Below are 72,089 nucleotides of genomic sequence, written 5' to 3'. Positions count from 1 at the left end.
GAGCAACTGGCTGAATTAAATATTTACTCTGCAAAAAACCTTGAGAATGAGTGGCACAGAGACAGAGGTGCAGAGAAAGAAAATATATCATTTGATATTTGATAATGGACACAGAGGTAGAGACAATAAAAGGATGTAGACATACATGTAAACAGCTGTTCTGCAGATAACTACAGTGATTCTTTTGGGGAAGTCTATCAAGACATGACCAGGATAAAGAGATCATAAATTAATAACCACAATGGGGGAATGAATAATATACAGGATTTGGTGTGAGCAGCTCAATTCACTTAAAGGAGAATTCTCTTATTTTGTACAACATAGGTCTCATTTTCATAATGGAAGTTAATTGCAGACACTTGGGAACATTCTTAAAAAGAAGTTTTAATGGGCAAAAAATGAAAGTTTATATGATCAGTAAGATTTTAACCCTGAAGTTCAACAATTTTAAATAGAAGACAAACCAATGAACAAATGATGTAAGGAACATTATTATCAAAACTGTCTGTTGTAAAGATCCGTCTCAGTTCACAGACTGCGACAGCGTATTGACTTTCTGGTTCAGTTGTGGCGTACTGTGCTGGCGGTAGTTGTGCATGTAGTGGAAACACTGCACACAGTGTGCAACGAGCAGGTATTACCATCATTGGAGATTTGTTATTGTTTGTTTTTCCTCCAAGTTTTTATACTTTGAACTATTCCAACTTGACTGTTTCCATTTTACTTTTATGCTAAGCTAGGCTAATCACTTCCCGGCTCTAGCTCTAGACAATGCACAGACACGAGTTTGATGCCAATCTTCTCGTCTCACTCTCCAAAAGATCAAGGATAAGCTTGTTTCCAACAATGATAAACTATATTACATTCCAATGCAAAGCGACTGAAAAACATCTGACCGGCATGACCTCACAGAAATAGCCTTGTAAAAAATGTCACTTTACATCTCATCTTAGCTGCTCTGGAACTGTCTTCACTCGCTCCCATGCTTCAGGAGTCTCGCACCAAAAGTGATTTGGGAAAGGCTGATTTTACTGTGAGTGCAGTGGTATGGAAAAATCAGCTCTTACACCCTTCTCTAACTTCAAGAGCGTTCTGATTTATCACCCTGCCTGCACCAACTTGAACTGAACTTGTATTGTGTGGGTTTATCAATGTGGCCTCTTTGTGTCTGTTGCTATATTATTCCTATTTTTTTTTTATTTCAAACTCAAACATACCCTTTGCCATTAAACACTATAATGCTACTCAAGGGATTAAATAAAAATATTTATTGTATATTTATATGGTATTACCATTCCATCTCTCTGCCGCAATCCAGGGGAGAAAAATAAGAAATATGATTAACATTAACAGTCTAACAACAGTCTAGTAAACAACCTTAGTTCGTGAGACTTTAAATTTACCTTCTGTGTTACTTTTAGAAAGGCTGTCGAATTATGCTCTTGTTTAATTTTTTAAAAAGTAACTTGAAATACAAACAAAGTCTCAGATTCATTCCATTGCTCTTATTTCCTCTGACTCACCCTCTCTTTGTCTCGTTACTCTTCTGTCTCTCTGCCTCCCCCTCTCCTCTCTCTCAGTATTACCGTGCAGCCAGGTGTGGGCAGGCTGTTACACTTTCTTTAAGCATATATGTGTGTGTGTGAGAATGTGTGACACAAGTCATTATTCGCATGTGAAACTGCAACTTTAACCATTAAGTCTTGTTCTAATCACAAAGAAGCAAAAAAGTTTTTTTTACATACACACACACACACACACAAACACACACACACACTACATATAAACATGCACCACTGAAACACACTTCCAACCACATGAATTGTTTTTGAAAAAAACACACACATTTACCCTCTGGAACAGACCCTAATAAAACGCACAGGATTGCAGTGGCCATAGGAAAAAGAAACAAAAAAAACTCACATGGAGCAAAGACACACAAACACACATGCAGGGCAATCAGTATGACTAAACAGCCTGTGTGTTGCAGTGAAGGCTCTATCAATCATTCCTGAAGTTGGGAGCAGGTAGGGACCCCTAATAGCCTTTGTGAGTGTGTGTGTAGCAGTGTACAGCAGTGTGCATGCAGGAAGGTGGAGGGATCACTTATACCATGCAACTGTTTGTGTTTGTGTGTGCGTGTGTTTGTGTATGTGCGCGTATTTGCATTAGGGGGTGTCCAGGTGTTTTGTGTCCACTTCTGTTTCTCTCTCTAAATCGATTCTGTGGTCTGTCCCCTCCCCTCTTTGGCCATCGGTCATGTCACATGAGGTAAATAATTCTGACTGAGCAGGTTACCAAATGATTCATTAGTAGTGAACGTCAAATCATGGTTATCAGTTATGGCTTCTTTCTCCCTGCTTTTTTTTTATTTTTGCATGATTGTTTTGGATGGTTTTGTCTTTCTTCTCGCACATTTTTCAGGAAGTAGATCACTGTGTATAGCAATGTTTTGCTTCCACATTTACTTCCACTCTACTCACTTGTGGTACCGGTTGTTGCTGACAATACACAAAGCTATCGAGGCCTCTTCAACTGACCACAGCATGGCTTTGTGAGTTGCCATACTAAAGGTATAGTGCAATAGTTAAAAGAAATATATCAGGCCACAGTGAGCGATGTACAGTCGTTTGGCTCTTTAAAAATGGTGAGTTAGGGGGCGTCAAGTGGCGCAGTGGGTTGAGCAGCCGCCCCATGTGTAGAGGCTACAGTCCTCGCCGCAGCAGGCCCCGGTTCAAATCAGATAACAGCGTGGTTAAGGTTGTGTTGTTGTGGAGATGAACATGACTATGATTAAAGTTAAGCAACTAAACCTTTTTGCGTGAGACTGGGAAAACATTTGTGGTTTCAAATGTTGTTGGATTCAAAGATGCAAACTGTGGTCTCCTGCATGAACGTCAGATGTGCTGAGGTGCATTCCCATCCACCGACCTGACTTCCACAACCTGACTTTTCACCTCACTACATAAAGAGGGAAGCTGCTTTTTTGCAATGGCACTGAATGCTGGTGTGAGGCATAAACTGTGACGTACAACATTCCTCTGTAAAATGTGCTGAGTGTGATCGCAATTGGAGAACAAAAGCATTGCTCCACAATTGACATGTGAAACAAACACGATCATAGAACAGACTTTAATTGTAGGTTTTTTCAGGAGCTGTAATTACAATATCTTTACCTGCAACAACTTCTATTGTGCAACTGTCTGCAAAGAGTCCCCATCAAGTGCCTTGTTTCATTTTCTGTCATAAATCCCACCATGTCAACCATAAATCCCTCTCCTCAGTGGCTGCATCGCGCACATCAAAAATACCTCAGCCTTTGAGGGAAATTAAAATGGAGGGACCCAGAGTTGAAATTATCAGACGAGCAGAGGGGAATTTGCTGTGTGCAGGTGGGGGGGCCATGATATCCAGACGTCTTATTAAGTTTCTGAAGAAGTTTGAGGACAAAATGTCTTTCTACAACTTCCCTGGGAGACTTCACTTTGAAGGCAGTTGCTTTTCACCTAATGTGTGATGCATCACCTCTCGCCTTTCAAGCACGTTCAAGCAACAAATAATCTGTGGAACAGTGTGTGTGTTTGTGTCTTGAACTGAACTTGCTTTAAAGCCGTACATATTGTGTGTGCGTATGTTTATTAAAGATCTTTTTAAAGCTTTTTAAAGATCAGCCAGCAACAGGTGTTTTGGAAATGTGTGTTTGTGGGCGTTTTATCTTACCTTCTAACACTAAGTTATGTGTATTTTTGTGTAAAAACATCACACATTTCGGGTTCAGCGTTTTCCTTGGTTAAAGCTGCAATAACATTGCTTTTGCTTTTTTTTATCATAAAGCAGGTCTAGGTTCTATATTAATACTGTGTAAGTGCTCAGTCCACAGAGGAATGCACACAGCCTGTATTCAGAAACTGAGCCTTAAAACAAGCCGTCAGGACTTCCTTAACTTTGTGATGTAACAACAAAGCAGTCGCTGCCCGCCCTCGGCCATGCCCCAAGAATAGCCCACCATCCAACCTTACAGGATTTCTCTGAGTGTTTAAATGAAATCTTTAATATTTTTATTTGATCACTCAGAAAACAGTCAGCCAATCAGAAGAGAGGAGGCTCTCTCCTCACTGACATGTTGTTACTAGAGCTCCAGAGTAAAGCCTGAGACAGGAGATGTAAAACTACATTGAGATGGTTTAAAACCACAAATATATCTTCTTATGGATCAGCAGAAGCTACTGTATATCTCACATGAAAACACATTAATTCCTTCCTATAAATGGTGCTTATTGCAGTGGCAGCAGCACATCCAGTGCACCAAGAATGAAGTCAGTCAATCAGTCAGTCAGTCAGTTATTGGAGATCTCGCTCCTACCGTTATTTCATGCACAATTACACATGCCGCAATGGCCATGGAAGCATGACGACAGACAATTATCTGATCATAGATGCACATATAAGCACATTATATGAGGAGTGAAGGAGCACGGATGAGAGACGGAAGGAGGGGAATCAGAGAGGGGTGGGAAGATAAAGAATGAAAATGGATGAATTTTCAAATCATATATCCACACAGAAATTACAGAAACGGAGACACTGACAGAGAGTGATGGAATAATATATGATCAATTCCTTCCCCTGCCGCATTCATTTATTCACACAGACATGTCGCCGGATGCATAGATACGCTTCAGAAACGGATTGGGATGGATTGGAGCGAATGTGGTAAAAGAGGAGTGGAAAGATAACTAAACAAGTATATTCAGAGAAATCAGTCCTTCACATTTGTGTATGGATACATGCAGAGGAGGAGAGAGAAAGAGTAAACTGAGGAGCAAAGAGATATTTTTCTTTTTCTTCACTAAAACATTTCACTTCAAAACCGAAGAAGTAGATTTAAACACTTTGCAATAATCCACATGCCCATACCCGACTACACACTACACTTTTAATCAGGTTTAATCAGATGCACTTTTACATTTTGACTTCCCGCTTGGTTTTAATGAGTTATTCATGTTGCTTCGGTGGTTTTCGCTCAGTTTGTATGTATAGTTCTACAGTTTTATCTTATTTGCCATGAGGACGTCTTGGACCGGGTGGGAGCTGAGCTGCCTAACATTTGCTCAGCTTTCTTCTCTTATAACTTAAGATCCAGACGTCGGATGACTAAAATCATTCATAGTTGAAAACAACCAAGGTGTCAAAAATGTGTGTATGTGGCTTAAAACTAGATAAAATTCAATTCTGATCTTCTGGCAGACAACCACAATGCCGACCCATGTGCATAGGTGATATGATGTCACTGACGGACGACCAAATTAAATTGACCGTTAACATGATTAGAAAACACGTATTTCTCTAGGTTTGAGAATTGATATAGACGCTTTAATGTGGAAAACGTATATATTATATCTTTAAATAAAAAGTGAGAAAACTTTAAGGGAGAGGCAATTTCAAACTTGAGTCAGGCTACAGCAGCGTGAGTAAGGGATGATGACATCATCACAAAGGCACAATCTGAAAATAAGGTTTATTGCCAGGTAGGTTTTTACTTACAAGATATTTGGCTTGGTGTTTGGTGCAGGATCCAATAAAACACTGGAGGGATATATTCATTTGAAATTGGGACTTGATGTTTGCTGGGCTAAATGCATTTTATCATAATATGAATCATGACATAACAGTATATATATATATATATATATATATATGACAGTATACCATTTATGAAGCTCGTTTGAGTTTGACATTAAATTGAGCTCTGCCTTTGATGGACTCGAGGTTACCTAGGCAACGGCTTGTACCGTAATGTATTCAGAACTTAGAACTTACTGTAGTGTGATGCAAACGGAATTTAGAACTTAGACCTCAGGCATCATAATGGAAGTAGATTAGTACAGTTGTTGGTTAGAGAGAGAGCAGTCATTTCAGTACACCGAGAGCTGACGATTGGACACACCGAGATATCGAGAAGCAAAATACCAATTGCACTTGCAAAAAGTACCCTGAAATTTCACTGATGGAAGTTTTACAGACCCTACCTTTTACGGTGGTAAGTAACTTACTTGTAAGTTTTTTTGACAGCAACCCTATGTGCCGTATGTGCTTCAGCAACAACAGGAAGCACAGGACACAGACATGTATTGAATAGAGCAAAATGCCCAGCAGTTTCAGACAGAAGAGATCCCTTTGGGCTGTGAGGCTAACTGGCCCCCCTACCAGGATGGATGGATCTGGGAGAACAATGAGGAAATGCAGCATCCAATCCAGAGCAGCAGAGGTGAGGAGACTCTGCTGCTGTGTGAAACAGAAGGATTGTTCCATCTCACTCTGGAGAAAGACAACCTGGAGGGGAGAGACAACCTGGAGGAGAAAGAAAACCTGGAGGAGCAGATGGAGGCAGAGGCTGGAGAATTCTCTGTTGAGGAAAAATTGAGGAAACTTTTGTGCGAAGAGGCACACATAAACAAGATGAAAGAGGAGCTGCAGATGGAAAGGCACAGAATCTTTCAAAGAGAGCGTGCTGAAATGGCCGAGGTGAGGAATGCCTTTCAGCTGGAGAGAGAGAAGATGAAAAAAGAACGAAAAGTCTTCAAGAAGGAAAGAAACGCCGAAAAAGACATTATGCTTGAGGAAAGGCAGGTCTTCAAGTTTGAAAAGGATGAAATGGCCAAATTTAGAATGGCCTTCACTGAAGAAGAGAAAGACATCCAGAAGATGAGACAGGCATTCCAGCTGGAGAAAGAGAACATGGAGGCAGAAAAAGAAAACTTCAACAGGGAACTCCAGGCACAGCATTTGAAGAGGAAGGCCTTCATTGCAGAAAATGATGCCATGGTTGAAAACAGGGAGTCCTTCAAGACAGTAAAGGAGGAAATGGCAAATTTGAGGATGGCATTTGAGGTGGACAAGGACGAGATTGAAAACCTATATCAAAGAAGAGGCTGACATCCTGAGGATGAAGGAGATGTTGAAGAAAGAGACAGACATGATGATGCAGAGAACATATGCATCAGTAAAAACACCACTTCTGGCAACTCTGGAACCCTGCAAGAAAGAATTGTACAGACAGACCATCCATCTTTCACCTCCATTTGTGTCTGCAGGGATGAAAATGGTAACTGCAGCTGCATCAAAGAACCTGAATATGAAAGATGGCCAAAGAAATAAATGTATGTATGTATGTATGTATGTACATGTATAACATGTAATAGTGAAAGTAATATCACTCCACATCCATGATGGAATCAGTTAATGTGGAAAACCATGGACTCTGATGTGTGTGATTAGATGGTCAATTTAACATTCAGCATGAACCCACCTGCAGATTAATACTTTCTCACATTTAAGTAACCGGTTTAACTTTTAAAGGAAAAACATGCATATCCCCCAAGATTACCACCACCCACCACCCTTCCCTCCAATGGTTAGTACTTCAGCATGGAATAATAAATGCATTGCAAATGATGTGAGAAGAGTAGGGGTATAGAAGGGGAGGGCCAATCGTCTTGCAGGACTGAGGGTCCTGTAGCTTCGCCTCAGGACACAACACTAGGGCCTAGAGAGGGCAGTTAATGACTAAAGGTGAATGCAACCAGGCTTTAAAACACTGTGTTAGCAAATCTAAACTTAATGCAAAGCCCAAAGGCACTTTCTCCTTCAAAATATATTTGTATTGACCTCCACAATAAACTTCTCCTTCCTTAGGTGGAAATTCTTATAAAGATTGCACCAGATCAGAGATAGTTATTTATTTATTTATACTGCATGAGCAATAATGATCAATTGAACTTTATTCAGCTCATGATAGATTCCATCACCAAAGAGAGGGAAAATAAAGCAAGGGGGGAAACACATTGATCACCATAATAGCAGCCAGGCTTCCGATGCCTGCTGCTCAAAATATCTCTGTGAGGTCAATGAGAGTCTGCAGGCTTTCACCAAAGAGACAGTAATGATCTGCAAACGATCCTGTTATCGTCCTGGATGATATCAGCAGAGATGAGACCGTCCCAAATAATTACAAATCAAAGAAAGTGTGAGAAACTGCTGAAGCCACAGATTTGAAGACATACAGAACAACTTCCCTTAGTGTGAAGATAACATCACAAACGGCAAGTACATACACGTTTTTTTTTATGCCTCTGTGTTGGTGCTGGTCAAGGCCAGAAGCCTTTGAGGGAGCTACTTCAAATTTGGCACAAACATTCATTTTGACTCGAGGATCAGCTAATTAGATTTTGGTGGTCAAAGGTCACCGTAACAGTCATAACTCAAAAATTCATACATCAATAATGACACATTTTAAGTCACATGTCTACAGGATTAAATGAAGTGATAGTGACAACGAATGTGATTTTCGCTGGACCCAAGTTCAGAAACGGACAGAGGCTCATGGAATAAGATCAACGTTTTATTACAAATTTTATTGGTTAGGAAGGAGGAATCCAGTCACGAGGTAATGGCGGTGAGGAATCTGAGCCGAGAGCTGAGACAGAGCGACCGAGCTGCAGGAGCTGAGTTCAGGAGTGCGGGGAAGGAGCGAGGGGTCGAGGTCAGGTTGGACGGATGCAAGACGAGAGCGAAGGATTGAGGGTGAGTGAGGACTGGAGACTGGAGAACGACTTGCTGGAGCAGAGCTCACGGACAGACCAGGAAACATCAAGGTGAGGGGGAATGGACCTGAAGCAAACGGAGAATCAAGTTACGTGGTAATAATCACATGAAGGAAGCAAAACACAGGAACACTTTTCAGAGGGGCCAAGTTTGAGATACTACCAACGTAGCCGAAGCAACAATCAGGCGAAGAATGGTGAGTAGTTCCAGGGTTTATATACTATTATAATAAAAAGTGCCTTGAGAAGTGGAGAATATTGACCCTCATTTGTTTGCTAATGCTATGGTGACACTGATGTTAAGAGTGCATGTTTAATGTCTGAACCAATAATTTGTACAGGAGTTAGGGTGAAGCCTGTCCCTGAATGTATTGTATTAAGTCTTTGCACTTCATCAGCAGCTTACACCTTCAGTTTCTGTTCACCAGAAGCGTCTTCAAAGCTGCACTAATCCTTGTTTTGGTCACTTGGGGGAAGAGCTTAAAAACAGGCTAAAATAATAGCCTATAGCTTAGGGAAGCTTCAGAGTTTGGTGATAATTCTGTGTGGGTTTGTCACCACAAGTGACACCTTTCACTCTCCACACAGTCGTCTGGGCCATTGTTTATATAAATATATTGCAGCCTTAAATTCAGAGTCTGAAAACTAAAACTAAGGAAATACCTTATTTTAGATTAAGTCTTACACTGAAAACCATATATTCAAAGCACAATAGATCCATATCTACTTCGCTCCATACAAATACAGCTGACATTTAAACAGCCAGACCTTTCTCCCCACCGTAGCACAGCCCTTTATACACTGAAATGTGACGTTCAGGATCGAGATGCACAGATAAATGCGGTGTTTCCAAAGGCTCTACATGACATGGGACCTTCACCTTGTCTCTGCGGGTAAGACAAATGAAGAAAAGAAGCTGTCAAGAAGATAGAAAACCTGTCAAGATGGTGTGGTCGCTAACTCCGGACCTGTGGAAAATGGAAATTGAGCACTGAGTGATTATGTGGGGACACAAGAAAATACCATTTCAGAGCAGCAGACTCCCATTCCTGAATTCAATGTTGTTCAGGAAATTGTAGCTCAAAGCAATCGTTACCGGCCAGTAGAATCTAAAAGCTCACTAAAAAGATAGATCTGGATTACATTATATACTTCAGTGAATCTTCAGTGGCGATATATCCCAGTTGTTGTCTGCAATATGCCGCCTAGGTTGGCTGTATTTCCTTTGTGCACTGCTGTACTGCAATGTAAGTTTGAACACAGTAGGACCATGGACTCTATATAAAGATGGACGTAGCCTCTGTGACATCAACTAACAGCGGTTTGAAACTCAGAGTGGGCTGCTCCGCTGTTGCCATCTTGCCAGTGCCCTGACTCCGCCTAACTCCCAGCTAATCCAAATATGGACAAAGAGGTGAGGCGAGTGTGGAGCCGTATCTTCAGTGAATGCTGGTTTGTGGCAGATATGCTCACCCACCTGTCACTCAAAATTACAGCACCCTAATTATATAAAAATTCACCCCCTGTACGGTTGTCACTTAGGAGGAAATTAGCTATAGAGACCAAAACCGCTGTTTTTGTACCAGGCTGTAAACATGTTTTTTTCTGCTGTAAAGTTGGGCATTTTATAATATAGGAGTCTAGGGATTGACTCTCTTTTGGAGCCAGACTCAGTTGGTCATTAGAGGAACTGCAGCTTTTGTCACTTCAGTGTTGGTTCATTTTTCTGGCCCGGAGGTTGTCGCTTGAGTAGAAGCAACAAACGATGAACAGTGTGAAACAAACTCTGTAAAAAAAAAAAAAAAACATACAAGGCTTATTTACTCAATGAGTTTTGTACTCTGGGTGATGGATTCTTACATAAACACACAATTATCCGCCAAAGTTGGAACATGAGAGATTTCTGTGTTAGTGGTTTGGAGTGTACGGGGCTTAGATGGAAAGACGCGATGTCACACTTTTATGCAGCAATCAGGATTTTACAAAATTTCAATCAGAATCTGTTGCGAGGGGATTACTGTCAGTGAAACTGGGTGAAAGCACACCCACACAGCTCTTAAGAAACGCACTGAGTTTTGGTGTCTCAAACTCAGTCTTCCTCTATTTATTCTTGGCATGGAAACTACTACTACAGTTGGGCGTATAAAGAAAATACAAAATACAGCTCTGAATCTCAAAGCATGTTTCATTATGGTTGAGGAAGAACCAGAGATTTTTTTGTATTTCTTGAAAAATGACCTGTATTAGCATAATATGCCAACAGCAATCTGTGATTATGTGTGCAATGTAAAAAGCAAAACAACACAACCAAACAAATAAATAATGATTTTATGTCAAGTTTTTCTATAATAAATAATAACCAAGATTTTGTTTCCCTGCAAACTTTAATTTTAATTGTTGTTTATTTGTGTTATTTAATCTTAGAGAAAAATCCTTGCAAACCAAAATTTTTGGGCTTTAACATAATGCATTATATACATGATTAGTAAAATTAGACGTCATAGTGGTACAGTTTAGGTATTTGAGTCCAGTTTGTGTGTCTCATGTATCAGCATATATTTAGGTTGTTTAAAAACACTTACTGTTGTTCATCTGGATGAAAAAATATTCCATCTACTGACAGATAAAAAAGATTGTTACTCTGTTTCCAAATCAACATAAAGATGGCAGCAGCAACTTCAGAAACAGGTTTAAAATGGCGGCGAACATATTATATTACTATATCTACTATATGGAATATTTAATATTTGGGGTTTTTGCACACTTTTCATAAGTCTGCATTTCTGCAGACTTTGCCTGAGGGAATTACCCACAGTTCATGGCGTAGTGACATTAAACAAGGGGTTACCGTGGTTACCAGGGGTAATGGTAAACAACCACAATAAAACAAAAAAATAATTAGATAGAAGAAGAATGGTTAACGAACAACCATGAGTTCAGGGGTTCAGGGCTCAGGCCTTAGGAGGGGACATTGGGATTGGGCCTTTGTGTGTTGGTGCTGTGTCTACCTGGCTCTGGAGATTACTTACACCTGCATTTCATTATCTCATCAGCCACAGGACGAATTCTCTCGGTCTTTTTTTCCACACTTGCCAGATTGTTCTGCAGCCTCAGTGGTAGCAAGGGCTCGGCCAATTTCATGTGTTTCAAGTTTTATTTCTCCTTTGTAAACTTTGCTGATTCTCCTGTGCTTGTTGACCAGAGCCGCTGCCCAGCTGCCTGCTTCACCCACCACCCTCCATTCATCAGTCTTCATCTTCATTCAGATCCCAATTCCCCCCTCTCCGTCCTCAACTGGATCAGCTCATCCACACCGCCCCCCTGCTACACTGTGCCATAAGCCCTCCATCCTCCATTGTGGTCCCTGTTCCTCGTCCCCAGACCTCCCATGCTATTCAACCCTCCAGCGGCTCCCCGTGCACCAGAACCCCCAGCCCCAATTCCCCCTAAACCTCTCCCTTTCTCTTTAACTCAGTTTTCTCATTAAATCTAGTTACAAACCTGCCTTTGCATTCAGTGTCCAGAACTAAACGCCAAAATGTCACTGTCATTTGAAGCAGGTTGCATTCTGCAGTCTTTAATATGACAAATCTAGTTTTTGAGGGAAAACCTATACACCGAATTCTCCCTTTCACCATTGCTAAGAGCTCCATGACCTCGGGGCCTAACCTTGTCCCTGTGGGTTAACCGAATGGCCATGAAAGAAAGTCAGGCTTTGAGAAAAAGGCAGAAAAAAAAAAGAAGCAAGAGCCAGAGAGAACGAGAATTAAGTGTGAAAATTAATTTAACTCCCTGCTGTTATCCTATACAGTCTCTTCAGTCATTTCTTATTCCAGTTGCTCATTATCTTTTTTCTATTCACGTTCCATCTCTCTGCCAATGAGAAGGCAATTACATATGGGCATAAATATACATTTCAAAGGCCATTAGTAAGTGGTTTCAAATGAAGTAGGTTATTGAAGCACATATCTGCTTAAGAGGATGCGAGCAATTACTCCACTGTGAAGGATGAATTCCTGCAGAGGGGAATGCACATTCATTAAATATTTACTGTCAAAGGCTATATGTTGTTTTCCACCAGAGAGATTTCTCTGCATTTAAGTGCTACTAATGTACTCGCCTGCATATATGTCATTCATCTCCAAAAGGTGATAGAAGGTTAAATGTCATGTGCGCACAAGGTCCGCTCTTTCACAAACTCTGCCTCTGGGCCACATCCCGCCCTGAATGACGTCTGTTAAACACCTTGTTTTTTTTAATGCAACATGTAGAAATGTTGAGGCACCATCTGCCTTCCGAGCAAATCTGCCCAGATGGAGGCAGATAGAAGCCGCTGGTGTCCAGTGGAGGTCTTTCAAAGGTTTGTTTGTGCACAGCTGGAAAGGTCCTGCAGAGAGACGGAAGCTGTTTTGATTGTGCTGAGGTAGACGGTGACGCCAGGCTTGCACCTACCCTGGGATGATGGGTAAAGATAGCTAGGAGCGTGGTGTGAGGGCCATGGAGGTTTGGCCTGCAGATGCTATCCTGCCTGGAGGGCAGAGCAGCAGGAGGGGAGACGATGCTGTGTTCTGAGAATGAAGCTTAAGGCTGCAAGTTGCCCTTTCCACATTTTTCCCAAAGATATACTATTCTGATGGCTACAGTCGGCCATACATATGGTCTTGCCAGCTAAAATGGATGGCGTAGGTGATGGTGGAAAAAGACAAGAGAGAGGTTAGCGAGCTGGATTCAAACTTAAGCTCCAGCAATTGTGGACTGTGTGTGAATTTACAGTTTGAGGTATCCACTCTTTTGTCCAAGTTGTTGCTTTGTTATCCTGCGGTGTAACCCATCACAGGTCAGAGTGTTTCCCTACATAAGGCCGTAGATACTGTCAGAACTTTGGTGCTCCTAATAACTGTAGTTCAGATGAATATCTGTGTAAACGAGTCTGTAAACTTTTGGCTGGAGCCACATCTCTGGGGCCATTGTTGGAACTCTTTCACAGAAATAATGAGGAAATACTGGTGAGAAAGCCTCTTTGCTTCAAAAGAATGAAAAAGCATAAATACTTGCTGGAGGAAATACAGTATACTGTATATTATTGGAGTATTAATGTAAATACAGGGAACGTGAACATGATGATGATGATTGCTTTGAGATCCAGGCCTTTAGGTTTCTGAGGACATTTTTCCATAGGAGTGGGGGCACTCTGCTGAGCTGTGCACCTGTGCAGCCACATTCATGTTGGTCCATTGTGAATGGTTTATCACAGAATAGCACATCAAGGTAAACTATGTCGTTTTGTGTGATAATATGTTGGAGCTGTGCTGGTTTGCAGCCTGTCGCCTGCAGTTCTGCATCTAACAGCTCACTGTGGTTGTTTCTGCTTCCACTAGTCCTCCCTGCATTATTCAAAATATGCCACTAGCCAAATGAATATGTCCATATTTTGTTGTGCAGACCATTTTTTATTGAACAATAACAGCACCATCACCAAAGCTGACAAATATAACGCAGTGTGTACATCTGCCTCATAATAAAAGGCTCTCTGTGGGTGGCTGGTGCAAAGCTTTTAATGTGAAGCAGCAGCAACAGTAGGAAATGTTCATCACTTCGGCAGTAACCTAACACATCACCTGTGCAGCCAAAGTTAAAGTATGAAGAAGACCTTCAAACCTTTTAAAAACAGAGCTTTCTCTCTGATCCCCTGTACAGCCACACGGTTGAACCAATCAGCAGGGACGGACAGAAACAATAATTCAGACTGAGAATTTGATTGCATCCATTATAGGCTGAGCCTGTTTGTTGATGTGGCACCTACCAGACTGGTTATATATTTCACCACTATGTTCATCTGGGAGGAAAGTTATCCAGATTACAAAATACAAAGATTTGGGACTGGCCAACAAATATGAGAAATTATGTCAACATTTTAGCAATTTTAATGAAGTAAAAGGGAGAAAATGTCGGTTACATAAAGTCATAGCAGAAACCCAGTGTAAGCTACTTTTGTCAAAATGTAGCAAAACTGTTAACAGAACTAGCAATACTGTTACCAGGTAGCAAAAAATAGCATAAGTGTTACCATTTAGCAATAACTAGCATGAGTGTTAAGACAGAAGAAAGCTGTTTTATTGCAGCAGGGCTTTTGAGGTCCCAGCATATAAATAAATTCAACAGCAAGTGTAACAAACAGTTTTGTTCAGTTACTCCAAGTTGCCATTAAATATGGCATCACCTCATAGGTTATAGTGGACAAACTTTTAATTGGCACTACCTGAAACAAGAATGCTTTTAATGAGCTCCAGTGTGCTGTGCATGAACTTTCACACCAGCAGTTTAGTTGTGCTGGTGGAGTATTCCTCAGAAAGTGGAAGCTCCCTCATTTAGAGAAGGCTGGAAGAGTGACTTTGACCTTCCCCTGGCACATTAAGCCTAGTGATGTGGACTCATGGTCAACCAGGACCCACGCTCCTGGGTGGAAGTACCTTAAAAACAACTTTAGCTGAATTAAATGTGTCACGACACCAGGTATATACCACCAGTTCTCTCGGAAAAGTAACGGAATTTGTTTACCAGCATTCACCTTGATATTTAAGTATAGCTTATTAGCTGCATGATTTTCATCTGGAAACTACAGACAAGGCTAGACTAAGAATGAGGTTTCGATTTTCTGTCCTAAGCAGAGAGCTGTATGTTTTTGCACGTAATATGCAGCTTGCTTAAAAGCAGTCAAGTTCAGCAGACATCATTTGTTACTATGATCATAATGTGATGATGGTCAAAATAACTGTGCCTGGAAAGGTGATTCATTCACCTCTTTGCTTTCATCACGTTCATTTCTGCATAAGCTGGTATACATGAAAGTATGAAAACAGAATTACTTTAATCATATGCATCTGTGGAAACACCTGCAGCCCTTCAGCGAAAATGGCTGCAATCTATTTAAAAAATGTCTGCTGTTCAGCTGTATTAGTTACAGTGAAGCTGGTGATGTATTAGACTGGTGGTTAAATGTGAACTCAGCCCAACAGGTTGTGACTTCAAGCTTTGAGAGAGAATAACACCGTAGATACAAACAGCCGAGATGAGGGTTGTGTCGTCTTACCCTGTGACAAGTTGAGAATCTCTGCAATCCAAAAAGCCATTAGTATTGACAATGTCGTTCCCTATTAAAAAAAGGCATCATTAACCTTTATTTATTTCCTCCGAAATACATTGAGATGTGACCCTCATTTTCAATTATACAAAAGCAGAAAGAAAACAAGCAAACAATTGGAACACAAAAATCAGTTCTTAATTAAAACAAACACATTTAGGAACATGAATTGATTTAAAAGATTTAAAAGCATATTTCTAAACTGTCCCAATTTTTTCAGGGAATCAATATGTGAGAGTGAGAGTCTGGAGCACAAAATCTAAAAGCAATCTTTCCAGCAGTCGATCCAGTCCTGAGAGTGGGTTTGACGAGTACCTACATTGAGATCTATTAGTGATGCAAGGTAATTTGGTAATTTATTTAAGAATGCTTTATAAATGAATATATACCAGTGTTGATTTCGTCTCATAGAGAGAGAGAACCAGCCGACCTTTTCATACAGAGTGCAATGATAGGTATCCCCAGTAATAAGTCTCAGCGCAGAGTGATATATAGCATCTAAGCACCTAAGGGTGGCAACATGTCTATATATTACATCACTTAGTCCATGGCAGAAAGAAACAGAGCTTCAAAAATTATTTTTCTACCATACATGGGAAAGTAGGTTCTATTTCTGTACAAGAAACCAAGTTTCATCCGCAGCTTTTTTACAAGATTGTCCACGTGAACTTTAAGTGTTAATCTGAATTTTGCTAAATTTTCTTGGCTTTCACAATAAAATTTAAAATTAAGGAGGTGTGCAGGGTCATTTGGTTGTTAACCACAATTGTGCATGTTATTTTTTCATAAAAATGGCGTCGGTCAATGTGGATGCTTGAGAGGAGACTTCAGATATATCATGTGTCTTCTGGAATAACCAGAAGTGCTGTAGTGAATTCAGACTTGTGGGTCCAGCCTCTAAACCCAGAGCCATTGACTTTAGAGTACTGTTTACTGGGGCCAGGTCTGGATGATTCACTGCAGCAGTCCTTTCTTTATTTAACAGCAGCTGCTAACAGCAGCTATAGGCAGCTGCTGGCTGGGAGTCTGAATCTCTCATTTCAGTCAAATCAAACCCAAATAATGGCTCAGAATCCAACAGGCCTTTAATTGGCTGCTGGTTATGCTGATTTACACAAAGTGGCATCTTTTTAGCTTCCTGCAGTTTGCTACTTCAATTCCTTGCTGTCCTGGTTGGATAACTAACATCCTGTCAGAAACTAGAGTTGTCTTTAAGTCCGTAATAATTAAAACCTTCATGTGTGTGAAGAGTGTAATCCACATGCAGCATACTGCCTGAGGGGTTCCAACCACAGAGCCCTGGTAAGGCGCCTTAATCACTGTCATTAAGACAAATTTATATTTTTATCAGTATAGTCATGAATGTCCACATTACACCACAGAGAAAAGGGAATAGTGAAAAGAATTGTTTATTGCAAGCTTAAAAAATTTGATTTTTCAATAATAACACAAAAGAGGCATAAACCTAAAATGATTTAAGTCCAATGACTAAATAAGTAAAAATGTCGGAAGTAGACTCTAAAAGAAAGACATGAGATGGGAAACTAGGTACTTAAAAATGTCCTTGATCTGGCCTTTTATTGTCCTTTAGCAGAGTCTCTTTGACTTGGTGTTGCCTCATCGTCCTGCGGCCGTAGTCCTCTGTTGCATCAGGGTCCATTGGACACAGCCTGGAGACTGTCTTTGCTGTAGGCCACACACCTGCCTGTAGATGTAGAGTTACTCGTGTTCGGGCAAAGCTTGTTGCTCCGCTTGCCAGCTCTGTGTTGCTCTTTTGTACTCTGGATTCTTTTCTCTGCAGGTGGCTGGCTCACATTCATGTGCGGCCGTTCTGGTCATCTTGCTCCAGATCCCTCTGTGTCATGCTGCCATGCTGTCTCCTGCTTCCCTCCACCAGCAGGTAAACCTCTGTTTCCCAAAAGGTTTGATCCTTCCTCGCAGCCACGCCGTCGGCTCATTGGTTCCGCACACGTCACACAGGAAATGGATAAAACCTGACTGGTCGATCCCAGTGGGAGAGCTCAGACAGGTGCAGGCAATAAGTTCATTAAATCCAGTCTAATGTCCACCAACAGAGATGATCAGAGAAATATAGGAAATGTGACATGATAATAAAACATGCTGAATAAAACTACAACACATTTTAATCCCAGGATCCCTACAGTTGAAATGCAGGTAAAGTTCCTGGCACCTGAACCACTTCCATCAGATGAGGTTTGCTCTCTATGGCGGCGTACCAGCTCTGTATGACTGTACATCACATGCGGTTTGATTCTGTGGTACGGCTCTGATGTGTGCCATGAGGAAAGAGTTGAAAAAGAGCCCTGTCTGTTTTTACTGCTCTGCTTTCATTTACAGAACAGAGGGCCGAAAACAGAGAAGCAGAGTCAAGAGGTAAACAGAAAGTGGAGGTAAAGACGTCATCAGTGGCGCCGAGCATCTGTTCCGTCGTTATTTTGAAGTTCCAAACAGGTTAATGTTTTCTTTTGGAGTTTAGACTCATTTGCAGTCATTAGTTTAGCATGAATTAAACATCTGCATGTGTCTACTACTTATTCTTGTAAATGAGAAGGTTGCATTAGCATAGCAGATGGCTTGATACTTAGGGTGTGAATACACTTAAGGAGCAATGATCTCCAGCTCCCTGTGTCTTTATCGCGTATTGCTCTGTTCTTCTCTCTCTCCTCCCAGCACCGCCTCACCCATCCTCACATCCCTTACACTAAAATGTTTCCTGGTACACATTCAGACTCAACAGATGATTTTTTTTTTCTCACTCTGCCAAATTTTTTTTTTTTTATACACCTATTCTCACACTTTTCAGTAAATGTTTCCACCTCCTGGAACAAGATGCACTTTAGTGAAGTTCTTACCAAAGTTCACAAAAGGTTGAAGTTTTCCTCTTGGTTTTGATTAGCAAAAAAAAAAAAGGTGTCATAAAAACCATCTCACCAAATGTCTGTGCCTGATGGTTTGCATGTATTACTCATTTGTATCATTTGTGTATCACTCAGTCTAATCATCCAGAACTGGTCCCAAATGTTATTTAGTGTGTTCCAAATCAATTTCTTATCAGCTCAATTGGGACACTGGGATGCCGCTCAGTCTGCTCCCCGATGTTACTTCATCTCATCATAGTTTTCTCTTTTTAAAACTGAAAACTAAACCTCTCACCGTGTTTGTTCTCCTGTTAGCACAATCTTGTAAATCTATTAATGATGAGCATGTTCTGTTCAAAGCCACATGCTGGTTTACGTTTTACAGAGTAAACTCACGGATCACCTAACCTGTGACGAGCTTACATGGAAGAATGTCAGCTGGGACACAGTTTTAATTCATCAGCCACCTGCATTAAGCTGTTGCACCTTGCCTGTTGTGTCCGATGTGTGGATTATCTTTTATCTGACCTGGTCTTAAGCCGCCAGTCTCTGATCTTGTCCATTGTCAGTGTTTGATAGTTAATAGGCGACTGATAACTGGTGAAATTTAGCACAACCTCAGGGTAGGCTAACCATTAGCTTCATCCACATTTCCTTTCAAATGTCACACTGTTCATTTGTAGAATAGTCTAGCTCGAAGGTCAAGGTAAGGTAGGCAGAGTAAATGTTACAATAGCGATGGTAAATTATAGTAAACTGAACATGTAGAAAATGGTGTAACATGGTGTAATGTGTAACAGAATTGTAAAGCATAAAAACTGTAAACTGGCAGAACTGCGTGAGTAGTTACAAAACGGTCGGTTACAGTGAAGTCCAACAACACTGCAAAGCAGCCAATTCAAATAATAATGTTTCAATTTACATATGAGTTGATTTAATATTGAAAACAACACATATACATCACTCACTACTTGGCTTTGTGGTGACTTGCAGAGAAGTCTGAGAAACACTAGATTTAAAAGATGATATTTTGACAAATCTTCGTGTGGACCACCAGGGGTCACTCGCCCACGAACCGCCCTTTCAGAAAGGCTGGCATATACTTTCATATTAACACAACCAGGCTCTTATCTGACAACTTTCAGAGCTGCTTATGTGAGATGATGTTCAGTGAGACTTGCCTGAGAGCACAGACACACTGAGATTTAGATTTTATGGATTTTTTGGCTCATCCAATTACAATCTAATCTTCCAAGACACACATTCAGGTTGAGCTGAAAGGTGGTTTTTATGCGATATTCATGTCATATTAGATGCGGAAGAATGACATGACATCTTTTCTGTACCTGTAAAGAGTTCATGTGTTAGTCACACTGGAATTACCACATCCTTGTCTGAGTGCTCAGTTGATGAGATATTCTTTCTTGTTATTACAGGGTCTTTAACAAGTGACCACTATCATCTCTTTCTGAAACACATCAAAGACCTGTTAATGGCATTAGCTGGTTACTGTAACTTAGGTGTCGCCCTCCTTCATACCTCAACCTCAAACCTATACCTGGTTACCCATCTTCCCCTGCTTATTTCAGTTTTCTCAGCCCACCTCGAAAACCCCTTTGCTTTGCCCATTTACCTTCCCACTCCAACTCATCGCTATTCACACCTATTCATCCTCTGCTTTATCCTCCCTACATGCCTACCTCTCTCAGGCTTAGGCAACATATCACATTAATTCGATTAATTTAAATTCAAATGTTTGTTAATGCACGATGCACTGATGCCTTCTTTTTCAGTCACAAAGTGGTAACTCTGGAAGTCCATGCGTAACGCATCTGGTTCTGACAGTCCAGAGCTCTATGGGATAACCCACATTTTTAAATATGCATTATGATGACAGCCTCGCAAGCAGTGCAGTGGTGCAGGTCTCTTATTATTCTCCTCCAGTTAAAAAACTGTTGATATCAGGCTTTAGTCTTCCTGCATCTTGCAATAAAAAGTCCATTATCCTTGTACATTGTAAATTTACTTTTGGATATATCACCCACACCTACCTCCTGTCTCTCCATTCTCTAGGCACCATTTAATGCTCAGTGTAGGCTCTGTTAACACAACACTACAAAACATCCTGCAAGTTGAGTCTTTTCCCTCCTGACCTCTCATATATCTGTCCCACAGCAGCCTAATTGGACTCCTGATGTTTCTACTTTAATGCCCTTCTTCACATCCATCACAATTCTTCCTGAATTGGGAAGACTCATCAAACCTTGAATCACATACAGTGTTGTTGCAAACTTTGGACAAAGCAAATTTTCTGAAATATCAAACATAAATAACAAAATAAATTTTGATTGAAAACTATGATTAATGTAGTTGAGGTGGCTTTTTGAGACCCTGTGTATTAAACTGCAGAGGATCTAAAATTGAAAACATGGAAGCAAATTTCTTTAATAAGAATTTATGTCAAACAAACTGCCTTAACAGTGTAGACCTTAATCATTGTAACATTTTATCATTGCAACTGTTTCTCCTGTAGGCTTAATATATTGCACAAGTCCAAACAAAGAGAATTCAGAAATAACAGACACATATTAATAATCAAGAAGGGGAAAAAGAGAAACAAAACTAGGTCAAGCGTACAGTATTTTAATATAGATGAATTCCCAATAAATCTGTTCTCATTTACATGTTTTTCTGTTTCTGTTTCACATCAGACAACGGAACAAGTCTTAAATAATGACCGGAAGGTGACTCATTAAGATTACATGTTCATTTCCAAGTCATTTCCAAGCTGCTGCTCTGCTGCTGCTAAAATCCTGATTTTATAACCAGAGCTAAACAAAATCACCAAACACATAAATTACAAGACAAGTCAGCGAGAAAGTTAGAGGCTTGTTTGCACATCAGCTTGCCATGCAGTCAGTCCGGAAAGCCTGGCTTCGCTCTTGCAGGGCAAAACTGACACGTCGACTGACGGCAAAGTCTTGTCCTTGAATTTGCTAGATTTTGAAATTTGAAAAAACAAGTCACTAAAGAGGTCTGAAAGGTCAGCTGATGTAGCGACAAAGACCGGCATGCCAACCAATAGTGTAACCTCATCACTCAGTCACCAGGCATTCGGCACACCAGTGGTGTAACTTTATCACTCAGTCAGTCAGTCAGTCAGCAACACACATTAGTCTATATAGGACTGGGGTTTGCTTGTTTAAGTGTTTGATTCTTGTAAATCTCTTAGGACAAGTTTTGTGTGTGTGTGTGTGTGTGTGTGTGTGTGTGTGTGTATATATATATAACATTACTCTAGTACAAAGTATGATGTCAAAAGTATTCACGTGTAGATAGTATAGAAACAAACAGTGTGCTCTCTGAGAAGAGGCAATGAACCACAAAGCAAACCACAACTTCCCATACTCACATACACACACACACACACACACACACACACACACATACACACACAGAGGAAATGCATGACCAGTTGAGCAAATATCACATGAGAGCACAGTGGCACTCACGCATACATATGAAGGGCACAGCCAGCCAATTGAGTAAATATCACAAGCATGTACACAGCAGACAAATACACTTCTGCATTCACACAGACACACACACACACACACACACACACACACACTGAACCAGCTGTGCCAGATGAGTAAATATAAGCTGTGAAAAAATATTTGTGATCGGCAGGAGGCCGCAAACCGCTAACAGGCTACAGCAGCAATTAACACCAGAGGGTCTAAGACAAGATGTGACAGAAAAGTCATCATAGCTACCAATTCCAAGAATAACTTAATAATAGAATAATAGATCAAGCTACTGTGTGTAATGTGAAAGGTTTCGTTGGTATTGACAAATTCACCTTTACCCACAACCAAGATACAGGCAGAAATATACTGTACATCTAGTTCTATGTAGTGCGTGTGATTCCGGAGAATACCTGTCTTGTGTTATTATGAGAAAAAAAAATTTCATTTTATATGTGTATTTAATTAGGTCAGTACCTCCCAACCTTTTCCATCGCAGGCCCACTTGAAAAACTCACTTGGGTCGCTTGTCGATTCACCATCTGTCTCTTGACTCCCTTTCCCTCCGTTACGATTCTCCAGTTTTTGCCATGGATGTAATCTCTTAGTGCGCAATCAGACTGAGATAGCAAACAAGTTAACAGTGTGGTCCAGTCGGCTACAACATAAAAGTTCCTATCATTGGCTTATCAATCATACATGTTATTGCAAGAACACACATCAACTAAGTCTTTATGAATGTCAGCATGCTCTGGACGAAATCCTTCAGACTTTATTTGCTTAATAACCAAGATGGCAGGGTGAGGAATATTGCCATCAGATAGTGTTATCTGTTTTCAAATTATTAAAATTATTTGTAGTTACAGAATCAAATGAGTCGGCTGTGTTCGAGAGCCGCGATCAGACAGTGAGTCAGAGGGAAACACAGACTGAAACAGTAACACATAACCTGCCTGTATCTTCCTCATCTGTTTCTCTTATAGCTGCTGTTGAGGTTCAGCAATACGCAGTTATCTGATGGTGTTGTAAGTAAACATGCTGCAATCAGTGCACTTAACATCAGCAATCACATAACAGTAAGCAGCCTTGTAAAAAAAATCATTTTGGCGGATTTTTTTCATGGTGACTTTTAGAGATGATAAGCAAATGAAATCTTTATTTCAAGATGCAAGATTATATAATAAGACAGCTGCAGACAAACAGAGTCGAGACCCGGAGAGGCCGACGTGCTGCACATGCCACAAGGAGATCGTCCTCTCACTCAAGTGCATCACCTAATTGAACTTTAGCTGCATGAGAGGCATGAAGCTGGATCTTATTAAGGCAGCGAGCATGAAGGATAGATCTCTCTCATATCTGTGTTTTAATTGCCAGCTCTTCTTTATAATCAGATTAGCTGGAGAGAGCAGGGAAGAGGCAGATAAGACAAAAGAGTAATTGAATTAGAGGCCGGGCAAAAGGGAGCAGGAGGGAGAGACAGAAGAGGAGGAGGAGAGGCTGCTTGTTAAAGAAAGGGAAAAAAGAAATATCACACCAGCTGGTTGTATAGAAAAATCAAGAGTAGTCAGGATTCAGGAGGAAGAGAAAAAGTCAAGTGGGTGAGAGATGTTCACTAATAGCCTCCCCTCTGATAACCACATCGTACTGGCCAGCTCGTACTCGTAGGCTTGCCAGGTTTGCGTTACAACGTTGGCCGGAGCATCAGCATAATTATTCTGTTTATTACAGGGTTATCGTTATGGCAACAGCTCTGTCCGCCTCTTGAGAAGATAGCGGTTATCAAACCCACACATCTTACTGATGAAGGAATCGAGATATCTGTCATGGTCAGATCAGTAAGCAAAATAAAAGCTGCTCTGTTTTATCTGTACAGCTGCAGGCTCAGTATTACATTACAAGAAATAGGTGGTATTATGGTGGCCTGCCAAAAAAAAAAAAACTGAATCCACTGATCCACTGAAGGGACTTGAACAAACACAGATCACTGCATCTGTAGTATTTGTGATGTAGATAATGGAAGCCATCTTTTTTTTATGTATTACGGAGGGTCTCAACCTGTCATCGGGTAAGCACAGTATGGTTTAAGAGAGGAGTCAGTCAATCACGGCACCAAGATAGCAAACACTCCCCCCAGATGTTACAGTCAAAGACCACATCATTTAGACAAGTGCCCTTTAAATCAGCCAGGCTTGTGCAACGTGTCGAATTGCGCACAATCATTTCACAAACCAAAAAGCATCATTTAAAATGGTAAATTGCTTCATTTTTGTAGCAGTTATCCAAAGCATTTTACGGTTGGCCTCTCATTCACCTATTCAGAAACAGATGGCAACAAGCTACTGTGCAAGTCGCTGGTCTGACCAATCAGAAGCAACTCTGGAGGGGTTTAGTGTTCTGCCCAAGGTCACTACGACATGTGGACAGGAGGAGCTGTGTGGTCGGACTGAGCTACAGCATTAAGTTGATGAAAATCTATTTCAACTGTTAAATGCAACACACACTGGATACACCAAAATACGTTTTGTTGCTAGGCGACATGTAGTGGTCGTAGTAACTGTGACAGGAGCAAAGGGAAAAGTGCGGTGACGTAGTATAAAGAGGGACAAAGTCTGTGGTGGATGGATGTGTCAACAAAACACAGGAATATGACACAGGACAGCAGCGTTTGAGTCCCATTTGAAAATAGTAGTTTATGTTGTTTCTATTATCCATGAACGTTCGACAGTTAGCCACATTGTTATTATGGTAACCATGACAACAAAGATCGTCTAATGTTAAGTAAGTCCTTATTTTAACCGAAACCACGATCTTTTCCTAAACCTAACCAAGCCATGACTGTTATTATAGTAACCATGGCGATGAAGGTAGGTACGGTGCTCTCGGTACAGTCTTTATGTTATTGTAACCATGACAACCTAGTCCGGTACATCTGCCACTGTAAGGGCGCCATTTCAGGAGACACTTGTACGGGTCGTATCAGAAGGCTGAAGAAAACAACCTGTATGGTCGTTCAGATTGGAGGAGTTGTTGTCTGGTGTGTGTCAGTACGTAATAAAAAAAAAACATACTTCATACTTCATAGCCCTAACCCGTCAGAATTGCAGACTTTGTGACAGTTCCTTTGTTTTCTTTTTCACACAACTCCAGCCGTCTGTCCATCCATTTTTTTATTTTTTTGTCTATACAAACAAGTGCAACACCATGAATCTCGGGGACAAGACTGCACTACAATGTGAGCCCTTATCAATATTTATATGATTCATTGAGTCGAGAATACAAAAACAGAGAATTGTTGGAAGGAGTTCAGGGAAGCAGTGGGATGCAGCCAGAGGAGGCTATGATGGCAGGCTTTTTGTGCTGTCCTCAAATGTGGCATTACCAAACTCCTTAGTCCGTCATATAGTTCAAACATGGACTTGTTTTCCCTCGAGTTTTCTTTCACTGGCACTGCTTCCTATACTGTAAAATCAAACATGGTCCTAAACTTCATCTGTCATCTAAACCTAGAAATAAGTATTTCATTTGTGAAGCTATGTTGCGAGTAAAGGGGGGGGGGGGGGGGGGGCGACTCTGAAAATAAACAAGGGCCAGCCATTATCTGCAGTGATGAACCTGTGTGCAGAGAATTACTTGAAATGAAAGCTGCCCTGATCAATGTCTTCATATTACAAATGGATCAAATGCCCAGCACCCAACAGCAGACAAAGTTGCTGAAGAGCTGGTGGAGCATTTCAATTTCTCAAGGCACTTTAAAGGGTAAGTTCAAGACCTTACAATATTATGAAGATAAATTGAACAGTTCCCACCATGAGCAAGCAGTTGGCGACAGGGGGAAGAAAAACTCCCTTTTAACAGGCCTTCTGCCTCAACCGGGTTGAGAAATTGTTGATTGTTACAGTGAAAATAACAATAGTAGGTTTACAGAGTCAGATACTTCCCTCGTGAACTGGGTGGAGACCAAAAGCAGAGCTAAAAAGGAATGAATATTGGATTTTGCTGTGTCTCTGAAGACACCAGATCCTATGACCCTTTGTGTGTTGTTCTAGTGGCTTCCCTTTTTTCTGTTACCCATCAGCTGTTAGCTAACACTGTATAGTTGATATATCAACAGGTTGTGTTTTTAGCTTGTTCCACTACCACCAAGTGGTGAATAAATCACTGAATGCATGTTTAAATAGATACTAAATTAAGTAAATTTGTTGTTGACGTACGCTTTAATTAATTTTGCAGGGTATAAACATATCAGCACTAGCAACGACAAAATTATTTCTAATCTGAAACTATTTTGAAAAACAAGTAATTTTAATAAAATTTTAATTTTGTGTTTGCACAGTTTATCTGATAATGTTTATTAAAGCACAAGCAAAATATTTATGCATTACTAATAGACTGGAACCTTTCTAATGTGAAGGATTTTTGAGTTTCAACATGCTCCACAAACTGGTGGCAAAGGAAATTGCTGAGTGCAGTAATTATTACTCACTCAACTGAAAACAGCTGTCGAACCACAGACAGCACATATCAATTTTCTTTTCAAAGTCAAGAGCAAAGGTGCTTGAGTTCGCTGAAAGACCCAAACAGGCGTCTTGTCAACTCATTTAGACTGAAGTACATGTAAACAAACAACATAGGAAAATCAAATATTTTTCAAAATAAAAGGTTTCAAGGCAAACAGACGTTCTACTTCACAGCCTCTTGCCAATGCAATGAAATTTATCCTCATGTTCAACTCAAGTGCTGCACTCATATTCTCTGAGGCTTCAGTTTCCACTACTTCAGCAGTACCACGGTTCAATAATTAAAAAATAATCAGCAACACAAACAGTATTTTCTCAAATAATTTTGGTGATAATGATTCTTGTAAGGCCAAGAAATCTTTCTGAAAGTGAGTGGCACAGCAAAAGTAGAAGTTGAGAGTTGCATATCTGCTTTTATGTCTTTAGATGCTGAATTATATCAGGTGGAGCTTTCAAATGAAAGAATCACAATTACCCTTATTCATTTAATAAGAGTCCAAATAAGACAGGATCTGTTCAGGTAATGGTCTGAAGATGTAATCACCATTGCATGTGACACCGGTCTGTTTTGGTTTCAGCAACAACATTCATTCATTCTCTGGTTGGATGGGTGGGTGTGCATTAACACAGTGTCCTTTTTATTACCACTAGGAAGTTCTCAGGTCAGCAATGTTCAAATGTGGCTGCTTTGAGGCATCAGAGCAAGCTGAGAACAGCATTTAAATATCACCTTTAAAAAAATCAATATGGCTAATATGTTAGCAAACAGCTTCCTGTTTACTCATCCAGCAGACACATAGAAACATCAGTATTCATCTGTGTTTTTGGCCCTATTATGAATGTAAGTCTAATATTCACTCTGCTATTATTTCTCTTTTGGTCTTATTCCTGCAAAAAAATATGTCACTTTAGATGCTAAATGCTAAAAGATAGTTGTTGACAAACCAAAACAATGAGCTAAAAGGTCCAGAAATGCTCCTTATAGATGATAGTAACAAAGTCAGGTCATAATTCTCCATGGGTTCATCATTCCAAGTGACTGACTGACTCAACTGATCTGTTGTTTATATGATTTAACTAGTGCAACTTTACAAACAATATTTGACACTTTTTCTGTGTTTTATTTGAAGTATTGAGCCATACAAATAGATATTTGTGGTTTTAAGAACCAAAAAAACACCTCAGTGTAGTTTTAAATACTCTTCTACATACTCTAGTAACAATAAGTCGTGAGTCAATCAAGAGAGGAGGCTCTGAGCCTTTCCTCTGATTGGCTCACGACCTGTTGTTACTTGAATAAAAATATAGCAGATTTCAGGTAAAACACTCAGAGAATCCAAATCCCGCAAGGTTGGATGGTGGGTCCAGGTGGGAGGGACTTGGTTCATAGCTGACAGCAGAGATTGATTTGTTGTGACATCACAAAGTTCAGGAAGTCCTGACAGCTGGTTTTAAGGCTCAGTTTCTGAATACAGGCTGTGTGCATTTCTCTGTGGACTGAGCGCTTTCATGCTTTCACAGTATTAATATAGAACCTAGACCTTGGGACCTTTAAGTCTTATATTTACTTTTTAATACACATGATAAAATGAAGACAAATATAAATCATATGGATTCACATATTTACAGATGTACAGCATTATATTAAAAACAGTTCATGCAGACTCCTGAGGTTATAAAAAATGGAGGAAAGTGGACAGCGAGTGACAGACGAGACAGAAAAGAGCAGAGGGAGAAAAAGATGAGATGGCATGACAAAGGTTAAACTCAGAACAGCATACTTAACCCATGACACACTCCTTCACCCGCTGAGCCACTGGGGAGACCCCATCATTGTCAAGGGCTGCTTCAAAGAGAGCAGTCAGCAGGGTACAGACTCTGCCCACGGCAAGCCCTGGCATAAAAAATCAAACACACACCCAGCAGTGTGAGTAATCTCATGGCTAATGTCTAATATCTAATGGCCTTAATCAAAAGCCCCTGCTACGATCCTCTCAGCACTGTGTTGATAAATCGTAGCGTTAATGAAAAATGGGCCTTATCACAGCACAGAGTTAGTAGGCTGTGGCACAGCCCCATTTGTTAAAGCAGCTTCCTGTGGTTTTGGTGTCGGTCTAGTTTCCTCTCTACCTCTCTCTTTTCTATTTCCTCCCCCTTCTCCCGTTTATATGAGCATCCCCCTCTCATTTGATTCAACCTGTCTGTTCCATCTGCTTTGAGTTCTCACCGTCCTCTTTTGGCCTATCATTTATTCACCAGCTTCCCGTGGTTTTTTATTCTTCTTCTTCCTCTTCCACGTCATCTCTGTGTTTCCCCATTCTTCTCCCCCTCTTTTCTTTTCCCCGGCTTTCATTTGCTAGCTAACAGCATCCAGCTCTTTAATCTCATCTCTCCTTTTCTTCTCCCCTCTCCCATTCTTTCCTTTCTCTCATTTCTTTCCCTCCACTGTTCGGTTGTTGCGGCATCTCCGTTCCCCCTGCCTCTGTTTGCATCTCTGTCTAATTTGTTAACCAGAGGTGTCGTGTTGTGTTCTGTTCTGTGGTCTTGGTGGGTAGGCTGCATGGTGAACGGCGCTGCTGTGAGGAGGTAATTAACCGCTCCTCATTTAGACAACAGGCTCAATCAGCGAGACAGAATGACTACATGTGGGCTGGAATGCCAATTGCAGAGGCCTCAGGCACACGCACACACACACACACACACACACACACACACACACACACACACACACACACACACACAAACACACGCACACACCTGCATGGACACAGAAGCCTGCTCAAACGACCTTCACAGAAAAAAAAAGAACAGATAATGTAGAGTCTACATTCATGCTGATGATATATAGAGATTGTTCTGAATATAAGATGAGAAAATTTCCCAGTGTGTGAACCCTCTTTTTTTTTCTCTAATTTTTAAAACCACACATTGCAATTAAGCTCATTAGCGACTCCACATGGCGGCATGTGGTAACTGCATGAGTATTGTTTGAACGACAACTCCCACAAGCCCTGCAGGGCAACATCACTCGTGTTTAACAACCCTGGGCTGTCTGTGATGTTTGCAGACAAAAGATACCACATGGAACAGGAGGAGAGAGAAGAGACGGAGAGGATATCTTTCTCTACACGGAGCAAAACGTGTGCATTAGTTCTGGAAAGCAATGGAGAAAGAGGGGTGGTCAGTGTTTTTTGGCTGTATTATTTCAAAGCAGCTTTATTTCTGATATTTAGTTTATATATGTAATCAACCTGACAAATAACAACTTATAATAACATTAGTTATTGCGTGATTAATAATAATGATTGTGTCACAAGAAAGGCTGTGTAAACCTCTGTGTTGTTAATGTTTGTAATGTACGGACACCTGATCATTTCAGTACTGTATGTTGTGAGAACACAGCACTTTTATCTTTGACTGTCTTGTTTAATGGTAGAATCTTTTTAGAGGAACATTTGCAGTAAATAAAAAAAAAACATTATCCCAAAAACAAAGCCAGTAGAATCTTTTATTCAGGTTTGACTAGTTCCTGCAGGAATTCATTTCAGGCTGCACGCAGCTCCAACAACCTTCACCGGTGAAGTGGAGCAGCCTTTTATTCTGTCTGTCTGAGAGACAAAACCCAGGGCAAAAAAAAAAAAAAAGATGGGTAAAGCTCTGTCTGGTGCTGTTCAGCTCATTGCTTTGAGCTCACAGTAAAACCTGAAGGTGATTTAGATGAGTGTATCAACATTTTATCAACTCAGATCTTCTCTCATTTGTACTATGCTGGACAGTCCGGGACAGTGTTCACAGAGACTTTGGTGACAGTGTCAATGTGAAATATTAAAAGTGTGTGTGTGTCCCTCCACACTCAGTGGAAAATATGTCCTTGACTCTAATTAATGGGGGGGATATTATTTCTGCATATGATGTAGGTAGGTTGGATGCAAGCTTGTCTAGTTTACACAAAGCAGAGTGGTTGTTGCCTCAATTTGTTCTGGTAAGATCAGGTTGCCATGAAAACTGGAATGAGGTAGAATTAAAATATCTAGCACAAAAATAAATCTCAGCCAAATTCACTGCTAGCTCCAGTTCCTCTTTTGTTAATCCAACCTGGAGAATAATTTACTGATATGGCTCTTTTAGACTTTATTTACATTTATTTGACCTATGTAGCTCATGTCTGAAAATGTGTCAATACAAACAGTCATTTTAGACAGTGTGTGTGTGTGTGTGTGTGTGTGTGTGTGTGTGTGTGTGTGTGATGCTCTGAAAAATGTATCTTGAAGATTTTCATTTGACTAAGTGTCTTTTAAGTCACAATCTATCATCAAAGTGAGGTAACACAATGGTGATTGAGCTTCTGACCCATTGGTGAAATTATATAGAAGTACTTGTATTTAACATTTTTATGAAGTAGGATGTCTGGTAAGACTCACCCTCAAAATCACAAGCAATACAAATCATGAAAGTGCGGTTCAAAAACAAACCTGCAATTACCATGTAGATGTTGCCAAAGATAATGAAATGGAGATCTTTGAGATTGCTACTTGAACGTCCTTCAGCAGTTTCTTTGTAATGTTTGTTTGTCAAGTTTTGTGCCATGGTGCATTGTGTGACCTACAGTCTCAACTGTAGCCACACAGTATGTATGTGCTTCTCAAACTGCACATTTGCATTAGCCCGACGTCAGCCCCCATGACATCACAAACACAAAACGTTACTCTTTTTGCAATTTTTTTTTTAAACTCTAAAGTTTCCTTGTTGAAAAATGTTTAATAAAGAGAGTAATAATTACTTACACCTCAAATCACTGGTGACATGAATGCAGAGAAAATGAGGAGGAGGAAACCGACCTTCACGTCAGGCAGCTAGTGAGTAAAATGGCTTTCTTGATGGAGATCTGTGACAACACAAACGCACAAACAAAAAACTGTGTGTTCATGGTCAAATACACACAAAGTGAGAAGTGTACACGCTTGTTTATACTGCAATTGCATATAATTACAAATGTGAACACACACACACACACACACACACACTCATACACAAGAACTGAAATTGACAAGGGCCCTTTATCCAGCTCTGAGTCAGATCAGCATCCAGAGGGCTGCTTTATAGAGGACACACACACGCACACACACACACACACACACACACACACACACACACACACACACAAACTGCATACACACACAGCATCCTTAGAGTTCTTCTCTAGAGTTCAAGGTATGAAAGAAGCAGCACTTACAAATGAAAACAGACAGTTTCACATTATTTTATTAGGCTAATTAATTTACATCCAACCTGTGCAAATTAGATTTCACCTCAACAACTTCAGCTGACCTCAACAGGGTTTTTTTGTTCGTCCGCTTTTAAGCAAAATTGAGCTCTGAACACTTTTTATAGCTTCTTTTTGTGTCTGAAGCTGGAGCTGTGTCACTGCCACACACACACACACACACACACACAGGCTGATTGGAGCCATTTGATTCAGTTGAGATAAAAAAAAAAAATCACTGACATTTACAAGAACTAACAAACTTCAGAGCAGCAGTTAAACAGTAGAGAAAGGACAGAGAAAATAATGTGCAGTAATAACACCCATCCGTTTCAAGTATGAAAGAGAAATGGTTTTAATGTTTGATGTGCAATAACTCAACAAGGTCGTCTACATACAGTAAAGGCTTCCCTTGTAAATTCATGATATAAAACTGCTTTGTGTCTTGCAATGCAAACAACGCACTAAATTTAACCATGAAATGTGTCAGCAGAGATGTAAATTAAATACGCTGACCATCACTGACTAACCCTCTGAGGAATCCTTCTGTAATCAAAAACCCCTAAAAGACGACCAGATGTGTGTGAATGGCTGCCACACTTACATTATCCAGACTTTGCTCTTTGTCTGAACTGCAGAACAAAGAAAATATAATGCTGTCAAGCCATCACATACAGGAAATACAAGGACATGTGTGCCAACAGCTAATAGTACTTACTCCATGTAAGAATAGAGGCTGCCGACTGGATGTCCGCACTGACAAAAAGTATAACTGAAGGTTTGATCAGATGTGTCACACGGTAGAAACTAAGATAGGCACCATATGATGATTACCCTGCAATTGAGGAGCAATCTTACATCAGACCTTTTCCTAGCTGCTTTCCAACTGATCAGCCAGGGCAAAGTGCCGTTTCTTCAACATGACTCTGAACAAAAGTCTCTAACGAACTGATGTGACAAGACAACAGAGGTTCACAGATATTTTTAAAACAGATGATCTGAACTCATGCTGCCCTGTTATCAGACGTCCACAGAATGCGATACACTTCATATCAGCTGCCATTATAGGGGCTGTTTGTAAAGTTTTCTCTGTCACCGAATGTGGTTTCTTGCTGGGAGCGGGTAGTGGTGATTGTCGCTTGACAAGAGTTTCGGCCATCGTTGCGTTTACAAGACAAGAGTTGTTATGATACGTCATTTGAGCAGTGCTACGTCTTCAGGAAGCTATGGCTATTGGCTACGTAGCAATAGCAAAACCTATACCAAACCTTTAAAAGAACACCTCCAACCAAAATGAAAAACATTTGTTTACCCTGCATACTAGTTTTCACTAGATAAAAAAGTAGTATTAAATCAATGAGCTCTATCTACTTTAATCATGTCTTTATTATGTAGTTTAACACTTGCAGAGATCAAAAGTTTTGGAAATTAATGCAGAATTATTCTGGGAAAGGAAATGATGACTTAGTCTTGCACAGTACAGCATGGCAGCTGAAATAAACAGCCTTAATTGTCAGTTTTCACCTCACTAGCCAATGGAAAAAAAAAAGTCTATTTCCTGCAGTTAATGGGAAAAAATAGAAATGGAACTGTCCTGGCTAACTGGCTATGTAAACAGGAGGTACTGCAGATGTCACTTTGAGTAGATAGGAATTATAATGACTCTTCAAATTGGATTTTGATGTCAGAGGTAATGTTAGCTTCTCATGTAAGCATAAAAATCAGATTTTCTCTTTCTGTGCTGCCGGGTTTCTAATAAAACCTCTGTTACTTCCACATCGCCTCATGGTGTGGTCCATTGACCTCTGGGTTAAGGACCCAACACACATCCACTGCCCGACTCTGCTCTCAGTCTCTCAATTTCTGTTACAGGGGCTTGCAGCTGTGGTCAGCGATTTCAAACAAATCTCTTATCTGTTGGTAATGTATGCTAAATTAAATGGACTTGCAAAAAGGAACACCAGACTGGGAAACTCTTTGCCCTCGCATGGCAATAAAAATGCAACCTAAATGGTCAAACATCTGACTGCAAGCAATAGGAGTCAAACCCACACCTCCTCAGAGACTTAACCCACTCTCTTAGCCAAGCCTAGCACTTTATTAGCAGCTCTGTGGTGGGAAACACCTTGTCGATGAGAGAGATCAGAGGAGAATGGTTGAGTGACTGGAGCGGCAAAAGGTAAACACATGTCAATCAAGACACTTGTGGTTGTGGCTTACTAAGATTGATTGGATATTCGATAATTTTTGCCATTAGCAGAGGATGGTTTCGATCCATCGACCTCTGGGTTATGGGCCCAGCACGCTTCCGCTGCGCCACTCTGCTGTGTCTCTGGTGGAAGAGTGTGGACACACTCTGTGGTTTCAAATCAATTTCTCATCAGTAATTGGGTGTACACTTAATCATGAGGACCCCCCCCCAGTAGGTTTTGAAATACATTAATTTAGATGAGACGTCCCATTTTCCTGCCTGAAACGTGTTCCAGCTCCATTTTTGGTAGAAACGTTCACAGCGTCCAACAACAACTCTAAAACACAGTGCCAGTATCTTCAGATGGCACTGAGTGGATAACCTGAACACTCAAGGATAAACATTTGATTGGCAGCAGTGGGATTCAAACCCTGAAGTCCTGAGAAATTAGAGAATGAGTCTAGACCTCTTAGACCTCTCTGCCACACTACCGGAAAAGGAAGTGCTTTAACTGCTGGGGTCACAGTTCTGTTTAATATTTACTTTGTGTTCTTAATTGTTTATTATGTAACTATGGTATCCAAAGAAAGCATTTCAGGAAATGCAGTCATGGCCTTGAGTGTGGGGGTTGTCACTGGTTTAATAATGACACACACTGCATTGATTTATTTAGGCAAGAAAAACTGTAGGATTCTCATTTAGCAGAGGATGGTTTCGATCCATCAACCTCTGGGTTATGGGCCCAGCACGCTTCCGCTGCGCCACTCTGCTCATAATGGACTTGTACCTATATTCTGATATGAGCGAGTACATGCAAAACCATGTAGACTTACTAAAAAGAGGACCGGATCGGCCAAATCTCTTCCAATGTTCGTCTACTAGGAAACAATGTGCCATTCTGAAAATGGTGATGGAGAAGCCCAATGACATTCAGGAATTCATCGCCCTCCAGTTAGTGCAATAGCACCTCTAAATCCAGTGCCTTAGACCACTGAGCCTCACCACCTCAGGTTGAACTGGTATAAAATAGCTAAAACGTCCAGACTTGCTTCCAAGTTTACAATGTTCGACCTGAATGTGTGGGAGCCTGAAGTGTACTCGGTGCTATAGAGCCTGGCAAATGTCTGTGAGTAAAGCTGAATGGTTTTCAGACCAAAGACACTGACTTCCATCTGTAGCTGAAGGAACATTTATCATATTTTTTTGTCTCAATTTTACCACCCAGTCACCCTGTGTCTTTTTTATGCAGTTCTTTTTTTCTCTAAAACTGTTTCATTGTTAGTGTAGAGCATGGGACTTTTGTAGTCCACCTTTGGGGTGACACTCCACCTCAGAATTGTCTTCCTGAAAATTAATCTAGGAAATGGGAATTGTAGTCATCTTAACAATCACAAAATTCTTCTGTTCTTTAACAGGCACCTATACACTATTTTAAGCCAGTTAAGCACTCAGTGACATCTCAGCCACTGATTTTACCATAATGCTATCTTTCTCTACCCATAGGCTCCAGCTGCCTTCACACTTGAATAGGATAAGTGGTTTCAAAAACTGAGGGTTCAAAGTATCTTTCTCACAAAAAGTTTTTGATCACTTCTGCAGCTGCATTTAAAGCGACTCTATAGTTAGAGATGGATATAAGAGAAAGTAGGAGGTCTGACCTGTGTGGCCTTAAACGTGGAGTTTCACTTGTGTGACAGATTTTCATCTGCATTTGTTGGAAGATGAATATTAACTTTCCCGCTTCTTCTAAAGCTCGGCTCACATTGCTCTGCTAAACTCCATATAGGCTGGGAGAAGCTTGCAAAGGGCACTCCACTGAGGAAATTAGTCACTGTCAGAGAGCTGTGATTTAAAACGCTGAAGTGGAATATTTCCTTGAATATAAAGCAGTGGCCATCCCACTCAAAACAATACCGTTAATATTTGGTTCCAAAGGTGAGTGGTCCTAATGCACTTTCACAGGCTTCTCTACAGCACCATGAGATGTGCAGTATATGGAGAAAAACACTGCAGGCATTTATTTGTTTCAAAGCTGCTGCTTGCCTGAAAAGGTCGTCCATTTAAAATGGTAAATGCAGAAACTCAGAAAGGAGGTATGAACATCTTTGCTGAATTACTGAATTTACTCTTGTCTGACCTTTGTTCTCCATCTGTCAAGCCATCTTTAAGCAGTAAAAAAGTGGCAGATATGAGGCAGGGATTAATGGTTGTGCCCTACAATTTACACTAACATTGCCTTATCATCTTTTACCCAGTGTTTAGTCTTTTCATTGCAAACCATTGGGTGGGAGGTATTCAAGTCATGGTGGAATGGTTTTCACTTAAAGGGCTGTTTGTAAGTTTTCTCTGCTGCCAAACATGGTTTCTTGCCGGGAGCGGATGGTGCTTCTGCCATCGTTGCTTATACGAGACAAGAGGTTATAAAAGAGCAGCATTATGTCTTCAGAGCAGATTGGAGGCTATAGTGAGTATCGGACTATCGGAAAGTGATGAGATGGACCGGGCATAACTGGTTAGCATGCTAACTTCAACTTCTAACTCTAATGACCTAGTCGTCCTGCCGATAACTGTCTTATAAGCATGTCTACCAAAAGTGGCACAGCTAAAAACACCAACAAGCCCAATACAATAGATACAATAATACAAGCAGACCTCAGCATCTGAGCCGTGTGGACAGGTCTTATTGCACTCCAAACTTTCTTACATTTCCCTTTCTGATGCATATATTGTATATTTTGTTATCACCAGTCTGCTGTGACATAAAAATTTCCCTTGCAGGATCAATACAATCAATCATTCAATCTATCAATCAATCTATCTTATCTATAAAATAAGATTATTTTCATCTGGGAATCACAGAAAAACAAAGACTATTCAGTCTATCTATAATCTACCAAGGCCTGACAGCAGGGCTGCAACATGTCTTTGTTGAATTTCAGGCCTTGAACAGAAACATTTAGTTAAGATTTAAAAACAATCACCAGTCACATAGCAAAAGCAACATGGCAGCCACAGAAAACTGTACTGATTGGACTCTCAATCAATGGCTCTGACTGACAAAAAAAGCATTTTTTACCATCTGCAGATACTGGCACTGATTTCCTCTTTCTCATCCCTGGCCTGACCAGAATTATTCCTCTGTATGACTTTGTTGTCCTGCCCAGTTGGGAGATCACTTCGTCCTCTCTCTTTCTCTCTCACTCTCTCCATTGCTCTCTCTCTCTCTCTCTCTCTCTCTCTCCCTCTCTCTCTCTCTCTGTAGTACCGTCCAGTGATTTTTCTCTGTAGACAATCGTGCATTACCGAGTGCCAGCACCAAAATAAATCTAAGCCAGATTTTCAGTGCGTCATTAACCTCAAACAAGCATCAATATGGTGTAATAATGGAAACATGCAAAAGCTAAAATTAAACAGTGGAAGCTTGAATTTTATTTTCGGAACCTCTCACGTATCAGTTTTGATATATTTACATTTATAAATAGCAGAAACAATCTGCTGCTATTACAACCCAGCTCCATCAAAATTAAGACTGTACCCAAGTTTAACATGATATAATTCTATCACTTGCAGAGCAGGCTCAGATATTTTCCAGTCTCTCTGAATACCATACTAACTAACTTGCACTGACATATTCAGCGTTATTGTCGTAATTGTAATTTGTGGTAATTGGTGTAATTTGTCCTCCTGTTCATACTGGCCAGGTAGACATGCTTTCATTGTCCAGTGAAAGAGAAGGGAAGTGAAATCTTCAATCCATGCAGAAGTGCATTCCCAAATTCAGCCCAACTATAAGGCTTCGACAGACCATTGTAGTCATGTTAGAAGACTGTAACATTGGAAGACAGCCACTTGACTTGGCTAATTCAGGCTGGACCTCAGTATCAACTGCAGCTGAGCCTTAAATGTCCTGCATCTTTTACAGTATAGTCACGTTAGGAAGGAATCTCTTCAGGCACAGCAGAAATTATTAGTGTCCAATAACATGTTTAGACTACAACAGAGATGTAAGTATTCAATAAAGGTATTCTTGGAAATTTCTGAATCCATATCTTTGTATTGCATTTGATTAAATACCGTCTTTTATTTCAGTATTTGAGGTAATCATGGGAAAAAAAAACATTCTATGGATGACAGTGCTTTACTACCAGATGGATTGCCTTGAAAATCACCCCTGAAACACATTGCAGTGACCCACTTCACTTCAGCGCCCTGCCCTGTTGGCACTGCTGTTTACAGAGTCACACACGCACAGTGCTTGGTGCAAATTTACACAAGGGACCAGTAGATTACTAGGTTAATAGATTGGTTTTATAGATTACTTTACCCCCCCCTTCTCTTTCAGCTTTTTCTTTCTGACTGGTATTCATCTGATTATTCTCTCTATTACTATCAGAATTTTGTTGTTCCATTAAGACACTCACATTAAGATTTTAAACTGCAAATTGTAATGTGACACACATTTTAATTTGGCTTCAGGCATGTGCTGGAATTCCCTGGAACAAATCTGAGCAACCTTGACAGACCTGTTCCTGAACTTACAAGTCCACCCGGCAGGGCCTGAGATACACAACACTAAATGAACATGACGCATGGAGATAAGTGACACCACACCTAAATGCTGATGCTCAAGGAGGCGGGGAGGTAGAGAGAGTTAGGGAACAGTCTAATGCTGCAGTTTGTGGTGCTGTTGAAAATGTATGTGTTGTACAAACAGGTGTTTTTATTATTTTATTATTATTACTATCAGTGGGGGTAGGCTAAATAACAGAAACACTTCACCACAAAACTACATCCTGCAAAATTATCACACAGTTTAATGAACATTATAACCTTCATGAAGGAGAATTTATTGCAGGACTCTTATATTGCTGCATTAACTTTAGCTGGGTGTACCTAATAAACTGCTAATGTGGATCACTTAGCTGTATGAGATAGATCTTATATATATATATATATATATATATATATATAAATATATATAGATATATGGGCTGGTGGTATGTGGAACATGTGACTAAACCTGTCTGTGGCTGCACTGACTGCCGTACTCATCAATCTGTGGAAGCAAATCACTTAAAAACTCAGAGTGTATAACAATACATCAACTGCACTCTTCAACACACACACAAGTGCACTTAGGCACACTCCTCTGCCCTTAAATAACTCTCTTCTATCATCGTCTGCTCTGTTTTTTCTCTTAAGATTTAAAACCCCTCATTAACTTGAGATGGTCCCCTAAATCCTCCATGATAGAAGGGAATATATTCTCTGCTTTCAACTTATCCTCGGGGATGAGACAGAGAGAACAGCTGGACAGTTGGATGGAGGGGCTGAGTGAATTAGTAGAGGCTGCAAAGTTTTGTTTCTCCCTTGTGATCAAACCAGAATGAGCGGATGGATGGATGGAGAGATGGACGGGGAGGGATAAGGGACAAAGTGAGAGGGCTGGAGTGATTGGTTAAGACATGGATGACAAAGAGGAGTAAGAGGGAAGTCTATAATGTTAATTTCCACCTTTAATTATATTATTGTGCTGTTCTTCAGCAGAAGCAACTGCAAAATGTACTTAGTCTTGCTTTATATTACATTCATCTATGCTCTTAGAGGGGCTATTTTTAAGTTTTCTCTGCCACAGAACAGTTTCTGTGTGTTTAAAAGACAAGAGGTTATAATATTCCCTCAAAGCAGCACTACGCCTTCAGGACAGAGTGCAGGCTACAGAAGAGAAACTCTCAGAAAGTGATGTGATGGGCCTGTGCTACCTGGTTAGCCTGCTAACCTCAGTCAGAGAAAATACTTGATAGAGACAAGAGTAAACAGTGCACTGCATAACACTCTTGTCATGTATGGTTTTGTGGTCAAGTAGCAGGAATTTGCTGGTTCAGTAGCTTTAAAGTAGCTATTTGTAAGTTTCACTATTGCTACATAGCCAGTGGCTAGCTGGTTAGCATGCTAACTTCAGTGAAAGGGAAAAAAAGCGATGGAAATAGAAGCAAACAAGAGGGTTGTTTTCCACCACTGGAGACAGCTATTGGTGAGTAAAGGAATTAAGTTTGATGCTGAACTCGCAATGTTTCTTCTAGACTGGTAAATAAACAGTTGTTAATGCTAACGCTATGTAGCAATAGCAAAAGTTTCAAATAGCTCCTTTGAACCTGAGCTCACACAAAATCAAACTCACTTCACACATCAGTTCATTCCGCCCATAGGCCTACATCATCATGCAGACAGCAGCATCCCACTTTCAGTCAGGTACACACATCTGGGAAATTTACCAGTCAGACAGTGAAGGAGGAACAAACAGTCGATATCACATACTTTTGGATGAGCAGGCATCATATCAAGCAGATCCATGAATCAACATCTAACCTTCAGCGGCCTGTGTTTTGCTTTGGGCTGTCGAATGCTCAGGGAGATGCAGTGAGAGAAACGGGTATCAGAATCGAGAGCATCAATGTTAAGAGCTCTCACTGAAATCACTCCCTGTGTCAAGGTTTGGGTAGAGTTGGCAATTTTGGTCAAGATGCAGTGTTACAGAACATCAGTCTGTGATGGACACTGCAGTTCAGTAATGATCTTGTAATGAAATGGAGCAATTTACCTTTTTCTTGTACCCATTTTCTCTCAACACTGCTTTCTTAACTCAACTGAAAATATCCTGCGGCTGCATTGAATTCTCATCTGCTTCGGCTCCTCCTCGAAAAACAAATTAGTATCTTTGCCTCTTCTCTGAGGGATAGTCTCCCTGTTTTCCATTAAACATATCAGACCACTTCTGCATTTTTAACCGTTATTCAGCACAACTGCAATTAAGACGTATATTCATTAGCAAGTGTTTGCTTTAAACTATTAGAAAACAGGGAAAAATACCTGTCACAGTCTACCAATGCCTAAGGTGACATCTTCACATTGCTTGTATTGTCAGACCAACAGTTAAATCCCAAAGATATTGAGTTCGAAATTATATCTAACTTTAGAAAAAGCAGCTCTGTTTGAAACACTCATGGTTTCTTTACAAAATTACTTCTATGATTGGCCATTTATTGCCCTGAAGTTTTATGATAGTATCACGCAACAGTATAGAAGTGGACAATTCTGTTGGAGCAGTTTGAGAGGGGCTGCTGTAGCTCATGCGTGTAGAGTGAGTAGGCCACTAAATGTAGGGTTGATGCTTTTGGAGTCACCCTGTGTGTCCACCATGTTCAGGTGCTCTTGACAAAAAGGTGTAGTTCATTCATAGCCAAACAAAAAATACGTCATTCCTGCAGCACTGCAGCATGAAGGAGAAAACACCAAACTTTGCCCGACCATTCAGGAGAGTGTAGTTTTTAACAGTTTTTAACAGTGCTTAAATATGAGTAAATAGTTCATTTGTTGGTGGCTATTTTTATCTGTGGATTAATCCATGTTTGGCGCGAGTATTTGTAGCAGCAGTAGGGCGGTGCATGTAGGACTGAATCAAAACAAACTCCAGTGTCTGTGTTCTTTGTAATGAAGGAACATGTCCCCCAGTGACACATTGTGGATCACTGATGTGTTTTTAATGGTTTTTGGAAACAATGCAGCTGCTCTGTGGCACAGAGGAATAAAGAAGATCAGAAAAAAACTTTGTGGTATGATCAGCTCATTGTTAGTTTTGATCTTTTCATAGGATTTGTTGACAATAAAAAAAAAGAAACTACGCTTTACCTTTAATACTGAAAATGTTGATATTTGGTGGAGTAAGTTCCTTTAACGTTAACCATAGAAATATGGGTCCGGCAATGCAAGTTACACCGGCAATAGTAGCTTCTTTGCAAACTTAGCAAACTGTATTTGCCTCCACTTAATTACTGCATGTAGAACTGGTATCCTAGCAACATTTAATATACATTTTAAATGATAAAGTTTTCTTCCCTTCTCTTCTACAGCGCCATGGTGATATTTCATCCTGTGTGTCTGTGTGTTTCAACAGGTCAGTCAGTATTAATAAATGACAGAAGCTTCATGTTTACACTGCAGCTACTCACATGGTGACACTGATCTAATTTACACTGTGGGGCCCCATGCTGCATAAATATGCATATTAATGAGGATAAGATAATTTTAGTAAAAAATACAACTTGTTAAAGTCCCACATATGATGCTTATGTTGATGCCCTGCATGTGTTATGTGATGTGAACATATTTGCTAATTAATACATCAATTAGCTTAATTAATGACCTCATTACAACAGCTGTTTATGTTTAAGATCTCATACTGATTGGAACAGCCCATTAAGCATAAGCAAAGAAACAACATTTCTTCTAGACTGGTAAGTAAACAACTGTTAAAGCTAACGTTGGCTATGTAGCAATAGCAAAACTTACAAATAGCTCCTTTAATGTTAGTGAACTTAGCGAGTAGCTGGTGCACATAATGGAACATTTACCAGCTATACTGTAGACCTATGTGCATGTTGCTTGAGAAGATAGGGAAGACCACAAAAGATCTAAAAGCAGAGTGAATTTTGGATTTATGTTACTCAGGCCAGAAACATGACTTAACTGAATGCTAAAGTGCTAACCAGCGTGTACAGACTGTCTTGTTACTTTCTCATACCAAGTCACTGTAGCATGCAGTCTGCCCTGAAGAAGTAGCGCTGCTCAGAAGGCATTTTATAAGCTTGTTGTTATATTATAAACGCAACAAACAAAAAGGCTGTAAACAGCTGTTAACGCAAATACTTGCTGCAACTTTAAACATTCTGCCCCCAAAGTCATAAATAATTCGTAGCTTCATCCAAAAACTGTATATGCTACATAAACTATAATCACTATCTTTCTGCATGAGTTTCCAAATTCAGAGTATCCATCTTGAAGTGGCACAAAAATTACATGATGGAAAAATAAAAACCCGGTTCACTAAATCCCTCACTATACATAAGACGATTTGTGGTTAATGACTCGCACTCGTCACATGGTGCTTGTCTGTTTGCACACATGCTTGTCTGCACACTTCCCTCACAGCTCCATGTGTACACATACTGTTCAGTGTTAAGGTTTGATCAGCATGCTCTCTTTACTCATGAAATTAAATGGCTGTTATAACTATGGTCAGATTGTGTTTGGGACCAGTAAGAATGTTTTATCCTGTGTTACGGCTGCGTGTTCCCTTCACACATTCACTAATGTTTTCTCTAGAAAGTCATACGCCATGAAATTATTGAATTATAGCAAAAAGACCTGGAGGACATTATGGTCATTTGGTTCATGGCCGTGTCCCAAACAGACTTTTATTTTTTATTTTTTTGGAAATTTTGTGCTTGACTTGCTTCTGCTGAAAACTAGCCTCTGCTCCCACTGAGTATTGGCCTGGCTGCACAGCATTACCGCTGCAAAGCACAAAATGGCACTCAAGTGTTTGGGTCCCAGCTGAAAACACAAGCAGACACCTGTTCGGCTCCATAAAACCAACTCCCTGTAAAAGATCTGATGGTTTACCTTTGAGCCGCTAACAGTTCTTCACCGATTTTATGACTAATCTGTCTGGTTCTGTTTCATCCCTCTCTCCCCCTCTGGGATTTTCTAACAGGACATGTACATATTTGTTATCTACAAATCTAACACAGATTTCATGGCTAACGAACCTCCCCTCTCCCCTTCCTCTCTGCTTACTTCCCAATCCCTCTGTGTGTTTGGTGGTCTTGTAAGGGTCTCGCTGGCTTATTGTTGGATCAGTGCGTGTTTCTGTGTGTGTCTCTGAGGTTTTTAGCAAAGCTTATACAGGATTTTCTTCACTAATAATCCACTGTAGACAGCATTATGGTTTATGACGTGGAGGCCAGAATACTAGGCCTCTTTCGTCGCAGCGCTTGGGAGCTTTAATGATATCCTTTGATTCTCAGCAACAGCGATGCAGAAAAAAGTGACCACGAACACAAAGAACACAGCTAACAGTGGCGGAATGACATTAACATTGCAAAGGATAACATCAAGAAGCAAGAGAGGGGAAATGGCCCAATGAGGCAGAATGCTGAAGCAGCCTGTGGTCTCAATGCCCTGCTAGTTCAAAAAGCAAAGAAACGTTATATGTGAAACAAATGGCATCTGTGCCTTGTGATATAAACTTCTAAGAACTAGTAGTGCAACCAAAACTGGAGTAATGGAGACACTGGGACAATGCTGTAATGCTGTCTCAATTGAAAATCCATGTACAAGCTTATTAGTGGAAAATCCTTAATAACTCACGTAGCAGTTAACATGAGAAATTAACAACGTATTATAAAAATGGGGATAAAGTAATTCACAACCCCTCCTCGTTGTTTTGAGTGTGCCTTTTTTTATAATGTGTATGCTCGCTCTCGCTCTCTCTCTCTCTCTCTCTCTCACTCGATTTTTCTCAGGAACCTTCTTAAGCAAAAAAGACTTTTCAACCACAGCCTCAGTCTCAGTCTTGAAGCCTGTCGTTTGGTTTTGCCTGCCTGCCTGCAAACTGAAGATTTACACCTCTTTCTGTCTCCAGGAATCGCTGTCAACAAACCTGCCTACTGCAATCTGCCGAGTCTGCAGCCACCTCACCACCACTCACCACACCACTTCACCTGCTGAAAACAAACAAAAAAAAAAACACTTTGCTTTAATTATCCTGACTTGCTTCTCCCATGTCTGCATTTGGGTCCCAGCCTCTGATTTGTGAGAGTTATGTGCATTTTTCTGGAATGGAAACAAAAAGAAACTAAACTGGAGTTGAACAGAAATTCTGCTGCTGGTTAGAGAAATAATAAAATAAACATAATTTTGCCTTGGCAAATGCAAATGAAGAAAATGAATCTTAAATGAGATTGAAAAAAAAAAGAAAAAAAGACAGTGCCAGCTTTACTCTTTTTGTCTGCAGCCCTGATAAATGCTGCTGTAACAACCTAGAAAATATTTAAATCAAATGCAAATAATCAGCTCACAATTATACATATTGCTCCAGCTAATATTTATCATAATCAGCTGTATTTTGTACAGTCACTCTAAAACATGGCTCAGAAGGTGTGTGCTCTCATTGAGGACATACTCTTAGCAAAACTGGAGCCATGGAGCTAAAAGTATTTTCTAATTTGTAAGAAACATATTTATTTATCTATTTAATGTATTTTAAGTTTGAGTATATCTGAGTTTGAGTTTGTATATCTTGTCTCCAGTGGACGAAGTTATTTAAATGCCATAAACACTTCGGGACATCTCAAAACGTGTGCGTGCCAATCAAACTGAAGTCATTTTAACTCCAGACGTACGCAGTCACAGTCAGTTGAACTCCAAGTCAGTGAAAGTTGTGAATGCAGCAGGGATGAGATCAGGGTTCCCAAGACATTGAATTCTATTTTAGTTTAGTTTAATTGCTGTATGTCACACGTAGTCCATAACTGACTTGTGCAACTGATTGACAAGCACTTGCTAGCAAACTTGTGGACTTAGTTGACTATTGTTTATGGACAGAAGAGCTGCAGCACCTGCCCTGGTGACCTGCTCTTGCACGCAGCAGCAACTGTTCAATCAGCTTCTTTGTGCAGTCACGTATCGCGGGGCACAAAAAAAAAAAAAAAAAAAACTCCCAGACTTGGGATTTTTTCTTCCAGACTTGCACACATGATCAGCACTGTCAGAGCTAGTCAAGGTAAAGGTGGGTCTGTGGACCCAACAACAGAGGAGCAGGAGACTGATGCACATCCCAGAGCTGGAGAGGCTGGAGCAGAGTGTCAGAAAAACACAACTCCTTCTGTTTATTTCTGTCTGCTCTCCACGGAACGGCGACTGGCTGTGGAGGAGGATGTCAAATTCATCAAACAGCTTCAATTTGACACCGAAGCAGGATTCACTCTCAGTGAACGTTTTGCATGAAAATTATTGACCTGCAAGGTGATAAAATGGAATCAAAGCATAAGATTTGCCTGACCCGACTGACACCTTTCCGGCTGTGTGAGTCGGCGAACATTACAGAAAGTCGACTGCAGTCACAGCTTGAGGAGTTTTGACATAGTTTGCCACAAGTTAGAATGAAATATTGTGCATATATATTGGTTTCTTGTTTTTGTATTGATTTTATTTATTATTTTTTTTCTTTCGCACATGGCTCATTCTTTAGCTTTTTCACCTGTCTTCAGGTAAATCAGGACATTGCATTTGATAAATTACAATCACTGACCCATGAGGTTGGTGATATTCTGCCCAACCAACAATGTGTTTATCCGTCATCCGAGAATGAAGATTTTACCTTTTAGAGTTTTTATAGTTCTTGTTGTTGTTATCGTAGTTTAATAATGGTTTTGTAGTTTTTCAACAGTATTAGCAGCTTTTAACACTAACCTAGGTTTCACACTCCTTGTCTTCGAGATGTCCTTTTATTTTTCTGTGATAAACTCATTTTATGAAAACAGGTAAAAAAAAAAAAACCCACATAGATTCAGCCCCCTTGCAGAATCTTTTTGCTGTTTAAACACTGTAAAACTCTCTGACCGGGGCTGGAGTGGGATAAGAATTCAAGTTCAAGATGGAAATCTAACAGGTTTTGTTTATTTTATTTCATTTTATTTCTGTTTACTTTTTAACTTCCCGTATCTTTTAGTTTTATTACTACAAACAAAAAGCTGCTTCAAATGATGACACATGCTTGTTTTTGTACCTGGCACTTTCTCAGAGCTCTGACTGGACTAAAGACGTTACAGGTCTCTGTCTTCCATGTTATTTCCATGCATATTTATCTTCAGCTTTTCTACATTGTGTGATTAAGTGTTGATGTAGTTTATTTATTTATTTTTGAATCCACTCAGGAAGGGTAGTTGTGATATTATGAGATGCTGAAGACAATACATGTTAGCATGTACTTGCCCTCTGACAAAGAACATCCTTCTGGCTAGTGTTGGCGAGTGGCTCTTTTCACTTTCGGGCCTTTGTGATTTGAACACATAGTTGGCTGGTGAAGTAGTAACAACACACTGTCCCTCAAAATAAACTCTGACTTCCCCAGCTTGTGTGACACTTTTAGCCCCAAGTCAATTTGTTCCTACTGAGACATAAACCTTTAAAAAAAATGCTAATAATTCCTAAACAGCTGGGCTACTGTAGCTTATAGCACACGAGACTCAAACGGTTGGATTTTCAGCTGTGGGTGAATCCACTCCAGGTGCTCTAGTGAGTAAATTCATGGTTATAAAGATATGTTTTTAATAGGGTGAATTAGCTAAATCAGGCTTTGGCTACACAGACAATACTTCTTATGATCAGTCAATTACATTTTCTTCTCTCCTCTACTCTCTACAACCCTTTCCACTGTTACCGCAATTTTCTCTCCTCTTCCATCTGTTGGTCCACCGGCACCCTGCTCTCCTCTCACCCACACCTGCCACACCTGCCACACCTGCCACACCTGCCCCACGTGTCACTGTGCTCCTGAAGACGTCACTCCTCAGTACGACTCAGTGCACATCATGTGAACACTGGTTTCGACACAGCTCTATACTCTGTGTTATAAAAATTACAAATAGTAGCAATAACAAGAACTTCTTTATGTTTTTTTTTTTTTTTTGTGCCATCCTGTTCATTCATAAACTAATGGCCACCTGGGTCTTGCATACCTCTGTCCAGGGATGGGATGTCAGGTGTTATTCCAGTGACAGCCTGTTGATGGTTTTTGTTTCTATTATAACAGGGGCGCTGAAGGCTGTCACAGACAGGCATGTGGTGCTGAGAGGGAGAAGAACACTTGTAACTGTATGTTAGGCCAGCCTGGGAGCAACAATCCCTTTCTATGTCACCGAAACAGCTGAGGTGTTCCTACGTCCTTGAGGCGGAGTGTAGGAGTCCATCACCTACGATTCCTCTAATAAGAACTTGTCAGCAGCGGCAATTCTGGACTTAATTTGCTCCTGAAGCATCTTCATGTGCTGGGTAAACACAGTGCTTAAAGAGTACTTCCCCTTTTGACATTTTTCCTACTCTGTACTCCTTTTTGTGCACAAAAGTGTGTGACAGCGTCTTTGCACTGCACGGCGTTCGATTCAGGACCCTGCATCTGTTTGTTTGTCTCATTATAGAGAGTGAAAGTGTCTGCTAGGTAGGCTGCTTTCATCCAAAACGCATCAGTCAGCTGTTTTTTTTGGTCGATGCGAGTGGCGGATCACTCAGAACTTATGGTCCGAGTCTTAATGGCAGAAGGAGTCAGCAATTACCACAAACCACTCAACCCTTTACAACAAACCATTCAACAGCCTAAGATCTATGCTCATACATCCTTAAGACAACAGTGATCTAGTGAGGGAAACTGGAGCGGTGCCTGCAGGGAAAACTACAACAGAGGGGACCCTGGACAAGAAAGCATGACCACCAGAAACATCAGACCAGCATTGACCAAAAGTCAGTAGATAACTGTAGAAAGAGCTCATCCTAAAGACCACCTTGCGTTACCATCATTGCCCTCACGCACAACCACTTATTAACATGTGACTGAAGTTCCAACTTGATAACTGAGCCAATGATACTTCACTTAAGGAGGAGGGAGGGAGATCCAGCTAAAAGCTACTCCAACATCCAAGTACGTGGACCTTGAGTTGTCGAGCTGCTCTTCCCATGGTCAAGAATGAACTTTCACACTCCGACAAAAATGATTTACTAAAGCTTAAAAGCAGGCGGCATGGTTGCGCAGTGGTTAGCACTGTCGCCTCATTACAAGAGCGCAGCTTCTCATGCCTGTGTGGATTTTCTTCGGGTACTCTGGCTTCCTCCCACAGTCCAAACACACACAGGTTTAAAATAAGACAAGGTAAAACTTTATTATCCATTAGATGGAAAATGGAAATTTGTCTTTGACAACCTGGCAACGCAGTACAAACCATAAATATATAAGATACACAAAAACAAATTTTCATCAGCATTGACAGCAGAGGTCAGCAAATGAATTTTTTTTTTTTATACTCATTTGTCCTAGCTTGAGTCGCCTACCAGATGGCAATCGCTGGAATGATGAGTGAAGCGGGTGCGTGGGGTCATTGTAGACCCGGGTTGCCTTTTAGGTTATGGTATCAGTTGTAGAGGTCTTGAAGTTGCAGTTGCTTGGTCCCGGTGATCTTGCTGGCCTGGTTCACCGCCTGAGTCAGTTTGTTCCTGTACCTGACGGAGAGGTTCCCATACCAGGAATCAATGTAAAAGGTGAGAACACTCTCAGGGTGTGACCTGTAGACCATGGTAAAGGTCTGTTTGCTGGTGTTGAAGCTTCTCCGTTTCCTGAGGAGAGAGAGCCGCTGCCTTGCTTTTTTTTTTTTTAAATGAATGTGGTCTACATTGATCTGAAAGGTATGTTTCGGTTAATTGGAAATTCCAATAGCTGTGAATGTGAGAGTGAATGGTTGTTTGTCTTTATATGTCAGTCTTATGATAGACTAACAACTTGTGCAATGTAAAAGGCAGTGTTTTATGGAATCAACTTACAGACAAAGAATGTATGTCATAAAGTTGCAAATAATTATTTTAATGTGTTTGTATACCAGTGCGCAACTGTGCTGGGAAAGCTGAACACTTCTCTAGACAGCAGTTTATACTAAAACTTAAACATATTTTGCAGTATGTATGGACTGATATGGTGTTACCATCGGAGTAAACAGACAGACACAGAACATGGTCAAATACTTTTAAAAAAATGGTTAGACAACTGATACAACTAATTGCAATGACAATCATCCATCACTTATACGTGAAACAATGTCACTCACATCTGCTCCCTTTATCACTGGGTCTGTCAATATGCTTATTTTGTCAATCCACTCATCAGCCATATGCATGGTTTTATCAGCAAAAAAACTGTGAGTCATGATTTGACTCTATAAATGTGGTGAATTAGTGTTTCAGTTGTGTATGTGTATATATATATATATATATATATATATATATATACATATATATATATATATATATATATGCTGTATCCCTTCACTTGACAGCTGGCTGAATGCGTCAGTATGATGGCTCTTGGGGACTCGCACAATAGGGGCGGCAGCTACTTTATTTCAGCAGCTTTTTCAGAATTGCTATGCTCAGGTAGCTACAGGCACTATGTCTGACATGGATTTGGTTTGATGTAGCACGACTGGCTTCATTTCATTCTCAGTCCTCTGAAAGTTGGAGACTTCTCAAAAAGTGAAATACTGAAAGGCATTAGCTTGTCACATCCAACCTATGAAGAATCAAGAAGAATAACTTTGGGTGCTGTGCAATATTGAATGGACTCGATGGAATTCAATTACAAAACTGAGCTGACCCTGGATCTATAGAGAAAACTCTGTAGTGTGTGTGTGTGTGTGTGTGTGTGTGTGTGTGTGTGTGTGGGTGGACTGTCATTCAGCAGAGGAATAAAGAGGATATGTGCAGTTCATTTTAACAGGGAAACAGGGAAAGATTAAAATCTCCATTCCCCCTTTTTCACGTGCGTGTGTGTGTGTGTGTATGTGTGTGTTCCTATGAATAGAGTCTAGTCTTAAATCCATACTAGCAGTATGGCTGTATGGATGGAAATAGGTCAACATCTATTAGATGGATTTTCATGAAATTCTATACAGATATCTATGGTGCCCAGCAGTGTTGGGGTCAAGTTACTAAAACCTAAAGTCCAAGTCGAGTCTCGAGTCCCCAGGTCCGAGTCACCAAACAAGAGTTTGAGTCGAGTCCCCATCACCCGAGTCTGACTCATCAGGGTCGAGTGAGGAGATTCTAAAATGGTTCCAGTGCTCCACTCTGTCACAGTCAAAGAGCTGACAAACAAATACAAAAGGTGTACACTGAACACAAATGACACAACTGTTAACATTGCAAAGGGAGTTCACTTACTCTGTGTGACACAATACCCACACAAATGCATGCACATGAACGTACTAAAGCAACAAAAGAAACATCCATCATCCCAATCTGAATCTGTATACAGTCAAAGCTCGAGTCTGAGCCCACGTTACAAGTCGAGTCACAAGTCTTACTCGAGTCTTAGTCCTGGACTCAAGTACTACAACACTCCTTTCACATTTGATGACACCCTGACTGTTCCTCTAGTGCTACCAACAGGTCGAAGTTTTCACTTACTCAGTGACATATCTCAATGTCATTTGTGATTCCCAGACTATAGGAACTCTGTACAAGTGTTGGTCAGATTCACCAGCCTGTCTATATACTATACAAACGTGTCGTAAATCGCTCGTTTCAGCCTGATGAATGTGATGAGTTGTCCTGTTCACAAAAAACATTAACGAGGAACTTAAAGTCCTGCTGTTGGAAATCAGCAAACAAATTTAGCAGCTTCAGTATACCATCGGAAAATATTAATAGTAAGTCTATCTTCAGTCACGTCTTTGTAAAGCAAAATGATCCTAATATGAGAGGTGGTCATGAAACAGCCACAGAGATATTAGATGAGAAATATCACAACCTACAGTAGGTGATGTTGCAGTGCTGGATGCATCAGAGGATGACATTGGACGGACACCTGCATAAAGACGCCGAGGCAGCTGGGTGCAGTGTGAGAGGATTCTCCCAGAAACTAATTTGCTGTGTAGACCAGATCTGTATGCCAATATAATCATCAAAGAAAAGAAAAGTGATGATGATAATATGGTGAGCAGAGTATTCATTTTGCATAAGTTTATCTTAGTGTAATTAGCTTTAGTTAGTTTTGGCTTCATATTTAAACTCCCATTATTGGCATTATTTCCTCTTGTGGAGGAAAAGCTAGACTGATATCTTTGGTTTTTAGGGAAGTATCTTTACAACTGCTGAATGGGCCACCATTAAATTTGTTACACAGCCATCAACAGGTGACCTTTTTTATTTGTCCATTACCTTGCTTTATGACTAAATGGCTGAAAAACAAATGACACTCCCATCAGCGTCTGATGTGCTTTGTGCTTAGTGCTAATTAGCAGAAATTAGCATGCTAACACATACACACCATCCAAGATAGTACACACAGTAAAAATGACACCTAACATGTCTATACTGGCTGTGTATCTTTTTGTGTGTGTGTGTATGTGTGTGTGTGTGTGTGTGTGTAAGTGTGGGTGTGTGTTTCTAACATAAATCATGCGTTGATCAAATGTTCACTGTCATTTTGAAGGCCAGTTTAAAGCCTGCTTGATTCAGGACCCGCACACAAACACTCACATCTCTGTTGAACATCAAAAATACCCATTCAGCACATGACAGATTCTCATCAGGTCAGACTCCCTCAACATCACCATGACACACTGTCTTATTATTATGCACAGAGAGTGAGACTGACAGGGAGACACTGACAGAGGGGAAAGGCAGAGAACAGAGAGGAGCTGCTGTGCATCATAGTCTCTGCTTTAATGCTTGTTAATTCCCAGTCATGGAGGAATGCACTTTTTATTTACGTGTGCCAAAATAATTTCCCGTGTCAGGATTTTTTATTTGTGAAACTTCTGTACTTTCCCCTCCTCCTTCCCTCCAATATAGTAACTGGTTGACAAAGTAAAGCCTTCAAGTGTCAAATTGACTTTATTTTATGGCTTCATTTCTACTTAGTCTGCGGTTAAAGTACATCTTCCAGTGGTTTAATTTCAAAGGCGAGAGCTTCTGTGTGTGGATGTCAGGAACTGCTCCAATGGATTCTGTGTCTCATCACTGTGTGTTTGGTTTCTGTGACTTATTCTTGCTCAGTTATTTTAGTTTAAACACTGAAGTTGTAAAATATACTTTAAAAATATTAATCAGTGAAACTGGTCAAAGGTCAAAGGTCAAGTTCATGGTGACATCACAAACATGGTTTTGGCCTTGTGAACATAATATGTTAGCAACTCCTCAAGGGAATCCATTCAAATTTGGCTCAAATGTCCATTTGGATACAATGGTGATCTGATAAGATTTTGGTGGTCAAAGGTCAAAGGTCATGGTCACAGTGACTTCACAAAAGACGGTTGTGACCTCTTGAATGTGATATCTCAAGACTGCCTTGAAGGAATTCCTTCAGATTTAGCACAAACATTTGCTTGGATTCAAGGATGAGCTGATTTAGATTTTGGTGGTCAAAGGTCAAGGTCACTGTGACCTCACTTCTCTCACACTTCTTTTGGGCAAAACTCAAAAAATAAATAAATACTATTTAATACTAGATAATAAAGTATCTATCTATCTATCTATCTATCTATCTATCTATCTATCTATCTATCTATCTATCTATCTATCTATCAATCTATCTATCTATATATCTATCTATCTATCTATCTATCTATCTATCTATCTATCTATCTATCTATCTATCTATCTATCTATCTGTCTTGTCTTCACTGTGACATCAAAATCTTCTGCAGGAACACCTCTGGCCATTATTTAATGTTGTAACTCAGGAAGGAGAATTTGTGACCATATTTCCTGCAGCTTTGCTGGTTGGTGGAGGCACACAACCTCAAGGTGGCAACTCTAGTTGTCACTTTTGTTACCCTGTCTCTGTTTTTCCTCGTCACTGTCCTCAGTGCTCTGTCAGGTAAAAACAAAAAAGACTAAAAACAAAAGAAAGAATTCAGAACTAATAGACAGGATGTAAGTGGGAGCAATGTAATAGAGAACAGGGTTTTGAAACAAAATGATATGTCCATCTATAATGGAGCTAAATAACAATTAATAAATCATTTCTTATTCAGACTTCTCCTAACTATAAAGAATTAGAAGCTACAAGAAACAAGAATAAACAAGAATCAAAGGTCATTTCAAAGTATTTGGTGCCCATTTCACTCTTTTATTCACTTTTAAAGAAGTTTGTTTTATTACATAAAACTTTTATATATTTTAAATTTATTTAACAGGGCTAGTACACCACACCAACACACATTTGTTTGCAGCCTCATTTCATTTTATTGTACTTAGTGAAAGGTTCACAGCACAAACACACAAACACAGTGAAAATGTTTGCGACTGTGTAATTTTGATAAGACACCAGGCAAATGAGCAGATACACTGCCCATGAAATTCATAAATAGGACAGTCATGTCAGATGAGGTAACAAAAACATTCTGGCGTTCAAGCAAATGAACAGATTGACAAAATCCAGACAAGCTGCCTCGATATTAAGAACCTTATTGGGTGTTTTTTTTTTTTTTTTTTTTTTCCCAGGTACACCTCGCCCCCGCACCGTTCTCTCCTGCTGTCATGCGCCACCTTTCTCTCACTTCAGCTGACGGTAGATGGAGGGAAGAAGGCCGCCCACTTGTTGATGGCTAATATGCTATCAGGTAATATATTGATCCAGATGGTCACTGTAACATGTCCGGTTACAAGGTTTTAAAAGTTCTAGAAATGCATTTGTGACCCAATCTAATATTAAAATGTTTTCCATGAAGCTTGGGTTTGAATTCTGGTTTTGGATCTTACATAACGCGTCACAAGCCAATTGTGGGATTTTAACCCAAACGTTGTCATTGCTGTCACATGCTACAGGTCCCACATAAGAAATCAATGCATTTATCAGTAAAAGTAAAAAAAAAAATGTAAATACTGTAATCATTGCAATGTGACTCATTGTAATGGGTGTTGTAGCAATGACCATCAGCTACCGAGAGGACAGTAACAATACACTCACCTCAGTTATTGGGAACATGGTGGATACGAGATCTCCTTGTGAAGTAGTCCACTGAATGCGAGGTACGTGATGCTAAGTGTCACTATGTGGGTTTCCCGGGGACACTGAAGAGAACCATAAAAGTGATGAACCTGCATACATGTATTATGATACATCCAAGCAAGTGCGTTCCCCTGGAAACCCAGTAGGTGACATTTAGCATTACGTATCTTGTGAGTATTTGCAGTATGTGTTGTCAAATTAATTAAGATGTTTTCTAAATTTGCAGTGCGTCGAGCTCTCAGGTCTACCATAGAAACCCCTTTGGTTATTCAGGGTTGGATGTACAGCATTTAAAGCCTGCTGTCCGGTAGTGTGGCCGAGTGGTCTAAGGCGCTGGATTAAGGCTCCAATCTCTAAGGAGGCGTGGGTTCAAATCCCACCACTGCCAATTGGTCAGGACCTTTCCTGTGTGGTAAACTTGCCTGATCTGAGACTGTAGTTTGTTGAATGGGAAATAGAGCAGCAGCAACATGTCTTGATGAACTACATAGCAATGCAGGAACAGGCGCCTGTTTTACTTAACACTGGATTGCAGCCCCAGGCCTTATCAATGTCATTATCCACACATGCTGTTTAGAATCTCATTGTTTTTTTTCTCATGGAAATACCACTCATCCAAGCAACTGGTAAATCAGAAGCTCAGGTAGTGTGGCCAAGTGGTGCTGGAATTAGGCTCCAGTCTCTGTGAAGTTCCCTTCAGGAACAGATGTGTAACAGCTGCTTTTCCTACTTAGCACTGGATGGAAGCCCTTATCAGTGTCACTTTACTTACTCTTTAGAATTTAGTTTTTTTTTTCATGAAAATACCTGGGATCTAAGCAGGCGACACATCCAAAGCAGAGGTAGTGTGGCCGAGCGGTCTAAGGCGCTGGATTTAGGCTCCAGTCTCTACGGAGGCGTGGGTTCAAATCCCACCACTGCCAGAATCTTGTTAAAACTGATCGCAATCCTGTGAAACTCAACTTCGCCAATGTTCATGAGTTCCTTTCTTTCACTGTGCTCTTCTTTTCCATTACTGTTATCAGAAAGTGGGCATTCAAATTATTATAACATTTCCACTGTGTTGCACTGCTTCCCAGTAGACTTACCTAGAAGGTGATCTGGTTTCCCTGTCTGCAAGTCCACTTGATTGAGCGCATACTCCCAAGGCACTCGCATATTATACTTTTCTTGAGCAAGTGTCTTAACTGAGATGTTCGAGATGGATACTGTTCACATTTCTGATGCCACCGCTGCCACTCATTGTAATTAAACCCTGAAAAAAGCCACTTTTCCAGTTTTATAAATAACCAAAAAACGTTCTGTTTTCCAGATGGTTTTTAAAGCACCATCGACCATTTTTTTTAACAACTGATCACCAGTGAAGGGCAAGGCCTGGTTGAAGGAGGTCACCAGGCAAGGATAGAAGTCTAGTAAACAATATAATTCAGCCTCGCAGAGAGCTGAAGGGAAGAGTGGAGTTTTGAAATCCTCATTGACTCCTAAAGAGGTTTGCACTCAAATGGCCAAGAGCTTGAGTAATGATAGTGGTATTTACCACCACATTGGTATTTACTTTTACACAACCTAGATCCACCGCTATGACAAAATCCAAAGTTGTTGATATTTAGCTTTTCAGATAGAATAAATGCTGCCAAAATTTTTTCCATCTAGAGTTTTCCATTTTTTAAATAGTTTATGTTTCTGTTTTTTTACTTTTCTTGTTTCATTATAAAAGAAAATGGATTAAAGAGTATCATGTATTTATCAAGATCATGCAGCCATTTTCTTTTTAACCTAGAGTTATTTTATTTTGTTAAAGGTAGAAAACAAGAGGAAAATAAATAATGCCTTTAAATGTAATCAGTTGTAAACCAGTTGCAGCCACAGCTATTACGGTATGTACTCTGTCTACATACACTATGTTGGGAAAGCAGAATGTCAGCAGCACGGCAGCAGCAGTGTCCACACAGGATGCGTTCAGGCGCAGTGCTGCTGTATTGGTCTCTCACATTTTGGGGTTGGGTAACTTTGGGTTGTGGCCTGTGTAAACAGGTGTACTGAGCAAAATAGAGGTGTATCTGCTTCCTATAAAACATGCCTGAAACGCCTCCTGTGCAGTCAGTGTTAATGTTAACATTTCAAGACCCCACACCTTCAAAACTTACTATTTGGCCTTGTTGGAAAGCAGCATTAAAACTTAAGGCATCATAAACGCAGGCAGCAGGCAGCAGACAGCAGACAGACAGCTTGGAGGGTAGGGACGGGGGCTGGGAAAGGCTCTGTTTGATCACTCTGCATATGGAAACACTGCTTGTCTGCATACATCAAATACTCAAAAAGGTCAGAGAGGAGATGGGCTGTCACCAACCAAAGATTTACCTAGTTGACTGGTAGTTTAAGCCATTACGCGACGTTTATGATAAATATATAAATCATCTCGGTGCCAGCCAGAACCAGAAGATAACCTGGGATGAGTTGTCAGTACTCATGGGTCACACATCCATCTTCTAACTCGGCCTTCATTTTGATCTCAACTACACTCCTGTGGACAGATTTTGTGATCACGATAGCATCACTGAACTACAGAAGAGACAGACATATAAACACCAGCCAAAGTACTCAAAACCACCTACTTGGTATTTCCTGCTACAGTAGGTGTCTCCAGGACAACAGTTTTGCTTTGATGACACACACACACACACACACACACACACACACACACACACATAAGGTAAAATCAGCCACATGCTGTCGCAGCAAAATAATCTGCATGATTTTGTGTGAGTGTGTTTTGCGTGACACAGAACTGAACTGGACTGACTCATGTAAAACATGCAGTGTGGTGAATATGTTGCTACACAGTGACGGGACGTCTGAGCAGCTGAGGCAGTGATGGAAAAGGAGTTGATGTTGGGGAAATCAAATCACTGCAGCTTTTCAAAGTGAAAACTGCAGGTGCATGTTAAAGCCGCTCACATTTTAGCAAAAGGTTGATGTCTCTTCCCACTGAAGCGTGCAGGACTGACCTGTGTGTGTGTGTGTTGTGTGTGTGTGTGTGTGTGATGTTTTGTATTCTTCACATTGCTGTGGTGACTCGGCTCACCTGCCCATCAGCATGTAAAACAAAGTGTCCTCAGAGCACTTTCCAAATGTCTGTCTCCTCCTCTGAGTGTGTCTTTATGTTTTTTTTATGTGTCCTTGCCCTCTTTAATCCCTTTCTTGTCTGTCTTTATTTTACAGTTTTGATTCACGTTTATTAGCCAGACTCAGATGAACAGCCCTGGTGTTTCACAGATTTTAATTGTTAATCTGTGCCTTTTTCTTTCTGTTTATTTCTCTCTCCAATACGTGGTGATTGTAACGACCTTCGTTTAGTTCTGCCAACAGGGAAATCTATTTCACTTTTTATGTGTTCATCATCTTGTCTCTCCCTCCCACCACACTCGGGTACATGCTCATTAAAGAATGAGAAAGCACATTATTAGAAAACTAAAGGAAATAATAATATCTGCCTCTTGCCTTTTCGAAGCGTTGCTTTAGCTCTGACCGACCTTCCCACAGCCACATGGAAATTCGCTGGGAGTCACACATAAATAACGGGCGCTAATAAATTTGGAATAGGATTCCCGGTAAGTGAGGCGTGTGTCACATATCTATTAAAAGACACAATTTAGGGAATTAGAAAAGGATTTCCCATTTGACCTCCGTGCATTTCGCAAAGTACAGTCTGCGTTTGAGTGGATTCAAAGGATTCTGGGTTCATGACATTAATTTATGAAGGGACTAAATGAGTTTTTGAGCCAAGTAAGAAAGTGAATACAAAACAACTGTAGAGTGAAAGCAGTGGAAGTAATAGACTTAGTGCGCTCTGCTTTGTTAATAATCTTAAACATACTAATTATTTACATTTTTGTATTTAATATAAGAATAAAGTGAACCTGACTCTGTGCCTGTTTGTAAGACAGAAAAGGTTTTGTATGAAAAAAAGCACCCCCCCCCATGACAGCTGCATTGGCTCAGTGGGCATGTCAGCTAGAGGGTGGATATGCGTGGCAGGTCACGTATCCAGTTATTACTCTCTGATTAGGGTCAGGTTCTGTCGGCCTTTTGATTTCATTTGCAAGGTGCAATGTGTAATCAGGATAATCAGGCAAGCTGTGACCATGCTAACAACAGCTGGGTGACAGGGTAACAAAGTCAATGCTTTAGCTTTCACTAACTGTGTGGGAGTTAGGTCGGGTTTGGTTCTAATCGGGTTTCTACTCTCTTGGACTCTCTTGGTTGGGTTCAGCCCTGCAGGGGGCTCAGGCAATAAACATGGGGTGGTCCAGCAAATGAAGTTGAACCTGACTCAACTTTTGCCACAATGCAATGTAAGTAAATGTTAGTATTAAAACTACATTCACAGGGAATGTAACGTGAATCTAATGCCACATTAAAACAGTTAACTGTTGTTATACTGGTATGACTCTTGATTAAGGAACGAGCGGCCCTGGGTTCAAATCCTTGAAAAATAAATCCCCTTTAATAATAAATAAATGAAACATGGAAATGGTAGCATTAGTGGTGTAAAGCATATATGGATGAGTGAAGTTTAAGTGGGAAAAGCAAAGGAAAATAACACAACTCATCTAATGTGTAGCGCATGAGGATGGTGTCCTGACTGCTCAGCAACAGAGAGAGGGAGCAGGTCCAAGGCAAGCAGCCCTTCACAACCTTAGGCCACTCCCTCTCCAGATGCAACAAACTAATATGGGCGGGCCTCTCAACTCTGGCACTCCTGGAAACTTCCAACAGAGAGAATTCAATCAGTAGATAATGGCCGTGTTTCCATTAACCTGCTTAATGTGCAATTTGAAATTGCAAACTATAAAAAAATAGTTCATCTTAAAAAATCACAGCAAAAAAAGCAATATTTCACAAAAGCGTAACATTTAAATCGCATGACATCCAAAAACATTATTATCCCCCAAAAATCCCTGACGTGGCTGCTGCCAGATATAAGGGGTTTGATTTTCGTCATTATGTGTACCAGATACCTTCATGACCTTCGATTAAATTCTGCAAGGGTTGTTGCCGTGGATGCAATCGGAATCACTTTCCCAACACTGATCAGATGTTGGAAATCCGTAGCTTTATAGAGGAGAAAATCCAGCTTTATTCGCTAAACACTCAATGGAAACACTTTTCTAAAAAGCATCTGGCTTCTATTTTGCACAAAACTGCAATGGAACCAGAGCAAGAGCGAGAGAGACCTTCACACTGATAAAAACTATATGTGAGATAAAGAATTAAAATAATAAAGCTTTAGTTTTAATCTGTATGCTGAGTGAGTATTGTTCCATTCCTCATGTTCATTAGAGTCCTGTAAAAGTGAAATCATGGCAGAACTGGACGCATTATAAGTCAACTTGAGTAACTTGGGTTGAAGTACTTTGCTTAAAGGTACCTGAACTGCAGATATTGAGCTGGAAATTAGTAGAATGGGAGTTGAAGAAGATTGACCCCACTTAACTTTGGTAAATCTCGGTGAGCACCAGCAGTCGATCCTGAGGATTCCAGCCAGCTCGCCTCTTAATCATCACTCAGCCACTTTAGCCTTTAGTTTTACACTTTTGACCTGTATGCTTTTTTTGCTGACAACACTGGGAATAAAGCTTTTGTATCTTTCACTCAAGTTTCTCCTCACAACTTTTCATCTTTTGCTGAGCTTTGTACAGTTAGATGGGGGATTTTAAATTGCCAGCATCCTGCAGGTTCCTCCTACATATTTAATATTCCTTTTAGCAGGAGGCATCCACTTTCAATCACTGACTCTGATTATTAGAAAATAGACATTGAACCAAGTCATTTTCAGTGTTATTATTAAACATCAGATTTAGGTACAATTGAGACCATATTCAAAGTTGAGCTTGCAATGTAAATATATGTATTAATTAACAATAAAGCTGCAATGTTACGAGAGTTTCTGTGTTTTTACTTTGTTAAATGTTTCTATTAATGACTCTCATTAGTTATTTGTCATTTTTTAACAAGGAGTCTGAAATTGTATGGCATTGAAAGTGAAGCTAGAGATTTTTTTGCAGGTTTTCTTTTTGACATTGTTCTTGGGGGTTGGTGCAAGTTCAGAGCTAGGTGAGACTCATGTTGGACTTTGACTCGATTATTCTTTGTTAGTCATTTGCAGGTATATTTCATTGTACAAGTTCACATGGTTTGAGTCTGAGAAGTGCTCCATTAAAATTCAAGTATATATGTAGTTTATACCTGTTTGAGGAAAAAGTTACTATTAAATGTAAGGTAATCAAATGTAAAATGAAATCAATGAGAAAATGTGATTTCTGATTTTTTTTTATATTTAAAAATTTAATTCAACTTTTTGTCATATACCCTCATCAACCACATCAAATAATAAATAAATTCAGTTCCAAATTATGTTAGCTTTACTGGTTAAAATAGTGTGGAGTTTATAATTAATTAAGGTTTTTTTTTTTTGTAATGTACATAATAATGGAAAAGTCCTACCATGTGACCCTGTTCTTGGAAATATTTTTAAATAAGCTATTTGTAAATTTTGCTGTTCCTACATAGCCAACATTAGCATTAACAGCTGTTAACCTACCAGTCTTGGAGAAACATTTAGTTCAGTTCAGCATCAGATTTCATTCTTTTATATCCAAGAGCTGTCTCCAGTAGTGGAAAGCAACGCCAATGTTCAATCTTGTCTCTATCACATCTTTTCTTCTACTGTAGTTAGCATGCTAACCAGCTAGCTTCAGCCCATCTTGTCATTTTTCCGATAGCGACTCACTGTAGCCTCCAACCTGCCCAGAAGACTGTATTTTAACCTCTTGTTTTGTAAACACAACGATGGCTGAAGCTCTTGGCAAGTGACAATCACCAGCACCCGCTCCAACGTCCAGCAGGAGAGAAAACTTACAAATAGAAGCTTTAAGAAGAGGTCTATCTATCTATAAATAAAAATGAATGAAGTAATGTTGGATCCACTGGCCACAGAGGACGATCACTTGAATCAAGACGACTGGCAGAAGCACACAGCCACTTGGCCAAATGCAATCACACTTCTCTCTTTTGAGAGCTCTTAAAATTGCTGGTGTGAGAGTTGTCATTATTAAAGTATCACTGGAGTGTATCATTTAGGAGGGGGGTCATTTTATTCTCATTTATCATAATTTTGGAATTCCATAATACTAGGGTATTATTTGTCCCCTTAGCAGGCTGGGTTGTAATATATCATTTACAGTTTGCCGATTTAAAACGAATATTAATACAGCATATACATACCATTTGCAAGAGGAAGGAGATGGGGGGAAGAAAATGGGAAAATGGGCCCTCTTGTAAAGTTCATGGGGCAATACCTTCCAGAGAGAGCAGTGAAGAAGCAATTTCTGATGGTTAAAGAAACAGAGCATATATCATCATCCCCACTGAAAGGTGTGGGTATGTACTGTATACATAGAAATGTGTAATTTCACTCTGAAATGAATGTTAAAGCAACCTGAACATCTTTGATGAAAATTCGATTCATTACTTTGTCATTTTAGTTTAAATGCGCTATTTGAAAATCTTGCTATCACTGCATAGCTAGCATTTATTTGCAGCTACAGAAATCACAAACCATCATCTCTAGCTATATCTAGTCACCTGTCAAAGATCCAAGCATAATCTACAGTGCGCAAACGTCCAAAAATTCTGCTCATACCTCAGCTTGACAAGCCCCAGACTTTGTCAACAGGACAATGCCTTGCCCACTTAAATGACAAAAATGAGATGCAACGGTTGGTAGTCAACCTAGCTTCCACATAAAGTAGCTTATTGTGGCCACAAGAGGGCAGTAAGTTACAAAATAAATACAAACAGGTAATATCAGATCCTTTCTGGGACATAACGCTGTTCTCAGATGTAAAGAGAGATATTGCTTCCACTTTGGTATTGTTCTAATTGATGTCTATTTTTAGCTGTAACTGGTCAAGCACTGCCTGTCCTAATGTTACACCACTGGCAACATTTCTCAGTGTGGAAATGTGGAGGCCGAGAAAATGTTGAAAACATTCAACAGTTTTGGGATTAATCAGTCTGTTTTGTTGACTAGAGAGCATGTAACCATTTCTTTCGAGACCATAGCCACCACATTAAAAAAAATGGAAAGCAGAGGGTGAACTCGTTGTCTAGCCAGATGAGATTGGAGGATGATGATGAATGATGACTTTTGGTGTTTTTTCTTTGGGTTTTTTTTGGGACTAAATACATTGAAAATACATTTATTGGCAATTACTGACCTCGTATTTTAGACACTTGTATCTCACTTTAAAGCTAAATATATGCATGTGTTGCCAACATCAAAATAATGTTTTATTTGGGGAATGGAGGGGTTTCTACCCTGAGGATAAAAGGTAGTGATCTGAGGTAGAATCAACAGCAAATGTGCATGGGAAACCTGGAATTGGACCTGGTCAACCAGATAATGATCAAGTTCAATGGGTAAAATTTCACTATCCTTCATGTATGGATGCAGTTACATTTGAAACATACTGAAATTCTCCTGCAGAGTATAAAGACGAGGCACATTTGGAAAAGACCTGGATAAAATGTTCTCAGAGGGTGGATTTGGACATTTAATGCCGCTGGAATCAAAGTTGTTAGAGGGCATACAAATTAAGAGCTGTGTCTCGACCTGTCAGCCAGGTGCCATGAAGGTTTCACTTACCCTGAAAATATCAGCGACCTAAAGCATATGTCTCTGCATTGATCTTCTGTGTGTCTGTGTGACCGGATAATATTTCCCTTTGGTGACCACTTTTTTCCAAGTTGCCACTCAGTGTTTGATTGGAGGAGTCTGTACGATGATTGCAACTTCAAAATGTTATTTTCTTCAACCAGTATTTCAGTAGCTGTTGCAATGAAATTAGACTTTCCCTTGTTCACTTGTGTTACTTTCCAGGTATGCCATAGAAATTGCTAGGTTGATAAGGACTATCATGTTAAAGAATGGCCTGTCTCAAGAAAGAGCTCTTCAGTCTACACAACTCATTTTCTACCTCTTCAATCTTGGCATTGTAGCATTGAGAGTGTGTAAGCTTGTGTAGGTGTGTGTTTATGTGTCTACACATCAACTATCGCTTGTTATGTTTGTCCTTGGTCCAAATCATCTTGTTGCCTCTCACATTGTCTAGACATGTGCTTATTATATTTCTGTGGTACTTCTGTTTCCACAAACCTGCCCTGCATATATCCTGTCCTATACTGTCCTACATAGTGGTCAATTAGGTAGTGCAATACACATAACAGAACAAAGTTCACTTTGCAAGGTATTCGACATGAGCTCTGAGGATGAACGCAGACTTAATCCAGTGCAAAATGCCTGAGGCCTTCATATGAATGGAGGATGAACATCTCTTGATCTTCACCTGTTGGCGGTTGGGGGGGGGGGGGGGGGGGGGGGGTGCACAGACCTGAGGTTGCTGATGGAGAAAAATTGTTTTCTTGTTGTGAGGTATTAGGATAATGGGTGGCTGGTGACACCAAGTAGATGTTCTAATCAGTCCAGAGGAAGTTTGTGACAGACTGCAACAAAAGTGTCAGACAGATCTAACAGGATGAGTATGTTGAGGTAACAAGAATCCAAGGCTATGAGCAGGTTGTTTGTCACTTTAGTGAGGACAGTTATGTGGCCACAGTCCGCTCAAGGAGTTTTGCTAGGAATGGGAGTTTGGAGATGGGACTGTAGTTGTTCAGGTCCTTCAGGTCAGTTCCAAGTTTTTTTTATGACTGGGATGACTGCAGCCATTTTTAAACAGGAAGGGACAGAGCCAGACATAAGAGATATATAAATGATTTGTGTCAGCAGGGAGAAGAGGACAGGCAACAAAAACAAAACATATTAATTTGGCCCATAATTTGGGGGATTGCCACAATATACAGTACCTCTACGATTCCTCCTACCCATCATGCTGCAGTTGCAGCAGTCCTCTTTCTCTCCTCCCTCTCATCCTTTGTGTCTTTGTCATTTCTAATAATATATAAGACTGGGGAAACATGATGTTCGATTGCAGATGATGAAACTCTTAGTAGCAAACCCGTCTCTTCCTTGCTTCAGAAAGACTCAAACCAAGGTGGAAATACTAGTATTAATCTTAAGTCGGCTGCCAGTGGCCTTTCCATAACTTATTAGGTGCTAGGTGGATGAGCGGCATAACAACAAAGTCACACTTGATCACAGGGGAAACAGCTGAACACAAACCTGCATAAATGTGTAGATAGCAGCTGCAGCTATTAATACTCTAAGACAGTCGGTGAAATTAAAATCAAAAGATGTAACTGATACATGGATATAGCAGTGACAAATCAACAACAGGGGCTGCAGGGAAAGAGCATCAAAGGCATCAAAGGCAGGTCAGAAATCATTTACTGTGCATACTGCACTGAGTTAATGTTTATTTGACAAATAGGGAATGAGTCTATGTATGGTATCTCCAGTTGTGGTCTCCGTGCTTCTGTTGACCAGCCACAGTACCTGTGGTCTGATCCAAAAGAACCATCATCATCCCAGTGCAAATCCAAATCTGCCAAAATGTCCACCTGTCAGTTGTATTGCCCTCTGGGGCAATTAATGCCTAATGAAGTGCTCTGGGTTAGGACTGAACTCTATTAGCATTTTTAAAAAAGAGGATCAAAATTGATGCAGCAGAAGCAGCGATATTGTCTCATTTTATTCTATTACATTTTATGTGAATACCCCTCACCAACATTTACCCACAATGCATCACGGTTACCACAAGTTGGCTTGAACATTTGGGTGTGTTCTGCTTGTAGCAGCTAATGTAGCTGCTAGCCTCTAGCAGTGATGAGGATTGGGCAACAGAGGGACTGATACTGGTTTATACTGACTCAAGTGACATTACATTGGACAGCCCGCACACACATAAAAGGGCTTTAAACATTATGTTTTACATATGTAGTAGTAGCCTACATTCAAAGACCTAAATTATAGACTTGATGTGTAAAATCAGTGCAGTTCCCCTTTAAATGCTTGGTTCAGCTTGTTTCTCTGTTAACTTAAGATCAAGTCGTCTGAGGACAAGAATCCTTAATCCAGTTAAAACATATAGTTTAAAACAGACAAAGACCTAAATAGAGTAATATAATTTTTTTAAAATATTTATAATAATATAAATGTGGCTTAAAACTGAAAAAAAGGCAATTTTGACCAAACGAAACGGACCATTACCATGATTAAAAATACAGATTTCTGTATGTTTGAAAATTTGGGATAATGTAAGTACACAACTTATATATAAAACAGAGGTCTACTCATATTAAGAAATTTTGATGTTGATAAGTTACATGTCATATATGAAGAAGATAGTGCTCCATGATACCCAACCTTGGACCCATTCCTTACACAGCTAATAGAAATGAGAACTGTAGTTTTCAAAATAATACCCTTACACTCATCATTAAGCATAGATATGGTAGCACTTTGACTATCAACTAACTAACTAACAGTACCCTGAATGCACCTCTAATCTCCTGGACATCCACAGAATATCAGCTGCTTCAGGCCCGAGGCAAAGAAAATCATCAGCCACCCTAACAATGTTCTCTTCCTTCAACTGTGGTCAGAGAAATGTAGCATGAAGACCAGACAGAGAGGCTCATGAGGAGATTTTTTTTTCCTCAGGCCATTAGAATTTCTAATGAGGACAGTGCCTGCATGGTGGCCCTATAACTGCAGACAGGGGGAGTACTTCTTTGAATAATGAGTAGACCATCACTGCTGTCCTAATGCCAGGTGCGTCTGCCACAAGCGTTGTGTACCTAGGCATTAATATTTAAATACACCTTTTATCACACTTCTCTCTACTGTTTGTCATTTTATTATTTGGTTTGGTAAAATGTGTTTCATGTTTTGTCCTCTGGTTTTTTACATTTTTCTCTATGTTATGATGGTTCTAATCTTCTATTGTGACTTTACCATTTATCTTTTCTCCTTTATTTTGTGTGTTTATATTCCATTTGTTTTCTCCAAACAGTGGTTAAAGAAACTAACATTTACCGGCAGTGTACTGATTTGTCATAATGTTTTATACTAACTACGATTGCACAAGGAACAACTGTGGAGACTGCAGTATTGTTTGTTTTTACCATAAAATGTTGCTTAACTAGTTTTGTTTGCAATACTGTGCCTATTTGAGTGTGTCAGTTGGATGAGATGCATTGCTTGATTGGATTAGGCTGGGAACCAACAATAAGATCAGGAATAATTTATAACTCTTATACATCACACAAGCAGCAAGCCAAATTGTTGCAGCAGTGGACTCCGGATGAAAGTGATGATTCCTGTGGGCATAGTTAACTGTTGTAGCAGTGGAGAGGATAGTGAAAGCAGTGACACTTTACCTTACTAAGAGCGCAGAGAGCCAGCTACAGGTACATTTGCATTTTGTTTTAACTGTACATGAAGCCCTTATTGGAGAGGGTAAATGAGCTCATAAAACAGCCACTGTTTCAACCCTGTGTCTTTTATCAGTGTGATACAGGCTCAGAGATATTCACCTTTAATAGCCTGACAGACAGGAGCAAAGTAGTAGAAATCACACCAAACGATCTCATGTGTCTCTTTTGGAGTAAATTTACACACAGAATACTGAATGAGTATATGTTTCTCAGAAAAAAGACAGCCATTATAACTTTGAAGATCAGATTGACATAGATTCCACTGCAAATTAAAAAAATAACATGGAATTAAGAGAAAACAATTATCAAATGTATGTCCTCGCCAGTGGCGATTGCTCTAAGACTGCAAGGGAAGCTCAGCTTCCCCTAAAATGTCAACAAAATAATTGGTCAAATATGTACTGTTGTGTGAACATTTCATTGACTAAATATGCGCTAGAACACGTTCATCTTTTGTTCAGAATCAGCTACTTATCACAGGTAACTGACACGACTTCTTCTCATTCATCCCCGCAGCGCCACAGTGCTTTACACAGTGTAGACGCCAAGCTTCTACTGACTTCAACGGGGAAGCAAAGAGTGGGTTGTTCCACTGCAGCGAAATTAGACGGTCATTGGATAAATGCTGGGCTTTGTCCCGCCCATCGGACGCTCAGCGTCTCTGGGGGTCTATGGGACAGTGGGCTGGCCCGGACGCTCGGCTTCTGCATGATGATTGGATGATCTGTCTGAGGTTGAGTCCCTTTTTGATTGACAGCGAAATGAGCGAATCAGCGATATTGAAGTATAAGCATCCACCGGAGCAGTTTTCAAGTTTTTAATTCCATTGTTCGGAGTTGATCTGGAGACGTTACTGATCCTCAGCGACTTTGTCTTTGTTAAAAACGACTAGCGTTGTGTTTGGCGACTCTCTTCTGTCACTCTGCGAATTTACATTTAAATAAACGGACACATTTTATGATGTAGGCCGAAAAATGAGCTTCCCCTCCTTATATGGCCAGCCGCCGCCACTGGTCCTCGCTAAAATTTCATCAAGTGTGAACCGTGTGTTTGTGTTTTTCAGATACTTTGCTTCCTACCTGTGAACATGTACTCGTGGACGCCTCGACAAACAGGATGCTATTATTATATATATTTTTCACTGTTTGAAAATCCTCCATTTAACAAATGACAATAGCAGGTTTGAAGGGAAAGAGTATGGACTCAAACTATGACACATACATTAAACAAAGGTAGGAGTGGTAAAGACCCAGGATGTGACAAAAGAAGCCTCGTATCCCAGGTGGAGGAGCGACCATACCATGTGAGATGGGTCTGTGAGAAACTTCATGTCCATCTAGCCATCCATTGTCTTTACCTTATCCTTTGTCAGGTTGCGGAGGCAGAAGTCCCTCTCCCCGGCAACATTTTCCTCACTGTATCTGTAAATCTGGGCCCAGACGCCCTACAGAGGAAACTCACTTTGGTTGCTGGTATCCCCAATCTCATTATTTCAGGCACTACCCAGAACTCATGACCACGGCTGAGGGTTGGAACCTAGATTGACTGGTAAATCGAAAGCTTTGCCTTCCAACTCAGCTCGCTCTTCACCACAACAGTCCTATAATGCATTATTGACCAATCCACCTATCAGTCTCCCACTTCATCCTACCTTCATTTGTGAAGGATATATAAACTCCTTCACTTGGGGCAGCAACTTACCCACAACCTGGAGGGAACAATCAACCGTTTTTTTTTTGGCAGAGAACCATCGCCTCAGGTGCTGGCTCTCATCCCGGCCGCTCTACACTCAGCTGCAAACCGCCCCAGTGCATGCTGAAGGTCACGGTTTGATTAAGTCAATAGAACCACATCATCTGCAAAGAGCAGAGACATAACTCTGTGGCTCCCAAACCAGACACTCTCCTCAACCCAGCTGCACCTTGAGATCCTGTCCATGAACATCACAAACAGGATGGGAGACGAGGGGCAACCTTGAGGGAGTCCAACACCGACTGAAAACACGTTTGATGATCTAAACCAGACTCCATGTTGTAGATGATGAAACCCTCTCGTAAGCAGGATGCAGTCCGTTCCTCACAGTCAAAATTGAGACAGCCAAGCCAAAGGTGATAGATACAGATTCAATCAGCAGCCAGCAGCTCACAGCTTTTATCTCTAGTCTCAGGGGTCCTGTGACGAAACTGGTCTCAATCTTCTCTCTTGTCTGAGGCATCTCCCCATCCCGTTTGTTCTCATCCTCACCCACATGCTTTTCTTTCTCGCTGTTTACCTTAGTCTCATTCTTCTTTCCTACCCTTCTTCTCCTTTTTCACACCCCTCGCTCCCTCCTGACTGCAGTCCTCCATCCACTTGATTCTACTTTTTGCTCCTTCCTCTCGTCTCCTTCTTCATTTTCCTGTTCCCCTTTCTCTTTCACAAATTTTCTCATAATTTTCATCTTCTATTCACTCTCTTTCTTCCCCCAACCTCTTCTCCTCCTTCCTCCATCCTTCTCTCTTCTCTTTCTCTTCTCTGTTCCCTCGTAACCTCTCCTCCCTTTTATCCCTTCCCCTTCTACCTACATCCTGTTTCCTTTCAATCATATCCTTTTCATCCCTCCCCTTTCCTCTCACCTCATGTGCTCCTTTTCTCTCATTCTTTATATTATCTTATCTCCCTTTCTCCTCCCCTGTATATCCCTTCCTTTCCGTTAGGCTCCCGTAGACTTGATCAAACATCCTCCCAACTCTTTGCCCAATCTACGCTGTCACTCCCGCACACTCAGAGCCGCACACTCCTCCTCGGGTACTGTCAGGTTACACGTGCGAGTGAGTTCGTGTGAGTTGAAACATGAAGTTATTTTAATGACACAACAAGATTGGACAATGTGTGCATCCACTTAATTTTGTTTGTGAGCATCTGAGTGTGTGTGTGTGTGTGTATAAATGAGTGTGTGTGAGTGAGCTGCTTCCTGCCACTTCAGCAAAGGTTAATAGAGAACCGCTTCACGCTTTTCTGTCTGCACATCAGAGAGAGGATGTTGATAGGAAGAGGATAGAGCGGTCGACATGAAGAGAGGAGAGTGGCTGGGAGGCAAAAGAAAGAAAGGAAGAACGAAAGAAAGAAGAAAAAAAGAAAATTGAATATGAGTCTAAACAGACAGCCCATTAATCTGCTTCTGGTGGCAGCCCACCATCTGTGTGTGTGTGTGTGTGTGTTTGTTTACCACCCATGAGCTAATTATGCAGCAGACTACAGATTACCGCAGGTGCAACTTAATATTTTCAGAAACTGATTATGATTTTAAAGTTTTGATCATCATATTTGACACAAAAAAACACACAATCCAGTGGTGCAGTCTAGATAGGAGATGTGCAAACAAAAGCTAGACAACAAAATAATGACACTACACTACAAAAAAAAAAACAGCCACCACCAATGATGTGACATTATCCCCATACTTTCTCATTTTGATTTCACCTGTCACCACTTACAAAATCAGTCACTTAGTTTGGTCATTAAAAATGAATAATGTTTGTGAGTGTGTTTAGAAGAAGTATGTGCTCAGTTCTTGTAATAGAACAGCGCCTTTTAACTTCTGAAAGAAGTTAAATTTGAATTGAAGTGTTATTCTTCCTAAATAAATATAGTGTTTTGTCAGCACAGGACTTTGACTTAAATGACAGTGACCCCTGACCTCACTGGAGCTTTAATGATATCTTCCTCATTCCTAAAGATTAATACTTATGTTTTAAAAGTGTGCAGCCAGTCAACTCTTCATTTACCTGCTAAGCTTTGAACAGCCAATAACATTGTAGGAGCAGGAGAGAAACCTGCATTTGCCTGTGCAGACCAGAGATGATCACATATGTATATTAAAACACTGAAGTATGCAGGCTTTTCATTTCTAACCGGCCAGTAGAAGATTAATGGGCTGACTGTCAATTTTGCAGGTGAGAATGCAAGAATGAAAAATGTTAGCTGTAGGTAGTTAACACTCGGTAACAAAATGAAATTTCACCATTGTTGGGTTAATGAGTCGTTGTGATCTCCTTCATATGATATTGCAGGAATATTTTAAAGTGATCACCATCATCTTGACGGAAAAGCTGTTGCGCTTCACTTGGGACTTATTGTTCTTGACCTGGGACTTGAGATTGGACCTGTTGGATTTGACTTGAGTCTCGTTGGTGTTGACTTAGGACTGGACTCAGGCCTTTTTAGTCAAAACTTGACACTTAATGATTTTCAAAAGAATCACTTCGTCCCACCTGTTTCCCACTATTCCACTAAAAGTTGGAGCTTGGTTTCAACATGATCACAAACTAGCATTTTTCTGGTAGTGTCTATAAAACCGAGGTCACTAAAGGTGGAACATGATCTGCGTCCAGATAGAACGGGGTCTGGACCCAACGTACACATTTTTGCAAATGATAATGTTTTGACAGAGCATTTTTATTTTAACCAGTGTAGCTTTTCTCTAGCCTTTAGCTCTGGATTAGAAGCCCAGGAAACTCACAGACCATTGCATGCTTTGTAAATCATCTCACATGATGCCACTGATTGCCAGTCATTGCGACTCGAGCCAGTGAGTGAGACACACACAGGGGAGAGACAAGAAAAGAGACAGTAGTCAGAAGTGGGGAAAATGGGAGAGTAGGATATGAGAAGGAAATAAAGAGAAAAGGATGTGTTAAAGCTGTTCAGTTCTTTAGGATTATTTAGTATAAAAATAGTTGAGACTGTTAAGATGTGAAATGCAGTTAACAAAAAGAAGAAAAAGAAAGACTCAAGCTCCACTTTTTATGTAATTTTTCTAAAATGAACACTTTATATTAAGATGCATATTTTTCAAAAGCTCCCTGTTATGTACTTATGACTTATTTTGCCACTTATTTTCCTTGAAGAGA

The 72,089-nt window shown here is 40.3% G+C and overlaps 2 non-coding genes across 2 annotated transcripts; both read left to right on the top strand.

Moving 5' to 3' along the window:
- Positions 1–55,044: 55,044 nt before the first annotated feature.
- On the top strand, positions 55,045–55,126 carry trnal-aag (transfer RNA leucine (anticodon AAG)). Its single transcript has one exon. It is a non-coding gene; the product is annotated as a tRNA-Leu (tRNA).
- Positions 55,127–55,579: 453 nt separating this feature from the next.
- trnal-uag (transfer RNA leucine (anticodon UAG)) lies at positions 55,580–55,661 on the top strand. The gene has a single exon. It is a non-coding gene; the product is annotated as a tRNA-Leu (tRNA).
- Positions 55,662–72,089: the final 16,428 nt, after the last annotated feature.

The sequence above is a fragment of the Seriola aureovittata genome, chromosome 8, assembly GCF_021018895.1.
Source record: "Seriola aureovittata isolate HTS-2021-v1 ecotype China chromosome 8, ASM2101889v1, whole genome shotgun sequence".
NCBI lineage: Eukaryota > Metazoa > Chordata > Actinopteri > Carangiformes > Carangidae > Seriola > Seriola aureovittata.
This window is presented reverse-complemented; position numbering and strand designations above follow the sequence as displayed.